General features: G+C 46.6%; 1 protein-coding gene across 1 annotated transcript; it reads left to right on the forward strand.

The window, feature by feature from the left end:
* The first annotated feature begins 21807 nt into the window (after positions 1-21807).
* On the forward strand, positions 21808-41054 carry LOC144141910 (uncharacterized). Its single transcript, XM_077673377.1, has 5 exons — positions 21808-21973; positions 26665-26805; positions 27734-28196; positions 35558-35723; positions 40651-41054. The coding sequence occupies exons 2-5, from the start codon at positions 26755-26757 to the stop codon at positions 40943-40945; spliced, it is 975 nt and encodes a 324-aa protein (XP_077529503.1). The 5' UTR covers positions 21808-21973; positions 26665-26754; the 3' UTR covers positions 40946-41054.
* The last annotated feature ends 31035 nt before the right edge of the window (positions 41055-72089 follow it).

The raw sequence follows: 72089 nt of genomic DNA on the forward strand, positions 1-72089 counted from the left end.
AAATACCGAGACCCCGCACTTCAGTTCGGCAGTTATGCCTGCTGGAACAACTTAGTAAGAGAACACATATATGCTTATTGAACCGTTTTTTTCTTCAATCCGGAAAGTCTAATACTACCGCGTTCGATATATATTTATATCTAAAGTTATACGCCTCGAGCGCGGCCTGTAGGGGCGCCACTGAAATCCCCCTAGCGGCCCGTTTCGAAAGCAGGCGCGGGAGTCGGCGTATCGGCGTCCCGCTCCCCAGTGCCGCCGCTGCTTTTGCGGCCCGTACACGACTGAGATTTACCGTTTGCGGGAGTTTGTAATCCATGTTTATGTGGAGCAGTCACTCTGTTCGCAAATGAGGTGTGTTTTCGAGAGTGTAAATGTTTCTGACGCGATCTTAGTGTGGTACTTTCGGTCTGTATAAGCGCCAGGTGTGTTTCACAGGCCAGCGTCGCGGAACCGGCGTGTGATGGCCGACTGTAGTTACACTGACCTGAATTTACTAGCAGTGTCTCTGTAACCACCGGTTCCTCAGATGTTCATGCTACGGCTATATACTACGATTTAAATTGGTCTTGTGCGCTTACATAATCAGCGGGGCACTCATACCTGACAGCACGCCAGTTACGTTTGCCAATTTATCACCTTAAGCACCTCAGATATTGATCACCACCATTTACAAGCCAGTCTGTGCTAATTTCTGGAATATTCAACAAAAGTACGATGGACAATGCATAATTATACTCGGGCATCAGCACACGACAAAGTCTTCTTGTCGTGAGGTGAGCGCCCGCAATCATACATCTGCTCCTCTGCGAGCAGCGCGTAGATGGGCTTAGAATATAATCCGCGTCCGCGACTAATGCTTCTTCGAAAAATCATCATATGGCACAGGTAGCCAGCAGAATAAAGCAGAAACTGAAATCAGAGGGTCTTATCACATACCACTCTCTTCCTACGACACCTTTCATCGCTTGTTGAACAGCCTACCCCGTATACTTCGAAAAATGCGGCCGCCGTATGATCAGCTGTTCGTTGAAGTAGAAAAACAAAAGGAAAGTAAACGCGAGATTTGTGTGTGTGTGTGATTACTAAAACGTTCATTGCTTGATTCCGCTCCGCATTTGTACACAGCGTCCCCCTCCTCCCCCTCCGCCCCCCCCCCCCTCACCAACGATGTCTCGCGAAATAGCAGTGCATTTCGCGTATAGTTGGTCTAGTGAACCCTACCTGGCTTAAGTTTCGACAAACGTCTTTAGCATGTCAGAAGCTGCACTGTTTTTTTTATTTCCGTTAGAGAATTATGCGTCTTAATTCCGCACGTGCACAGCATTTATTTTTCCGTGGTTTCATTAACTTGCCTTGGTGTGTGGGCACATACTTAACGACGCACAGCTAGGCTTGGAATATACATAACATTTTCGCATTGTTTATATGCTTATAAAAGGCATAAGTTATTGTCCGGAATTGGGTAATCACATCCCCGAAACATATGTTTCTACGACGTATATATTCGAAACGAAGCCGCATTCGTTGTCGACGCTGCAAAGCCAACCTTTCATTGTGCCAGTATCAGGTCTAAACGAGGTGACAGTAGAATTCATTTGTGCCTGATGCTTTGGAGGTGACAGGGGTGATATGTTGCTACCGTCGGCGACGCCCGGAAGAGCGCCGACGAAGCGCGCAGCACCGCGTCCATCGCGTCTCCGGGTAGCTCTTGCAGGCGATCGCGTACTCTACGAAGACACAGCTGCTTTTTAAGTGACCTATACGTACTCTTTGCCTATAGACGTCACCATAAGTTTTTTTCAGGGCGCGGAAAGGGGAAAAGAAGCGAAACAGAACCTAAACACTGTACGCGGCCCTATCATCCACGCAGCGCAAATCCCGTCATCGCCGCGGAGAAGCGGCGGCAGGCGGCGCAGCGATCGCGAAGCTCGAGGCGTATATTAGTGATGTGCCGGCTTGTTCTTGCTGAATCATATTATACTGGTGGCTTTCCGGACTGATACATTTTCGTTCAAACCCCTCGCCTACTGTGTGTATCGGCCTTTCTGCTGCCGCGAAGAGTCTGTCTTCTCTGCAGATCAGGCCATATTTCACGACCTGAAAAAATCTCATTTTCTGCATCAGCACCTTGTTTTCTTGGCGAGATATTGGCATAATTTGTGGGGTAGTCTTAACCTATCTCTGATAGTGACAGGTTTTGCTAACGCTATGCTCACCCGTAAAAAAGACCCGAAAAGTCCTCACCAGAATAGAAGAGAAAGTGAAAAAAGCAAGCTACGGTTTTGAATATTGAGTTGGAAAGTGTGCACGTGCAGGCCAATTATGCAAAAAATGGAAAGGCAGTACCTTCGTCTTCCGACGTATTGGCGAAAAATTGCCCAGAAAGGCGAGATAATAAGAACGTACCGACGTCCTTCCTAGGCATCAATATGGTGTTTTTAATGCCCCGTGTGCCTATGACCGTAAAATATTTGAAAGGAGGCTGGAACACAGTAATTAGAGGGGTTTTGAGACGAAACCAGAATGACTTACCTTAAGTTTAGGCGATTAGTACAACACATCACGCCGGGTAATTTCCAGCACCCTGCCCTGCTTATTATTGTTTTTATTGTTTTACTGCTTTTATTGTTTTTAGATCTGCTAACCTGTGAGATGCTCATTCGAGACAACTTCATAAAAGAAGGCCCCACATCAGGTTGCCAGGCCGTCTTCAACAAGACCTGCAAGGCAACACACATTTTCAAACCTTACAGTGAAGATTGCAAGAAAAACCCTCCTACCACAACTACTTCAAGCAATTCGGCCACCTTTATAAATTTGCTTCAATAAATGTTTCTTATAAACCTTGATAACATTTTGTTCAAAATAAAGTTTTCATGCATTCCTTTGAGAAATCTTGGGTGACAGAACATTCCGAAAGTGTTAGCACCGTGATGATCTTATATATTTTACCCATATTTTTATTACATACTGGAGGCGTTTCTAGGTGTTAGAAAGGTAACCATTATTACAGCAATGAAGGCAAGTAGTACAATACCAAATCCGAAAATGTAGTAACAAAAAATAACGAAATCACCACTGACAATGTCTGCTTTCTGTCAAACTTGGAGGGACCAGAAACCAATGACAACAATGGTGGAATAGAGGCGCAATTTATAATAAACCTTCTGGAGGTTGTTAAAATTCCAAAAGGGGTTAGTTCGTTCGCCTAAGCTTATGAAAAATTTTCCGCCTTACTTTCGCACTTTACGTTACTTAGAAATATTTTTTTCCTGATTAGTTACTGTACCCACACCCGTGAACGTAAGGAGGAGGTCGATAAACTTTATTGGGAGCATCGTAATGTGCTCTGGGGCCCTCAGTCCAGGACACCATTGGAGACCCCTGCCGCTACGGCCCTTTCCACCAGTCTAAGCTGGGAATCGAGAGCGGAGCTGGACAGCTCCTTCTCCCACTGCTCACGGGAAGGGTGAACGTAAGCGGTTGAGCTATAGCGTAGGTGTTCAGCGTTTTCAAATTCCACGCCCATCATCTTCAGGTGTGAAAGTACCCTCTCCACAGCGTAATATCCTTAACACTTCCGGCGGCAAGCACCCGTTTATTTAGTTTGAGGGAAATTATTTTGTTTGTCTCTGAAGCAGGTTTGAGCCATCAATTAACTTGGAGAAAAAGGCATGCTGCAATTTCTCCAATGCGCTTTCGTAGGCGCTGCAGATCGCTATAAATTGTCTTTAAGTGGAACTTGTATACTTTTGCTCCACATTGTGCGTTTGATTGCTTGAGCTAGTTTTTAATCCATCCGTTAGCTTGCATTTAGTCGTGACTTTATTTTTTATAGGTAACATACAAAGGAGCTCAAATTTAGCAGAACAGTTCAGAAACATCCCGTAGAGGGAGTATCGTTGTAGGGTTGTCTTCTTTTTGGATATTCTAGAATGGCCAATCGTTTCTGTATAAAAAGAATCAGAAGCCTATCCATCGTCTAACGACGAAGATGTCTGAAACGCGAAGCTTTCCTTTTCTATTAAAGGTTGTCTCTCTCTCTCTCTTGGTGGCGAAAATCAAATGGCAAAGTGCCAAAGCCAAAGCCGCGGCAATAAAAGTGAAGGCGCTTACGATCAAAGGACAAACCGCTTTCGAGTCAAAACCAAGGTGCAAGTGGTCAAGGTGCCAGATCCGTGCAAGTTAAACTCCAAACTCACACGACATCAAGCGAATCCCTCGCGAGGAAGCTGAGCGCCCCTCAAACATCGTTGTCGTTAGGCCATCGTCGTTTACAACCTATTCTAAACTTCAAATCAGCTTAATTCCAAAGCCAGCGCCCGCTGAGCGAACGAAAAAAATCCGAGTCACCAGACTGCAATGGTGGCACAGTCAACTAAACATCGGCTTCATAACGATAGAGACCCAAGGTACACTCCTACCTCAGGAAGCGTTTTGTTCTTCATTCGTATTCACCATCGTAATTATCATCATGTGTCTTACAATTGAAAAAAATTCCGCCATCTCCACGAACTCTATGATGATGAGAAGGGCGAAGCAAAAATGCTTGTCGGTAAAACCGTGAAATATTCGCCCGCACATCATATAAAGACTCGACACGTTAAGCTTTCCACCGCTCCGTTGACAAGCCAGTCGACGACGTCGATGTTTGTGATGGGTACGTAGGGGTGTTTTGGACGATGAGAATCTCCATGGGTAAGTTGGCGAATTCGGTGTGTGACATTTCAGCCACCTTGACCGTCGCCTTCTGTAGAGCGTCTTGTGTCGTGTACCCCCAGTACGTGTCTTGAGCTCGCAGGCGACGAACGACCTCTTCTTCTTCCTCTTCTCCTTGTTGGGTAGCAACGAACGCGTTGAACGCTTTGTCCTCTTCGGCCAATCTTTGGTTGGCCAATCCCTAGAAGGATTCTTCCACAATCATCATTATATGCCGTGCCGTATACAGCAGCAACAAGGGACGGGACAGGGCCCGAGCAAGAGGAGCTTCACCCCTAAAAGGTGGCTTTTAAATGCAAAGCATTTCACTAACTCTAGATGTCACCCGCGTTGGCGTCCGTAGCCCGCACCGCACCCCTCCCTACTATATAAAAAAAAATACTATCCGGCGCGAGGTTTCGATCACTCGACCCTGCGGGAGGAACGCAAGGTACATGGTACGCTACCGACTGCGCCACAAAGCCGACAGAGAATGCGACGCTACGGACGCGCCTTATATCGTTGACTCATTCAAATTACTGCTGACGAGCGCTTTCTTGTCAGCAGTTGCCACAAGTGCAACAACATTAACGTAACGCAAACTACTTAACGTCGTGCCCCCCCGGAAATGCTCTGCATTTGATCGTGCCGTTCGCGAGGGGGATGTTTCTGTGTGTTTGGAGAGGCGCGAACGAGTTGGAAGCATTTCTGCATCTAGGCGGCCGCGTGGCGCCATCTGAATGCTTCTCCGCGAGACTCGCAGAAGCGGCCTCAGGGCGGGAGATTGAAATTTTCTTCCGGGCGCTTCAGTAACGACGCCGCCATCAGCGAGATCAAGATACCTTCGCTTTGAAATTCTTTTAAATCATAACGATGTCTTTTTTTATTAGTATTTCTTCATTTTGAAATATTTCACTATGAAATCATTGCTTTAAATTCACACTGTACCAGTTTTTTACCAAATCAGGAAATCTCTCCAAAATTGCACACGAAATATCTCACTTCACAACGCACGGTTACGCCTTGGTACGAGGTGTGTAGCTTTGTGGCGCTAGTAGAAATTCAAAAGACCTACCGCACCTAAACACTTCAGTAAGATCAAACAACACGGTTTTCTGCAGATCGTACCAACATGCAGGCTCTGTACGCGCTCTAAAACAGGAAATCCACCATTCCCATCGTCGCCGGATATGCGCATGCGCCCACATTTTGACGAAAATGAAAACATAATCCCTGTTCTCTGCAGTAGGACATCTCCTGAAACAGTGCAGCTTTGGTTACCTTGTGTCGGCTCGACCTAAACGGGCGCTAGCGTGAAAATGGCGCGCTGTCGCCATGTAAATTCTACGATTTGCGCGAATGAATCGACGTTTAAACATCAGTGGCGGGAGCCTCCCTCTCCTCTTTCTCTTTAAGCGTGAGAGAACGGAACGTGCCCCCTGCGACAAAACTGCGTGGCACTCTATCGGTGGGTCTAGGAACCACGTTTGGGATTCACCTGTTGGGTTTTGGATCGTGACCATACTCTTGCGTGACGCACGCACAACCTTCAGCAGACGGGCGCTAAGGCTCCACCTTCAACAGCGCCGCTTTTAAAATGAGGCAAGGGAGAAACACCACGTTTGCCTAATGAGGCAGTTTCCACGCGTCTTTTGGCTGTAACGAAAAGAGACATAATTATTCGCTGTGGTATTTTTGGTGGCATTCTCATTTCAAATAAGTGGTTCACATCGCAACAGAAATGAAAATGAAACCAGGTCTTTGAATGAAGAGATAGAATGACGAAAAGGCCCACAATGCAGTTTCAGACAAAAGTGCCCCGTACCTTACCTACGCCAACGCATCCACTAATAACTGACCTCAAGTTAGTGCCGGATAACACGTTATTTATCCGAAAAACAAAAAATAGCAGTGGCTTAGCTCGGTGATGCTAGGATTACATGGCGTGGGCTAAGGTTCAGCAATCCAATCTAATCCTATACAGTCCACTAAAGTCCAGTCGAGTCCATTCACTGCTGCTTACGCATGCGCAGCACGGCTCTCCAGAAGCCACGCGAAACGGCTATCAAGCGGCTCCTGCGCAGCGTCAGACTTGGCTACTGCGAAGCGGAGGCGCACAGCTGGGCACGCGCCGGCTGCAGTGCGTCTGCCGCGGCTATGACGTCATTCCTCTGGAATGCACAGACCGGCGAGTGTGCCGACCTAATTTTCTACACACCCGTACTTCAAATGGATTGTTTTTCTAATAAAATCCAATAAGATCCAATTTATTCCACTTCAACCCAATCCAAACTGATCCAATGCTCCTCGCACTCGCGCAGCACGGCCCTTCAATCCTCCACGCGAAACTGCTCAACCTCGGGCAGTGTAGCTTACGCTACAAAAGTCCTTTGAAAAAAGTGTAGTTGTCCACGTGCAGGCTGATTGTGATACGGCATTCATAGCAGCGAGAGCGCGCGATGCCGATATCGTTCTTGGCGAGCTCCTTTCATTCTAGTCAAGTCGAAAGAGAAATGTACATTGCTTTCGTTCCATGGTCTTAAGGCCCGAATTATGTCAACCCAACTATTTTCTGTTATACCATGCATGTGTCTGTTTTATCGCTCGATCACTGTTCCACCGCTCGAGCCGTCGGTCAGCCTTGAATCACAATAGCCGAGCGAGCGGTCCTGTGGTGCCTTTTGCCACACAATTCATGGTCATCTATGAGGCGCTACGTCTAACCTTTCACCGAACTAGTGTGACCGATAAATACTGCAGACAATGCTCGGTCAAATCGAGGCAGAGATTTTGAGCCGCCTTGTTACGTATAATTGTGTATACGCTACTGAGCAATGCCAGCGAATCCCAGAAGACTTATGGCTAGGCAAAAGCAACACGTTCCTTCCGCCGAAACTGGGCCTTCAAAAACTTTTCTCTACTCACAATGAGCAGCGCAGGCGAGCTGAAGCATGCAAAGCACTCACGGATCGTCTTTGCGCCAATAGAAAATAAAGCACCCCCTGCTGCTTCAGTCTTCTAACCGGATGACAGCCCAGTCATCATTCTAGCTCCATCTGCTGGCAGTGACGCCACTATTCCCCGCTTTCGTTCTCGAAGTTTTGGCATAGAGAAATAAAAAATTAGAAGAGTGGACACACGGGCTTATCGCGGCCGAGTGGCCTGACTCCCTCACCATCCGGCAGTCGGCGCAAGTGGTAAAAAGCTATATATTAAAAATTAAGGTAACACACAATATTATACTTTTAAAATTTTTTTACACATTAGACAACACATTTTTATTTGTGCAATAAGTTTAATGGCTGCGAATATAAATTTTTGTCGCTTTATTGCGCCAAGCCTGACCAAGCCGCAAGAGCAAGCCGCCATTTGGCTCTTTCGGCAGCGTTTGAACGTGCGTTTCTGCAGCCTCCTGCTAACCTCGGTTGTTGAGAAAGAAACACCTAGCGCTTTCTTTGCGACATCGGTTTTGCATCCTGAACGAAAGGTGAGACTTTCTTTTTTAAAGTGCTGGTTTGGCGTATCATATTTACGTTTCCTTGTACTGCAAACGCTGCGAGCACTGCGTAACCTCAGGGAATCAGGCATAGCTATAGTACTGCGTCTTTAGGATAAGCGCTTTGGAAACGCCCCTGAAAGAAGTAAGACACCATTTTTTAGCCGGACGTAATGGTATTTTAGGCTCGCTGTGCCGTTTTATCTAGCGCTGAGGGATGCCAGCGGTACGCGCCCGTCGTCGCACGTAGCTTTTACGTGCCGCAAACGACGGCGGTGAGTTGCGGAAGTGGCCGGCCGGCCGACGGCCCGTAGGCGAAGCAGGCGTTGTGCGCTGTCGCTGCACTGAATTTCGTGAGCCGCAGGCTGCGTTGTATTATACTAGCTAGCCATTGCTAGCTTGGCCAACTGTTACTGCTATTATGTATTATGGCCGTGATGCACTGAAAAGCCGTCCGGGCTAACGTTTACGGCGACGTAGCCGTATCTGCATTAATTTGGCTTATCTGGGCATAACCAGCAGCTGTACACTCATCGTAAGTCTTACACATGGGTGCATACCAAGCTACCCGCGTACAAAGCGAACCCGCTCGCCGACGCCGATAACGCGCGCTCGTCGCTTTGCTTTGGCGCGTCAGGTACGGTGAAAAATTGGGCCCATCTCCCCACGAGGGGGGACTCGAGTAAATGCGTCGCGTAGGGGGTGGGTGTATTGCGTTAACGTTAGTGTTTGGGGGGTGGTGGTGGGGTGGTAGTGAATGTGTTAACTATTATTGCTTATTACTATTAATCATTATTATTTCTTTCATATATTAATTATTACTTTCGTGATTTTGCGACTCGAGTCCCTCCTCGTGGAGAGATGGGCCCAATTGTTCTTTTTTTGTGTGACGCAAGAAGTGAAGGCAAGGAGTAGGTTGTTGTAAGTCGTTACTTATTTATTTGTTGCTGTTGTCGTTGTATTGGACGCTGAGAACGACGGCTTTGTGGTCGCTAAAGTGTACTGTTAAGTGTACTGTGAAGCTGCGTGAAGCAGCTTCTTGACGTAGTTTGAATGAGTCAAGGATATAAGGCGCGTTCGTAGCCTTTGATTCTGTGTCGGTTTTGTGGCGCAGTGGGAAGAGCACCATGTACAGGGCCGTCCACGCTAGGTGCGAACACGGCGCAGCGCCAGCCCACAATCCGCGGCCGCGCATCGAAGCTAAGGGGCGCAGGCGCACAGGGGCTTGGAGGCGGGGCTTCGTGTCGTCTGCTAGCGTGAGAGAGCACCGTGCCTGCTTTGCTGTGAAGCACGCCTAACTGTAGGCATGCTTTTAGCGTCTAAGCGCGCAGCGACAGCGTTGCGGGAAAGCGCACTTTCCTTACTGCGGAAAGTTGTGTAGTTTCTGCGTATGAGAACTCAAGCTTCCGCTTTTCAGTTCCGCGGTGCCGGTTAAAGCAAGTATTGTTCAAAAATTTCAGGACTGGCTTGGGTTGGTTCAATGAGAGACGCTGTACAGAACGGAATCGTATAATTTCGGCCACTAGGATTTACTTAATGCTCACTGGCATTACGCCGAACATAATTGTCTGTGCATTTCGCCTCCGTGGAATTTTCGTCCCAGCGGCTGGGTTGCGATCTGCCGAATTTCTTCCCGATGTGTACTGGCGTTTTTCACACATATGAATACCGCGCATCGTCGAGATGGTTCAAGCAGTCGCCCAGCCAGGAAGTCACGCCTCCAGCACAATCGCCTACTCTACGGTCAAGTGCTGGACTGGTCCCACTCTAGTGTGCTAAATTGTAATGCATACGTCATTGGTTGCGCTCCCTACATGGTTGTTATTAAGAGACAGCGGCCCTTTCTTTGTTTCCACCTGTATGCATCCTCCTTTCTGGTAAGACCCGTACCTCTTCGCAATGGGCCTAGGTGAGCAATGAAGCTGTGGTCACCAGTTCCATGTTACACAATTGTGGAACAGCTTCTCCGTTCTTTAGGTCCACAACTTCTGCATTCTTCTCTTTACGACCCCCCACACACATGGCCTAGCCAAACGCCACGAACAGAAAAATCACGAATATGTTCAATACATTTTCAATATGCTTAACAATGCATGCAATACTCTACATTAAACAAACATTTGCATTGTGGACTCGGCATATTCTGATATTTTTCACATTTACGATATTTCTTGTCGATTTCTATGAGCTTGTTGATAATATTCGAAGTCGCATCGAGCTATCCAGGAGCGCCTTGGAGCAAGACCGAGCATGTGAATACTCCGATCAAAAAAACAAACAATCGGGAAGCTAGCACTCAAGGGCAAGACTTCAATTTTTGAAGCTGTTGTAGGTGAGCTTTGCTGGACGCAGCTAAGCTTAATTATCATTGTTTATTTTCATAGTTGCGGTGCTAGTAATCGTCGTCATATGCATCAAACCGGTCGTCGTCTTTCTCGAAGCGAGTGGTGGATTGAAAGTCGTCCTCTGCATTGTAGTCTTCAACCAGCTCTTCGTCATCGACTCGAGACGCGGTTGCAGGATCTGCAAGTCCTCTCGGGAAGTATTGGCACACTCGTAGCCATGTCTCCCTTTATCCACAATGGCTTCCAGAGAATGTGTCGGTCGCGGTGACCTCTACCAAGCAGGGTGTCCTTTTTTTTAATTTTACCATTGGACGTTAGCATTAACGCTGAAGTTCTCTTACATGCGCGGTAGGGATTGACGACAGCGCTGGTGGTTATTTTTTTTTTGCTATAGCCACTCCGCGAGCCGGTGACACGGCGTTTTCTGCAAGGTATGCGTTCACGAGTGCTCGGCATGTTCTCGCTTCTCGAGGTTTTTGCCAGTTTTTTATTCGCGCTAAATCCACTGCGCGTGCCGGGGATGCTCGGAGGTCGCCGCAAGCACGTGCCCAGGAGCCTTCAATATTTTCTCTTTTTTTGCTATTGCTACAACGGCGGTCTTACGGCCAGTAAGATGTGCGTTGTTAAAAAAGCCGGCCGGACGGCATATTCGGGCAGAAGGCCATCTGCTTTAGAGAGCACACGCAGAAAATACAGCTTTGCTCCCTTACCCTCTTTAATTCGAGGGTGCGGTTAAATCCTGAAAAACCCGCCAGGACTTGACCTGGCCCGCCGCGGTGGCTCAGTGGTTGGGGTGGTTGGCTATACTAAGCCGGGAGACCCATGTCCGATCCCAGTATTAGGCGCCGGTTTCGAAAGAGGCGCAATGCAAGAACGCACGCTAAAGTTCCTTGGGTGGTTATTCGGAGCACTTCTCTGCAGCGTTTTCGTAGCAAGAGTCGTTTTGTGGCGCTAACCCCTATAACCCGAGCCAAAGCAGTTCTGATATGCCTTCAACCTTCAACAATACTTGCATTTAACCGGCACCGCGGAACTGAAAAGCGGAAGCTGTGAGTTCTCGTACGCAGAAATTACACAACGCGCCGCAGTAAGGAAAGTGCGCTATACCGCAACGCAGTCGCGGCAAGTTCAGACGCTACAAGCATGCCTACAGTTAGGCGTGCTTCACAGCAAAGCGGGCACCGCGCTCTCCCGCGCTAGCAGACGACACGAAGCCCCGCCTCCAAGCCCCATTGCGCCTGCGCCGCTTAGCTTCGATGCGCGGCCGCGGATTTTGCGCTGGCGCTCCTCGGAGCGAGGCCATGCTGCGCCGTGTTCGCACCTAGCGTGGACGGCCCTGTACCTCGCGTTCCGCCCACAGGGTCGTGGGATCGAAACCAGGCGCCGATAACTATTATTTTTTTATAGTGTAAGGGGAGGGGTGCGGACGGACAACAACGCTGAACCTGTTGTTGAGAGCGAGGAGGGTACGGGGAAGAGACGCGCACCTGCGCCTCGCTGCGACGCGCATGCGCAGTGAGCGTGTGGACGCCGCCGCCGACGGTCGAGGGACATCGTGCGACTAAGAAACGCTCCGTGTTTAAAACGCGTCTTCCGTCGGCAGATAACAGCTTTGCTCGAGGCGGTTTGAGTGCGCAGTGCATTGAAACCTTCAAATTTGGTCTTCGTTCTACATCGTATACCAATTCCGCATTCGCAGGCATTGCATAGAACTGTTCCACACTTGCCGTCTTTTCAAGCGTTTGCTCTCTTTTCTGTAGTCATATTTTGGCTAGTTTCATTAAACACGTATTGCGCAGATTGCACCTATTTAGTCGGAGCTGTGTGTGTTCTTGTCATATTTTTCAGGGCATGGACTTTGGCGGTCAGTAGTACTCAGTACGACGCTCACTGCTGCATGCCATGGTGCCCACACAGCGCCCAAATTTACTTTCGCCAGGTACCCGTTCTCGGGATGCGTTTCTTTCGCGAGCCCGTGGGGCAAAAGTTTGTTTAAGCTTTGTATTACGTTCAGCTCGCTCTCGCTCTTCGTCCTGATTTTACAAAAAAAGACAAAGGGATTGCGGCTTTGTGAGCAGCGTTATAATTTTTGTTAACCCAAACAATAGCTGAATTGCATTAAGAATGTGCCTAACCAGTGTTGCGAAATTACAAAGACCCATATTTTTAGTGTTGCTAATAGCTTGTCCGCATGATTGCTGAATAGAATAAGAGAACTTGTGTTTTAAATAGGTGGCATGCACTGGAGGCAATACTTGAGTACTAATTGCAGTGAAATTTACAGACTATTCGCAGGTCATCTGTCATTGCAAGCAGTTTGTGTACTATATCACCTATCACCTGTGCAGGTATACAGGTACCCTCAAGACGGAGCCAACCAGCCAGCTGCATTCGTCATACCAAACATGGTGTAAGCACTTCATGGATCCTGCCCTCACAGGACTAACAAACGTGGCCGTGCCAACTGTTCTCCCAGAGTTATTCAGTTGTATTGATGACTGCCTGCAATGCTTGTTGCTGCCTGATTGATGCTTCTGATGGATACCGCAACTGTATTCTATCTATTGAACCTTGCGATTAGCACCTAAAATCTTACGCAAGTCTCGGCATTCAATAAGGCGTGACCACTGAAAAGACTATCGTTGACTCAAAGAACAAACTGTTTTTTATCACTGACATGCCTAATTTCATTAAAACCACTAACAACAGCGTATACAGTCTCCAAACTGAACTCGCAAATTATTGTTGCTGCTAGTTGTAATATTGTTAAAACAGTACATCCACAAAAACCCTTTTACATTATGAAGACTGCCAGGGTGAGAGGTCGTGCTAAATGTCGTTTGTCACCGTACGTGCTCCGTGTTGTCGGACTGGCCTAGATGAAGAGAACCATGTTGGGACCTACGTTGTGAAATGCTTATGGGACTCTGTAATGTGCCACCATTGTCTCATACACGAGAAGCATATACTGCTTCCCTGTTTTGTATATTAGACTGTTCGTATTGACAGCGGAAGGCATGAATTTGTGTGCCTTAATCGAGCCTGGAACCTGTCGGTTGACTACATGCACGTACCTAAAATATCCCCGCCACGCCCTTTGCCTTTACTGGGAAGGCGACGCTTTTGGAAGGTAACCCGGCTTCTTGGGAAAATGCATCCTTGCAAGGAACCAATAGGAAGTTGATTTTTTCCCTCTTAACCTTTTGGGTGTGCATCTCCACACAAATGTTATTTCTGTTCAATTACTGCTACTGATTTGAAGTTGCCCCGAGGCAATAGACCTCATTAGAGTTCATCAGATAAGCGAGGCCATCAAAGCCTAAGTTTTTCCCTTCTTTCACATCCTAACTGGAGAAATTGCCAGACTAAAAATATTATCTGCGGAGATAGTGGTTGCAAACAGTTGCAAGTATCACAGTGCCTAGATTATGTTATGGTTGATATTTTTGTATGACTGCAACAGCGCACAGAGTCTGAGGGTATCGTAGATACAAGTAAACCTGCGGATGGCTGAGTCTTCTGGGTTTTCTGCACTTTGAATCACCGTGGAGAAAAAATCCTTTGTGTGGTTGTGATAAGTTTACTTGTGCATTTTTTTTTCATTCCTGGAAACGTATTTTCCTCTCACTACTGTGTATTGTCTCTGTTGTGTATTATTCACTGTTTATTATTATATGTGTGTTGCAAAGAATGATGACAATTTGAACTACGTGTTCCGTTTAGTGCAATGCAATAAATATTTCTTCATTTATGATGTGTCTCTTTTATGTGGCTTGGCAACATGTGAACACACGACAAAATTCTTAACCAAGTGTGAATGGTACTGTAAATTGCAATTTCACATTTTCAGAAAAAGGTTTTTTTTTTGTAAAAGCATGCGGGCACTAAGCCTGAGAATGATATATTCAAATAAACACTAATTATTGCATGAAAGCGTCCGAATACCATACGGATGCCCGTCGCTGTGAGCAGCGCTTTCCAGTCCTTGAAACTACCCGCCAAAATCGGTGTCGGCGAAACCGAAACCGAAAGTGAACGTACGAAAGAACGAAAGTGTGGTTAGTATTTTGGCTACCCGGCCGCTCGGGGCGCTACACTACAGTACAGTCATTCGGCCGCAGGGCTCTAGAGTGCCCACTCTTACCAGTATTTCTTATTCTATGGTTTTGGCGCCTCCTTCGGCTGTTACACGGAAGCGATGGAGTTGCGCTATCGTGTTCCGTTCGCCTGTCATCGGTAAAAGGAAGACCGCCTCCGATACAGCTACTACCTAGCTCATGACCAATTTGGGCTACAAGAAGCGTCTTGGATTAGAAACAGAAGGAGGCACGGCTCGGTCCAAGCGCAGCCAGCGCGTGCTCGATCCGCGAGCGTGACGCTGGAAGAGTGGGTTGGTTTTGCATCATGCCAGCCGGACGTCTGGCTCTGTCGTTCCTTTTGTGACAGCCACCCCATCGAAAAGCCTCAACATATCTTTATCTTCTTCTGTATTTCGTTGAAAAGTTTCGTTTTATTTACGTGCATATACCTATTTTTACCTCTGGTGTTGCCACAAGGAGCTGTCAGCTAAAACATAAAGCGAAAAACGCTGTAAATAGCGCCTTTGTGTAGTTAGTTCCAATGTTTAATGAAAGCCTGCCTTAGGCGAGAGTACACATGCGTGCATAGGGCTGTCTGCTGTATAAGTGTCGTCTGCTACGCCGTTTCCTTGAGAGTGGTACACCCCCTGCCACTGCATCTGAGTAACTGTGCCCCACGCTTCTTAGCTACCTTTGTTGGTAGCGAAACGGCCTTTCAAGATAAGAAAAGCAGGGGGTGTGTTTTCCTGAGAAGAACAGCGGAGCAGACGACGTTCCCACAACAGATAGTTCTACCTTCGCCGTTTTTGCCGGTAAACACCGCGATAAGGCGCCGACATGCCGATCGGTCGTCGTTCCCGCTTATTATTAATAATTTGGGAGGCTCTACATACGTCCTAAATTGCTCCGTTCTGCACTGTTCCCTTCAGTTATGCATCAACCATGTCGCAAGCAGAGCTCATTATATGGCTGCACCGGACATTTCAGTGGTCCCCAGGTGTTTTCCAATAACATCAATTTTTGGAACAAGTTTAACTCTTTTATTGTTAAGTGTCCATTTACCTCTCCTGCATTGACTAATCTCGCAATGGCTCGCGGCCAGCATTATCTTTGGCGCAGAAACATATGTGCTCAAGACAAATACACCCGTTATGCCAGGCGGTGAACACAACCAACGTTTAATCTGGTACTACTGAATATAATTCAAAAATTTTTATCACAGGTGACTGCGTAAGCTGTTAAGAGAATACATTCATGGATAGATATTGACTCACACACACATCTCATTACAACAAAATTGCTGGTACTACCATACGCTATCAGAATGAAATATTTTGAAACTTTCTGAAGAAAGAGAAAAAAATCTCATATTACCCGAGGCTTACGCTGTCCGGTTGCGAACAAAAATGACGAATAGAATAAATTCTGTAAACGAGGCTCTACGCTCGCAGAAACAGAAACACAACATGTGTAGTCAATTGACACATCCAAAACAAACCCGCAAGAAGTAAAAGGGGCCAAGCGTGGGAGCAAACGGCAAAGTTTAAAGGAAGAATGCCCAGTACGTATAGAAAGGTGGAGTCTCAGCTAAGCTGACGTGGGCGCAGTCGTGCTTGGCTGCGTTGCAAGGCCATGTCACACGTTAGGGTTCATGGTGGTACGGCGTATTCGGATCTCCCACTTTCGTATGGGAGGAAGCTTTCTTGGACGAACGGCTGCTGCCCTCCGAGTACCGCTGAGACACCAATCTTGCAGTGTTTCATTCCTTTCATTTTGTCAATCGTAATAAAAAACTCCCCACTGTAGTAGTCAGCATTCACCTGTAATCTACGTACGCTTGGTGCGTAACTTGCGACAGAAGACTTATGACTGGCAGCATACTTTGACGCTGAGCAGAGCTAGTGGCCCTTCCCATCACCCCTACCCACAGCTGTAAAAACGGTGGAAGTTAGGGCATAGCATTCTAGTACCGCACCCTCCCATGCAATGTACCGGTGCAACTGGGAACTTTAGAGACTCGTGAAGCATTTCTTGAACCATTTTGCCTGCTTTCCTAGCGAGCAGCTTCCTGGAAACCTTTTAGACGACGTATTATTATCCGTTCTTCGCTATCACGCTTGTCATTCATGTTGTCTTCAAGGCAATTTTCACGTCTCACTTTGCTTGTCGACAGAACTTCGCCTGGTAAGTTTTCCTTGCCTTCAAAGTGGTCCTGAAAGTCGTTTTAAGCACACTAAATGAACAAGCGTACTTGCTAGGTTGGGTGTTCATCATCCTCCGCGCCAAGTATAACATTTTTACGCGCAGCAGAAAGCTCACACTTTCGTTGCTGAGTTGGTTGCCGTGTTCCCACCCTTTCCTGCATGTTTTTGAGATCCGCCACCTTCCCGCATGCACTTCAATTCTCCGATGTGCGTCAGGAACAATAATCGGGGTTTCGCTCTCTAAAGGTGCGAAGACCGTAGGCCGCAACAGTGCAGTCTTCGATTGAGAACCCCGCCTGTCCCCTAACCAGCTTGATTTCACTTTTGAATAAAGTGTTGTTCCCCTCTCCTCCTCCTGCTCCCCTCCTTCTTCTGCACCCTCTACTCCTCCAAGCGTGTCTGTTTCGGCCTTACTTTGAAACATATTTACGGCTGAACCTACTGTTGCTTTTCGAATAGGTCACTGAACGTGCTGCTATTGTAAATATCATGCGGTTATACATTTTAGCGGCAGTCTTTATGTAACGAAACAAATGTGCGGCTACAACGCAGTCGTACCGCACTGAGCTGCTGCTGTGAGGTCCCGAGTGCCGACTCTACTAGATTACAAGTGGTTGTATTTACTCTTTACAGCGGTGGACGTTTCGTTGCCCGTAAACCAGGTGGTTGCCAACTCCAGTACACTGCCGATAAAAGGAAATGAAAATGAAGGCGTGAAACGCGCCATTGTCGTCCACTCTCCTGTTGTTACAGTGCAATGCTATGGTGACCTGAGCGAAATAAAGAAGTGAAAGCTCTCCGTGGTATCGTATTTGCAATGGAAGCCGAACTGCATTCCTCACTGCTAGTGGCGGAAGAAGCTCACAGAATGCCGACACAAACGCTCACTGAAGCACCAACCGGTTCTCTGCTCTGTGTAGACTGCCAGGAATCTGTGAGAGAATTGGCGAAAATAACAGCGCATTCAAACTGTAGCAAGGATGCGTGCACTCGCAAGTGATGTTCGACAGATCTGCGGCAGAATTACCATTCGTTGGGCCTCTGGCCAGAACGGGATACCGGGTAACCAGGATACACCGCAAGGCAGCACGGGAGATGCTTCCAGCCCACATAATTGCCAAAAGTCTCCGTATTACCTGACGAACGTCTTCTCCGCTCTCGAGGTGTCGACGCTTCCGTCTTTCGATATGGAAGGGGAAAGGGATGAATCTGAGGAAGTCTGCTAGGAAGGTATTGGCAAACCACATGCTTTGCCACGCCGAGCGCTTTGACTTCGAATATATATAGGATGACCCTATCCCGTCATCCGTTTATAATAGGTGAACAAGGGCCACACTCTCAGAGATAGAAAGAGAGAAGGAGAGAGAGAGAGGGAGAAATATACTTTTATTGAGCGATAATAGGTAAAGGAGCGGGGTGACTGCCGACGCAAGCCTGGCGGCAATACTACCAGCTCTGCCGCGGTGTGAGGGGAACTCCCGCGTCAGATATGTCGACGTTTCGCATGAACACTGCGTTAACACCGCAGATTATGACCCGCTTTAAACTACCCGTGGCGATGGGATCTGCAAACTATCTGAATCACCTGACAGCCAACGATTTGCCGGTTTTAAAGGGACACCGAAGTGATTCGTAAACATTGCGGGATTACTTGGCCATGCGGGATTACTTGGCCATTGCGGGATTACTTGGTCCATTGGCCATGTTAAGGCCACTCTGAGCGCGTTTACGCGAATTTATTTAGTAGAAAAAGCAATTCGAAAATGCTCTCCTCCTCTCTGCACCCTCACCCATTTTTTGTGGTGTTTTCGTGTGACGTCACGAGGACACGAGCTGGCAATTGGCTGCGCTACTGCACGGTTCACCGACCTTCCGATCGAGTCCGTCGGCGCAGCGTTTAGACCGCCGGCCGCCGACGGGTCGTCGCAAATGGCTCGCTCAATTGAAACTAAGCCACCATACGTTTGTGAATGAAAGAATGTGCCTTTCTTTACTTTGTTAGTTTGTACACTGTATCTAGCTCCAAGTCGAGTCAAGGTTGCCTCACACAAGCGCTGCACAAGGGCACACGCGACACTTCGCTGACTTTACGCTGGTAGGAAAATTTAGGGCCACTTGAAGGCGGGAGAAGAGTCAACGAAATCAATATTAGTACTAAGAAAATAAAATCAACTGAAACGTTTACTGTACAGCGCAAAACAAGGGAGCAGGAAGCACTTTTTTTGCGCTGGATGAACAAGCACAGCAGTCAGCAGCCCGACCGCACATCTGCGAACGCTTTTGCGTCCAAGAAATGCAATTGCTAGATGTGAGATGTTGTGGAAGTTTGGGGGACGCTTACTGCACGGGCGCTATAACAAACGTAGTAACCTAAAGTACTTCAAATGATAGGGGTAAATAAAAGTGTAAACTGGATATACATTATGTACCTTATATATCCAGACCTCGGCAGAGTTGGCCTGTGGCCGGATCCGTACCAGGATGTCCTCAATAGAGTGTGTAAAATGTGTGTTCCGCCAGGTGTTAAAACATTTTTCTTTAAATTACACACTGGCACGCTCCCTGTTAAAACTTGGATGAAAGACTGGGGTCTTTTTATAGCTTGGTCGACAGACTGTCGGCTCGGTACTCGACGAGAGACAATTGATCACTGCTTTGTAGACTGCAGAGATGCTGTTATTTTCTGGGACATTTTACAGCGAACGCTCAAAAAAGACATGGATATTACGCCTTTCTCTATCGGATTTTTGCCAGTTGAGTATCCTGGTGAGCCGCCTTGTGATATGTTCGTGTTGATTGGTTTGTACAGTCTGTGGCGATGCCGCTTATGTGATAGGCATGCTGAGCCACCAACGTCCCCCGCTGGTATATAAAATGTATCACATTTTATAGCTTTGACCACGTTGCATTTGGGTAGCGTACGAAAGCTTCGCTGTATGCTGAAATTCTTTTGGGTGTATTGGAATCATTTCGACAACCAACTTATCAAATCCAGCGTTGGGCAATTTGTGGGGCATATGAAATTGTAAACGAGAAAAGGGGAGGCAAGAGCGGAAATACTACGAAAGAAGCGGCTGACCTTTCGATTATCGTGTCCTTTTGATCGTTTCCGCTGTAAACATATTTTATGACATACGAGAACTAGCGACGCGATTGATGACACCAGGGGCAAATACAACCACACGTAAAAAAATTTTTGCTCGGGGGAGGAGGGGGGCGGGGCAAGAGGCACAGTCGTCAAATGTTCCAAACGTTTTCCTCATGTCTTTTTTTTTGGGGGGGGGGGGGGGGGCACAAATTTGTCCACTTCGGGGGGGATTGGTAATTTCGGAGTTTATTAATATTTGTGCGTAGCCCGCGACAGAAAAAAGTATTACTGGGAGAACAACTTAGTGCTGAATAGGCTTAGTGTTTTATGCCAGTAAGCCTCTCAGCTAGTCCCGTCACTTTTTCAAGTTAGGCGGTGGGAAGGGGGGGAGGCATAGCTCCCTTCCCTCCCTCTCGAGAGCAATGGGACAAAGAACTCGCAAGCTCTTGCTCCAGCAGACAGGTGCAGCTCGTCGAAAAACTCCCACTCCCCTCGCGGGAACCGCTGTGTAGATGCGACGCATAGGCGGAGCGGCGAAGTGACCGCGTTTTATAGCGCGCATAACGTTGAGGGGACTGCGTAAGCCGGTCCCAGTCGATGACGACGTTGGCGTACTTGTAAAGCGGCGTGGACTCTAGGTGTTTGAGCCAAGCGTGGATGTTGCTTCGCCGGGGAACGGCACACCGGTTATATGCGCTGCGCACCTGAAGGAGAGGAAACCGCGGAAGAGAAAGTTCTGCACATGCGCCTACCTATCCCTCTATCACCCCCTTTCTCCTCTCTAATCTTTATATCCCCCTCCTCTCCCTCCCCACCGCACTGGGTTGTATGAAGGTGAGCCCCCAGTTGGGCTCAATAATATCCCCAGTGCACTTCCTTTTCCTTTTTCACCCGAACCACCTAAGAAGAAAAAGAAGAAGAAGCACATGCGCCGGCCCCAGCGCGTCTGCCGCGGCTATGACGCAACACAATCCAACACAATCCACTTTAATCCAATGCAAATTCAATCCAAGCCAATCCTATCCAAGCCAATCGAATCCAATCCAATGCCCCTCGCGAGAGAGTGTTCGCTATGGGAGAGGAGAATGGGGGAGGGGCGGACAACGCCGACGACGACGACGCCGGAGGGACAAGGCGAGTGAATCAGATGCTCTGCATCTAAAAGGCGAAGACAGTGGGTTGCTCCAGTGGCGCCCTGTACTGAGAGCTCTACCCACAAGACTTTTCCAAACCATAAAAGTTGCATCCCTCCTGCCTCTCCTCCTACCGGTATTTGCTACGTACCGGTGTCTCTGGCCCCATCTGCTCTTTGGGAGGCACCTCCTGAGCCATATAACCAGCTTCTTGATTTTAGCCACTCGTTCTTTAGCAGCACATTTCCGTCTATTTGTTTCGCGTAATACTTTCGCTCGTGTTTATTCATCGATAGGACTCCGACTACAAGGTTGTTGTTGCCGTTACTGTCTCCTGGGCCAGTTTTGCTAGCATGCACATTTCTGTCATGGCCAACGCAAAGTACAAACTTTTTTTTCACATCCACAACTTTCCACAAATTCACAACTTTCACTAGACTCTCATTGCCAAACGAACTAATATCGTAACCTGGTAATAATATACGCGCAGTGAAGTCCTAGGTTTACCTTAGTTCAATGCGGAAGCAAGCTCGCAGTAATCGGAGAAGCGCAGTACGGTATTATAGCCATTTAGATTTTCATCCCTTTCCGCGTCCGTTCACCAGGACGCGGATTTGTGCTCAGTTTCGGTTTCGAAATATCGAAGATGGAACGATGAATTCACCCAGAGAAAGAAAAGGAAGAGCAAGCACTGCACGCGCCTTTGGGATGAAACGCGTTCCGAATTTCCAAGCCTGACCACGCCGTTGGACGTCACAGTGTCTACCCCGCGTCGCCTAGCCTCTGGTTATTAATCACCTTAGCACGAACTTGTAAGCGCTGCTCGTTAATTACGAAGACCAGCGGTCATTAAAGACAGCATTGGCTCCTGAAAGTACCACTGGGCAAGTTGCAACTGGAGCTTTGAAGCTGTCTTTGGTGTACGAAGAGGTGAGTGACCAAACGCGTTCTAGACGCTGATTGCTATAGAAGACGCGACGACGCGTTTGGCGTCTTTGAGTCTCTTGCATTTCATTGTCCTTTATTGTTGGCGTACGCGGTCGCTTGTGTTGTCGTTTGTGGAAGGAAATGTCTTCCTTTATGAAACGAGAACGCTGCAGCGCACTTAGCGGCGTTTCGCAGGGTAATAACCATTCGGCTGTTCTGTACCACCCGACGCTATAGGTACTTGCGTAAAACCGACGGAGAGAAAATGGGGGCAGATGCTACTAGCGTTGGGGCAACTGTACCTGCCATGCCGGTTAGCCTGTTTTAGGGGGATCCTCGAAAATATTTAACGACACTTTTTTCTTCTGTTGTTACTCTCCGGAACTGGAAATAAAAGAAAAAGGAATAATTGTGTCGGGATAACGGCCTGGTTACTTCATACAAAGGGCCAATGTTCGAGTTCGGCGCTACGGTGGTTTTCGTTGTTCTGGGCGTTCTGATAATTATTTTCTTGACTTAGAATAGAATTTGAATTTAACAAAAGCCAAATAAATGGTTCTGTTGTGGCGACAACGGTACATTAGGTTAGTCTGGGTGAGGCAACGTTAGGCTGGGTAAGTTTCGTTAGGTGGGTCGCGTCCGTTTGCGCTGGGTTGGGATAAAGAAAGAAGGTCTCGCGGTTTTTATTAGCCAGTGCAAACATGATTGGGAGGGCGAAGTAGCTTAAAAAGGTGCGTCACAGAAGGTAACGAAACCGCGCGTTACTTTAATGGAGTTCTTCCGGCAATGCAGAATAGCTTTGTGGACATAGCGAATGTTTAAACGTCATTTGAAGACTTGCTTTGGAATCTCTAGTTGTGAGTTCGCTCTCAAAAAGATCTGATGATTACTATACTCGCTAATGCAAAATCTGTGCGCAAGCCGAAATGCAGTCTTCCCTGTCACGGCGAATCTCTGCTGCGGGTCGGAATTGATCACGTGATCAGCGAACGCACGGCGGTGCACGCTACTGTGCTTTTATCTCGCAGGGAGTCGCCACCGTCGGCTACGATGTTGTTGCACTTTGTGTTTCAACCTCCCGCCCGCGCTAATGTCACGTTGTTATAATGGCGTACCATAGACAAGTAGTAACGTCTCCCGAAAGAGTGAAATGGAGGCAGGCAGAGAGATGGCGCATTAGCGGCGCGCGTGCAACCCTCCTTCCCCCCTAAAAAAAAGGAAAAAAAAGGGCCCATCTCCCCGCGAGGGGACTCGAGTAAATTCGTCGCATAGCGGGTGGGTGTATTGCGTTAACGTTTAGTGTTTGGGGAGTTGGTGGTAGTGAATGCGTTGTATCAGCAGCTTCTTGACGTAGTTTGAATGAGTCAAGGATGTAAGGCGCGTTCGTAGCCTTTCATTCTGTGTCGGTTTTGTGGCGCAGTAGGAAGAGCACCATGTACCTCGCGTTCCGCCCACAGGTAGTGAATGCGTTGTATCAGCAGCTTCTTGACGTAGTTTGAATGAGTCAAGGATATAAGGCGCGTTCGTAGCCTTCCATTCTGTGTCGGCTTTGTGGCGCAGTGGGTAGAGCACCATGTACCTTGCGTTCCGCCCGCAGGGTCGTGGAATCGAAACCAGGCGCCGGTAAGTATTATTTTTTTATATAGTGTAGGGGGAGGGGTGCGGACCTGTTGTTGAGAGCGAGGAGGGTAGCGTGATGCGGAAGAGGAGGAGTGGGAGAGAGGGCGCGCCTGCGCGCTGAGCTGTTGCGGATGCACGGCGGACGCTACATGTGAGTTAAGAAATGCTCTGCATTTAAAACAAAACATGAAGAAGTGGCTCGCGGCATCCTGGACTGACAAGGACGCTCAGGTTTTCGTTTTCTTTTTTGTTCAATTAACGTTTTGCCTCCTCCTCGCGAGACGCTTCGACGAGTGTTTCGTGGAGGCTCAGCATACTTCCCTGCCTGGCACCCTTTCGCCATATTTTCTCTATTGTTTCCTTCCTGCTCGATTACGACGTTCTCTGCGTGGCCGTCGCCACCGCCAAATTCCAAGAGCCGCCGCCAACGTGCTTGCGCACTAAAATTGCGAAATGGCATTTGAAGCCCGTTGGCAACGGTGGTGGGAACTTGTGTTTTGAAACAGAAGAAACGCACCGACGGCGGTATATTGGAGTTTGACAGCCCTGTGAACGCTGACTAGATCAGAGCCCAACTACCCCAAACTTTTTTGCAGCTCTGCAACGGCGCCCTGCCCCTTGAAAGGTGAAAGCGGCTAGACGGGTTCGACGCTCAACATCATGATTTTCAGAAAAAATGGAGGGGGTGATTTAATGGTCGTCAAATACGCTTGTTGTAGAAACAATTAGTGCAGTTTCTCTTGTGTGTGTCTGTGACGACGAGGTTACGTTTTATGGTACTGACACATAGCGTCGCTTAATATGGCAAGCGAAAGAAAATCGCAGCGAAGACCCAAACAAGGTGTCGATTCCCTCTTCGTTGAACGCCCCATTGAAGTCATGGATGGTTGGGACAATTTGTTAACGATTCCTCACTGCCATAATGTTGTAGCTTCCGGTGCGGAGACAACAAGCCGTTACAGCATTTGGTTTCGCACGTACGTATTTCTTTAGCTTGAGCGCACGTGGACCTGCGCCTCTGAAGGAGCGCCTGGCGTTGCCTAGGCGTACGCGTGCGCTTGCGCCGCGTGAGGAGTTCACGCATTTATCCTTCTCGTCTTTGGCACGGCGGATCTTGGGCGTGGTGGTTGCTACTGTTTAATTACAACTGAGGTGAACCTTTTTTTTAAAAGCTTGAATACAACAATCGGAAAATATTTTATATGAATGCATTACACTCAATGCAACATGTTCCCCCAATAAATGAATAAGAGTTCGCGCACCAGAAAAGTGTGTCGGCCGAAATTGTAGTGTCGCTTAAATTCGGAGCATACACGCGTTATAGTAGAAAATTGAGTTTTAAACGTGAATGTGTCGGTAGATAAATGCCGTGTTGCTGCGAATGTAGTCGCCCGGTTTTCAAGTAAATTCAGAACACTAATATGACCGCCTTAGGAAGCAAATGTAGTGAAATGTCGTTATTAGGCGCACATGGAGGATAAACAGAAGTATATTTCAAGCGGAACGAAGTTCACAGTATTTTTGGTAGACCGGTGCGGTAGCATAGCAAGTTCAGGTTTCAAGCACAAAAAAAAAAACCACAATGAAATCTCTAACAAGAATACGTTTCATGGTCTGGTTTAGTTTCCAAATATCGAAGATAGAACGATGAAGGTATCCTGATTGAAGGTTTAAGGAGCCCGTGCTGTATGTTGCTCAAGGGTGAGGTGCGTTTGTACCTTCCAATCCGGGACACGTCGTTGGTCGCCCTGTACAAAGCATACCTTGTGTTACCGATCTCGATAAAGGAGGTTAACATAAACTTCAGTGTTTACACCAAGTAAAACGAACGTCAAAAGACCCTCCAGGTTAGCACTGGCTTCCGGAGATACCGTACGGCAAGTAGGACAGGGAGATTTAGTTTGCTTTATTCGCACCAAACGGTGAAAGCCCAAACGCGTCCGAGTCGCCGACTTCTTTGAAGACGCTGTCAGCGCATTTTCTTCTGTTTTCTTATTGTCTTGTTTTGCTGAACAGCTTTCCCACTTTTTTGTCCTGTGATTCGTGGTCGCGTGTGGTGCACTTTACATTCGGCGAAATTAGGCGTTCTTGACCGATAGTGGCAGAGCAGTTTGGAGCGTCTCTCGTTGTACAAAACCATCGGTTGTTATGGACCGCCAGATGCTGATGGATCTTTGCATGCAACCGATATAGGAGTGCTGGTGTCAAAAACTGCTATCGTTGCACCACTCTAAACAGTACTGCGTGTCTCCTCAGTTTTGGGAGGAGGAGGGAAAATATTTCAATGTGAGAGATTTCAAAGTGGAAGGAGGAGTTGAGAGGAGGCATAAAAAACAGCATGGGGATTCTGAAAAACAAAAAATATTCGGTGTTCCGAGCTTAATTCTTTTCTGGTAGGAGGTACACAAAGAGAGTTGTATTTCGCAGTTTGAAATAATGGTCGCTAACGCCATTGGGCTCACTAACCCGAAAATAGTCTTTTCCAGAAATCAGTCAAAGCCACGGGTGGCTAATTTGGTATTTATTCGGTGAGAATATTCTTTTATGCACTCCCTGTTCACGCGTGACAAACTTAAGCTTTCCAGTTCAACGCATATCAACACCAAAGAGTGAAACAAAAAAAACGTTTTTCTAGAAATGTTGGCTCATTGAAGCGCGTAGCGTTATATAGAAAGCTTTATTTCGGTTTCTCGTGGTCTTACAAATCATTGTTGTACGACAAACGAAAAATCTTACGAGCTCTACCGCAATTCTTGCCATTGAACTGACCAAAAGGGGTGCATTTTGTATCATTGAACCGATTAAAAGGTGTACATAATGGGTATTTTCGAGGGTAGCGCTGGATGTGACACATTTTGTATCTTGCCTTTAGATTTACTGGGACAACTTGGAGCCTGTCTTTCAAATAGACCGTGATATTCACACTTTCAGAACCACTTGACAGTATCAAAACTGGCTCAATAGTGAAAACATTAGCGTGTTGAAGGAGTTTGCGCATTTACATTTCTGTTACATTTATTGCCAAATTTGCAAATGCAAAACAAAGGCATATTTGCCGTTCTATACCTTTGCAGTGAATATACCGGAAAGGAGCGGTAAACAACCTGTGTCGGGTTCAACCTTTGTGCTAGTACTAACTACCTCCTGCCTACAACTTGTCTCTAATGGACACCGAACAAACACCGTCGAGCTCCACCGCGGGAACGCCGCCCAAGGTAAGTCCAGTACATTTCACTGCCACGGATGTTAATAGAGTCTCGAGGGCACTATGGAGACTTTTACGCCACTCACGACCTTGCATCGCGGAAGTTCGATCCAGGCTAACCGATTAGACGTTCAGGTTTAGCGTTGGGTTATTTGGCAGCTGTAAAAGTGACGTTTTATGTTTTTTTTTCTGTACTAATATTCTGGGTGTAGGTTTGTAACAATGTTGTTATGGCAGCCCTTCTATGTAGAAGGCGGGATCTTTGTGATTTTTGTCTGCTTGCGAACGCAGCAATATTCCACCGGCCGTAGAGGACGTGGAGAGATATGTACCAACCTTATTCCTTTTCCAGACATGCAAGCACATCGGTGTCGTCCGAGTACTTCGCGTGAGTTTCGAAAGTCAGTATAAGCGCCAATTATCAGCGACAAGATAGCACTCAGTTATCGATCGCCGTAAGTTTTCAGGGTCATCTGTGCAACTCATGATGCTAGCTCGGTGACTACTAGTGGTGTTTGGTTTTAAAAGAAAGGGCTAATAAAATAATGCTTGTGATGTTGGCAACAGCACTTAGTAAGGTCTATATCATGTTTTCACGGTTTAGCTAGGAATTCCTTCTACGTACGAAATGGCCATTCTTAGCGCTTCGTCATCGTCATCACCGCAATGACTCACTATGCTAAGAAAGCGGGGGCCGGAAGGAGGGGGGTTTGTGCTGTCAACTGCTGTCAAATTGATTTTCCCAGCGATGGAGCCTATTGTTATACAACCTGTCAGGGTGGTCAATTTACAAAGAAAAATAATAAAGTTTGTTGAAGGTTTTTTTGCCAATTCTTATTAAATTTTTTTGTAAATGACGCAACATTTTGTTATTTTGTTGTAGTATAGTTTTCAGTGATTCGCGGAAAATAAGTTTGGTGTTGCCATTTTGATTATAGGACGTGCCTGGAGCTTCCCAGGACCCTGGCCCCCAGGCTCCAAAGAAACACCGCTGCAGCAAGTGCAAGCAAACCTTCGACACCTTGCTCGAACTGGGGGAGCACGTCTTGGTTGAGATCAATGGCGGGGTCACATCGCCGCCGTTCCCATACCCTTACAAGTACGACCTGAAGCACCCAGTGTGGGCTTCTTCCAGTCGTGGACCAAACACTGGACCCGTGACCCTTCAGATCCCTGATAAAACGCCGGCGCAAGGTGTACGACCAGTCAATCCAGCACTGCCTCCGAACCAGGACCATGATGGCGAAGGTCTCGCGTTACGTCTTGAAGAAACGACTCCTCCAGAGCCGATGCAGCAGGAGACAACAGAAGACCACGAGCGTGAAAGTGCGGAACCAAGTCCCGGGCATCCAGAGACTTCACCAGAGCAGTCGAATCAGGAGCTGGAAGAACAACAGGAAGGTAAGGGTGTCGCACCAGGTGAAGGCCTGTATGGTTACCGGTATGGTATATGGTATATGGTATATGGCTGTATGGTATATGGTTACCGGTGGGTGGGTGGAACTCATTCGCTACTCAACTAAATTAAGCGGAAAGCGTGGTTTCCCGCCATCGTTGTGAGTCAACGTCACGGCTTGCTGCTGTCAGCAAAGACCATGTCCAAAACATGTCCTTTTCCTGGGCGACATGGGAGTATAAAATTGTTTAAGACGTTGTGAGACCATCACGTTTTGACCAGAACTAGTGTCCAGCATAAAGATTGTATTAGATGAAAGGCTTTTTTACAAAGTAGACAAGCCGGCCTCAAAAAATTGGGGTTGACGGCTCGCGATCTGCGAAGCAGCTTAGACGCAATAAATATTGCGTTAGGCCTTCTGATATAATGAACGTAGCGCTGTTTAAAATATAAAACACTCTCAACACTGCACTACACATTATTAATCTAAACGCACCGGAAAATTACGGTCACCAAGCTTGGAGGTCCGCGATCCTTACCCATACTCAAAACGCATGAGAAACCTTCGTGGGATTGGTACATTAAGGTTACGGACGTAATTTAAAAAGATTTATTCTTTGCGATTATATCAGTTAAGCATGAATGATTCATTACTAAATTCTGAACGAAATTGTGCCCGAATATACGGGAGAAGGCCGAAAAAACTCAATCTGTCGTTTTCTGCTTACGCACCAAAGAAAACAAAACGCCATGCTTATTTGCACTGTTTACATGCTGAAACACCATTAAAACATTTTTACAAATCCCAGAGTGAGCCAGCAATATTTAGTTTTCGCACAGGTTCCATTGCCTTAATTAAAAAGCATTCAATTGATAAGAATCCGCCCACAGACTGTACAGTGTGTTATCGAAGGGGATGCATTAAAACAGGGGGGGGGGGTGCAGAGGAGTAGTAGGGGTGAGCGATTGGAATTACACCTACAAATTCAATATTTTACTGCGCCCGAAAAAATAAATAATACACTTCAACACCTGTGTGTGGTTCAGATATAACATTTAGACAGATATCTCTAGAAACGTTCAGAAAATGCCGAAACAAAATTACGAAATTGTTGCGTTCGCTGCCGCAGCGTCCAATAAAAACTAGAATATGTGTCTGCAATACAGGATAAAAGAGTACGGTATTACGTTAAAAATTTCGAAGGCGCCTTTAGCTCTTCGCGGCCGCCACAAATTCCAAATAATGATCCCTTTAAATTCCGTACATGTTTAGTATACGAAAGTCATATGGTGCCATATTTCCCGCTTTCAAAAAAACACCAAAACCGTAACCAACGTTTTTTTCTTTGAAATCATTTCATTCATTGTTTTTAGAAGGATTATCTGTATTAACTAGACTTGAGTGCGTAACACACGCTTGAATTCGGTAATCCCAATTTTCTGTTTCTGTATGAAACTTTACCTAGATGTACGAAAATTTGACGGAGTTCTTAACTCTCCTCATTCTCCCCTTTTATGGAAGATAACTTGTTTTGGTGTAGGTGGGTTAAATGCCTTGAAATGTCAGCTGTTACGCAACCGTGTTTCTGTACATGGCGTAATGGGTTTTTTTGAGCGTAGTGGGCCTTTGGGTATTCCACTGTGTTGGTTGGTTGGTTAACGTCGGGGTCGCGGAAATGGAGTCGAATGATTCGGTTTCATGGTGACTTGCTACGAGGCTACATCGACCAGAGTTGATTATGGCAGCAACTCATTTGTGCAGAAAAAAAGGTGTTACCCAGGCCGAGGAATTCAGAATTTTGCCGGTCTTCACGCGAACCGTGTTGATAATGGGGAGGTGGTGTGCTATCACTGTAACGAGTTTAGTAGTATAGATGGTGAGGAAAGACTGACACAGGATGGCAGATGTATAGTGCCGTTTTCTACGAGAAGCACAGACTGCACTAATCATGTCTTCTTGAATTTCTCTCTCTTTCTAGTGGCGTACGTTTACAGAAACCGCGTCGCCTGCTTTAGTTTCGAAGAAGTAGCATAGGAGCTAATATTTTGTTGTATGAATAAGGTTTTCCGAAATTGGAATAACTTGATAGAGCCATTCTGTTTTATAGCCAAATGGCACTGACAGGACAAATCGTAGTCTGTCAACTTGGCGCCGTGGCGACAGCTCTGACATATTCTTAATATAGCCGTCTGGAACTCTTCGCCGGAGAGTGCGCTTTACTAAAATTTACATTTCGCTTACGCGTGCCAACCACCAATGCGGAAATAATATACTTTCATCTAGGCACATTATGCAGCGGAGATTTGGAATAGCTCATATATATACATTTTAGAGATAAATATTTGTGTGGGCTGATTGTGGGCTGCGTTTAAAAAAAGTGTCTAAGCTAACCAAAATATTCTGTACCTTTTGTTTCCTTTATTACGTATATTATTTTAAATATATATGGATATAAGAAGTAACTCGGTAGTCCGTTCATTGTGATCTGTGGATGTGTTTTACATCTATTACGTATATTATTTTAAATATATGTGAATATAAGAAGTAACTCGGTAGCCGGTTCATTGTGGTATGTGGATGTGTTTTAAAATGGATACGAAAATATATATTTTTCCTCGTCGCCTTCCTAATAGGTGCCCTATTTATTTATAAATTCGCAAGCTGCGGGCAATTAAGATACTCAAAGAGCATTTGTTGCGTCATCATAACTACTGATACAAGAAGCGGAAGTATGTATAAGCATACATTACGCGTTTGGCTTAACTTTGTAAGCTGGAAATAGCAAAAAGGAGAAGAGTAGCAAAGTGGTTCACGTTTGCCCGAAAATGAAACCGCCACGGCACAATATTGGCTATTTCTTCCCAGGCTGAAGTAATTGAATCCTCCGTAGAGACTGCGACGGCAAAATTTGGTGAAAGACCAAACCTGCAGCAATAATGGAGAGTTGTGGAATAAACTCTCCATGTAAAACAATCTTGTTGTACCCCTAGTACCAATTCAGGCCACTGTCTGATGAAAAATAGGGGTAAAATACGAAACATAAAGGAAGGTCGAACCGCCGGATTTCCAGAGGGCCAGAAATTAAAGCAAGTAGCAAGTAAGAAAGACACGTAGCATGATTCCACCGAACGCAGTCCCGTCTGAGCATCATAAATGTTTTTATTGAAAACTTCTTTCGAAATATACAATTTGTTTTTCTATTCCGAGTGAGTGATTTCCATAATCAAGTAACTCCGCGGCCCAAATTTATCCCTATACCATCGAACACCCCATTTTATAGGCCACCGCCTTTGTAAAGGCTGCAAGGACAGCAACTGAAACCGTTACAACGGCACCTATATATTTATCCTTGCGTCTTCTATAACTTTAGACTTGCAGTTTATTGTCAAATCGCAAAACTTCTCATTCGTCAGTTAGCGATGCTGATTTAGGTAACTCCGTCCCACTACTTCCTAGCGGTACCGTCGCTCTCATTGCTTGTCGATCTGAATGTCAGCCTCTTACTTTTTCAAGGTGTCAATTTTTAGACTGAACGATCACTTCTTGTGTTCTGAGAAATATATTTGTAGCATTCGTTGTCATATTTCACAAACTTCAGTGATTGCTGTGTTCACAATCGACCAGTGTATTCACGGTGGCGCCAGTGTTCACACTTGGTTTGAAATCCGCCACCAGAGTTCATTAGCATTCTGAAATGATGCGCATATTGATTAGGTGGGCCAAGCTTCTTTGCACGTGATCTGATACAAGCTGGTTAAACTATTACGTTGTTGAAATGCATGAGTGTTTTGGAAGAGCCGCATTTCTGGCGTAGATATTTCTGAATTTGCCGAAAACAAATGCTTCGGTAAAGATGAAAAGCTTTAGACGACGTAATGGAAGCAATGAAAAGTAAAAAGCCAATAGATCCTATGCGAAATTGCTTGGTGATCTAGCAACACTGATGTAAACGAGACCGTCGGCCATATTGGTACGGGCGCCGATCGGGAAGTACCGTATTGTTTACTGTGGAAGAGTAGGTGACGGTAACGCGGTATGGCTCAAACTGGACGGTGTTTTTCGGCTCTCGACCGCGGATTGTGGACGAAGGACTTGCCTGCGCTGGCGAGTGTGTCTGAAGACTTATACCACTCGGGGTGCCGCGTAAAGACCCATCCGAGCGGCAGCGAAGCAGGGCATGCCGCCCAGCCACCGAGGCGCATTGCTCGCCTTCATCGGTGCGGACAAACACGTGCGACTCGCAGTAAGTAAATCCTCCTTTGTTTTTACTTGACGCGAGTTAACCGGTATGAGCATTTGTAGAGCACTTTGTTCATTGTTGTTTACCACGCAAATGCGTAGCGGCGACCCTGTTGCAGTAACCCTGAAAGAGACAATCGCCAGACCGTACCGCTAGTGGGTGGATTAGGTATTTTCAAATGCTGTACATGGAATTTACGGGATGATTTTTGGCGAAGATGTTTACGGAAAGGTTGCGGCCGTTTTCCGTGACGGTCGTCCGCCCGCGCGTTTGCCGCAAAGCAATCGTGCTTTGCGGCGAAGTCAACTACAATAGCGCACATACGCCTTGAGTTTTCTTTTTTTGTGTGTTCATTATTTATTGCGCATGCTCTGCGCAAAAATCAGTTTGTGTGTCTTTCTTCTCCTTCTTTGGCGATGGGGTGGTTGTGTTTATTTCTAAAGCGCATGTTTTTGGTGTGCACGAATAGATAATACAGTAAAACCTCGTTAGCTCGAACTAACTGAACTAGAATATTTTTTTTAATTCGATGGGTCATCGGTATAGCCCGAATGTTTACCTGTTTATCTCGAAAGGTTCTGGAAGTGAGTTCCAGATAATCATATTATTGCTTGCTTAAGTTATGACGAACACGATTATGCGGGTACTGGTATACATCATTACCCACGCTGAGGTTTTTAAATGTTAACCTTCCTTCTCTTGAAAAATGCATTCACAAAGCATGCAGAGATACTTGCACGCTCGAACTTGACAAACAATTTTGACATCATTGCTGTTTGAGGTGTAGATTATTGCCCTTGCAACAGTGTTAAGCAAGACACAAAATCTGGTCATTTTGAGCCTGTTCCTTGCGGCCACTGCTTTCTGCTCTGTCCCTTTACCATACACTGTAGCGGACTATTCCTGTTCTTCCCTGAGTGTTATTTACTGATACTCTCTCTGTTCTTTCAGGTTGGGCCTTATCCATGTGCTCAGCAGCTGCTTTCGCTCCCAGAAGAAAAGTGGCCGGCCCTATGTTGTGTGCCTCACCTTTGAGACGGACAGTGGGGCGATTGGGAAGGCATCGTGCGAGTGCCCGGCGTGTTGCAGGGGAGCATGGAGTGACATCCTGGCTGCTGTGCACCTATTCGCCCTCTTGCAAGCCGAAGGTTTTAAGAGGCGCCACCGGATCTTGCGTGCACTGAGCTGCCACAACAGTGGGGACGTCCGAGACAGCAGGGCATCAAGCCAGCGAGTGTCCAAAACATTGACTGGAGAAGCCCGCGATAAAATGGCCCCTCCCTTCCCTTGCCAATGCGTCTGTTCGATGCACGTCGAGTACAGGAGCAATGCGAGCAGCAACAAAGTGCCGTGCAGGCGCTTGGGAGAAAACTTGGTAGCCTTGGGAATGAGTTTTTTGCCCCAGTTGTGCTGGCCTCACCCCCCCCCCCCCCCCCCCCCAGTTACAAACAAGGACTGGCATGGCACCTGAAGGGTCACCGATGAGCTACCAGCAAGCATTCATGTCACATTTCGCCGTGGTCGTCTCGCAAGCACACAGAGGCTGGGCAACGTCGTGTTTACTAGTCCGCGACATGCAGGGGTGCGCGAATGCTTCTTTTTGTTCCATGTATATCCACAGTTATATCCACAAAAACGCAAAAGCACTCAAGCTGATGCGGGGCGGCCTGATGCAACTGTTGCCGTTTTCTTTTTTCTTTTTGAATAAAACTTGAAAATTGTCTCAGCTACCTACATCAATGGCCACTATCATTACGTCGGAGGCATGCAAGCAGCATGTGACAAACTAGAGGAGTGAGTGTATGTTAGTCGCAAAATATTCGACAGTAAATACATCGTTGCTGGAATGACAATGGGCACCAAGTTTACTTGACATAACAACAAACCTTTCAGCCCGGCGAATCGGGAACCAAGTGCAGAAGCTCGAATTTTCCACCGTTAGATCACAAAAAACAGTGTTCGCCACTTCTGCAACGACACGCGGCTAAATGCAACGTAAAGAAACGTTGGTTTCTTTACACACTCCCATAATGTGCGCGCCCGCCACAGAGAAAATTTTCAACCGCGCCGTGACGGCGTAGTGCGGCAAGAAAAGTTTGTTTACAACCCTAGGTAAGATAAAAGCTCGTGTAGGGGCTAAGCGGTACCATTTAACAATGAAATGAAGCGGGCGCAGAGCCACAGGGACGAGTAAAGAAACAGCCTAATTTTGGCAACGTGTGGTACTTTTTCCCGGTCGAGCGCCGCTGTCAGTCGAGTGAATAGGCGGCGCACGCTCAGGCTTCATTTAGAATACAAAGGCTGGACAACAGAACTCCAACACAGCTGTATTTTTCATACGGACAGCGACTACGGAACCCCGCGCTTAGCGAACCAACGACAAATATTCGCTCCAAGCGCACTGCGCCCAGCGTGTCTGCTCGCGCCGGCACAGTTCGCGTCACAAAGTTCGTTCAAAAGCGTGGAACTTCACGTACCTTTTCTCCATTTGAACCGGTATTTCCGCATTGCGTGCTCTGCGGCACGAAGCAATGCTCCGGCATTGTAGTCCATCACCAAGAGCGGTCAATGCCCGCCTTTTAAGTTTTGCTAATTGGTTTCGGTTTCAAACGACCGTACCAAAATGGCAGACCTAGTTACCGGAGTCGACGTGAGATGGCGGGGCGCATTTTGCATAGGGTCTATTGCATCAACCGTTGCTGGTCCGTCGGCTATTCGTTTTGCGTGCGCCCTCTGCGTCATTACTAGTCGGGTCTAATGTGAAGCTGTTAAATTCCAGTGCAGCCTAAAGTAATATAAGCAATAGATGACGTAGGTAAGTTCTGTGTCGTGTCATACAAATCAACTGAAGGGGGACAAAGATTGCGCACTGGGCAATTCGCGCTCACGCGTATACGTTTTCCATTGACGTCCACGGGGATATAAATAAGAGTCGATCTCTTTTTATCGCGACAGCGGTAATTTTAGAAACACCGTTACATGCTTACTTCTTTGGTGATGTTGTAAATGGTAATACCTGCTACGCAAGTACGCCGGCGTGGTAAGAGTTACAAACCATGGCGGAAAGAAAACGTCCTGCATGGCCTGATTTTTTAAATCTCTGACAATTTCTTGCGATTTTGCAGACACCGACGACGCCTTGGATGCCCAGCCTGTGGTCTTTCCTTGCCCTACTTGCGGCCAGTGCTTCGGGGCACAGAAATACCTCAACCAGCACAATCGGAGAATGCACGCAGAGCGGCCACAAGGGAAGCACCGCTGCTCCCACTGCTCCTACTCCAGCGATTCCAAGTGGGTAAAAGTACACCCTCACCGCAATTATATGTTTTTCCGAAATTATTAAGAGTAGTCGTTACCACTTACAGAGGAGTCTCGCGTAAGCGCACTTTCAACAATATAGCACTTCTCAGCTCTAGTAAGACCACGAGGCTTCTGAAAGCATGCTATCATGAGCATGTACATTTAACTTCGTTACCGATCCGTAGCAGCCTGAGCAGGCATAATGCTAGCTCGAACACTAGGCGATGTGTTTGAAAGAGAAAGGTTTGGGTCTGTGACGTTTCCAACGGTCAGCACAGGTGCCCATGGGGCACGCGACTATACACATTTTTTCGCATCACATGAGTAAACTAAGCACAGCGCATGTGCCGAAGATCAAAAACCCAATGCGGATAAATAAAAAGCCCTGCTGGCAAGCGAGGCCCGCATAGACGATATCGGTGTGGTTCCCTAGGTATCAAAAGGCAGCAGCGGCCCTTGAAGCCCTGGTATAGGGCACTATTCCTGCTGAACGCGTTCGGTGCTGTAGCATAAGTCAAACAACATTGGGAAAGTGTCGGCGAAACCTGCAAACCAGGGCTTTATTAAATGTTTTTTTCCAGGGACGAAATAATTAGGGAGGAACACTGTGAATTGAGTATGGGTTGATAGGTACCGACGGTACATCTAAAGCTGATTCCTCGGCTATATAATTGACACTATGAGCCACGCACTGCGCGGTCACACTAAAAACAATGCAAAGCATCTGCGTTTTGGAAAGGTTAACGTAGTTTGGCATAGATGATAGAGGAGTTGTCACATCGCTTTGATTAGCATAAGCGGGTGGAGTAACTCTCTTTATATCCTGAGGGACTTTTGGGAAGGGTTCGCACTGCTTTTACTTTCTTTGTACAAAGCTTGAGTAGCCTGAGTATTCTATCCTGAGTATCCTATCATTTTGCACTATTTTGGTTGTGGGTGGCGGATGTCAAATGCTGCAGATGCTGCAGATCAGATTATTGAGTCGCTCTGCCAGAGTGCGTACGTATTAACAACTGGTTTTGTAGCAGCCTCGCATGCGTCATATTTCGTTGCTAAATGCTTTTTTCGTAAATGCTTCATGGTATTTTCTTTCAATTTACTCTATTCTTCACGTTTTTAGAACAAATGGAATCTTCCGAATCTAAAAAAATATAGCTTGCGACAAATTGACAATTACCATACTTCACCCGACCATTAAGTTTGAAGGTCCCATGTGCGCGGAATGTTTTAGATGCTTTAAGGCCAGAATACATCAAGCGAATATGCGACGAAAAGACGAATAACAACACACGGTGGCGCGCGCCCGATGCTCGGCGACGGAAAAACGTCGTCCCCCACCGATTTAGCAGGGCCAGAAAAGTTCGTCGGCGTAGGAGGAGCGGCGAGCGGTACACCGGAGGAACCAATCAGGTCTTCCAATATCCCCTCCGTGGCATATGGCGCGTACAGGTCGCTGCAGACGGCCGCTTTTGAAGAATTCGATAGAAATACGCTTGACCGGCGCGTACTCGAGCTAGAAAAACGGATGGTACATTTTAGATGAGATAAGGGAAAATGGTGTTGCAAGAATTGAAGTCCTCGCTTTTCTAATAGCTCAAGCCGCAAGTGCACTACGCTCCCGTCCCACCTAACGTGGCTTGTGTAGCGTAGATATGCAGGTACGAAAGCTTTTATTAGGACAAATAAACAAATTCCGCCTACATAACTTGTATTAACAGCAACATGGGACCCGTCTGCAAGGTCAGCGTGTAAGGCAGAGGCGATGGTAACGCGAGGCCTCTGACATACAGCAAAATACTAGAAACAGGCATTCATATCTATTGAGAACCGGGCTTGACTAGCTCTATTTTGCACCATAGCGCCATTAGTCTAGGTAGAGTGGAGGTAGAACGGCCGTTCCTTGTTCTGGGAGTCGATAGTTCCAACCTTCCAGCAGCGTTCGTTTTTTTTTAAACTGCGTTTAATGATTTTGCGACCTAAAACGCATATTTAAACAGAAGAAATGCCCCCGAATCACGCGGAATCGTCAATCTACGTAAAACCGAAACGGGAAGCTCCTTCACTGGGTCTGTTTACTGAACGCCGCCGTTGATTCCGGGCATGGAGGTTCGGTTAGCCACACTGAGGGCAACACAGCGGCGGTTTTGCGGTGGGCGCCGTGTCTCCGCTTCATGTAGTTCAGCCAGACGAACATACGGCGTCTTGCCGCGCCGGAATTTGCGCCACGGAAACTCCGTCGTGAAAGTTCGTTCCTCGTATTCTGGCCTTTATACGCTAGTAGCTTTTCAGGAAATGGAATTTTCAACTTCCTTGGGAACGTCCGAATGATCACTTTTCCAAAGCAGTCATATAAAATGCTTAGATTATAAATTTTTATGTAGAAAGTAAGTCAGTCGCAAAGACCAAACTGTGCTGGGGAAATCGCTAGCCTTCATGGTAATGTTTACCGGTTCACGCTGCTACACCGAAGAGATTTATTAAAACTCGCCCATCTTGGTCTAAAGAGCCAGTATATATTCGGAGCTTGGTATAGATGGTTTGTTAGGGTTACTAAATTTTAAGAATTTCTTGGACTTGACACATGCATTCGTGGGTTCAATACGTTAAGCAGTGAGCATTGCCTTTGGCAGTGCAGAAACAAGGCCTTAGTTACCGGGAGAAGATAAGCTATCAGAAGACCCTCTTATATTTGAGCCTTGCTGCGGTATCATGTGAACTCCACTGTGGTATCTCTACTGAGTTTTACTGCACCACAAGTAGACGAACGTAAACCGGGGCGACGACCCGTCTTATAACGATTTTTTGTCACACTTCTTTTTCTGTAGCTAACCGTGGCGAAAAGCTGTTCCTTTGACCCTATTCTCCGTTTTTGCATCAACACACGCAGAAGAAAAGTATAATTGGCATGAACACTGAAGATGTTCATGGTAAAAATATCCGCTTGGGCTTTACGGCCACAACTACTGGTCTAGTTTTTCGTAATTGGTGCAGAAGGTCTAAATAGATTTTTGTATTTATTTATTTTTATTTACGTATTCTTCTATATCGCACGCTAAGATCATTCGTACACTTCTTAGGCTGTTTTAGGAGGGCGTGGGTACATAAGTCTTGTATGGTGTAACGTTATTTCCACCGCTATTAACTTTCTACACTCTTAATTTATGTTCGTTAACCGTGTGTATAAGAAACTCATTTCCTTCACAATGGCATGCACAGAAAACATGTTCCATTAAAAAGCCCTGAGCTTTAATGCCTATAAACAAAGACTTTGTTAATAGGAGGCTCCACTACAAATAGTACTGCATGACAGGATCCCCCTGGAAACTGAATGTTTTCCACGGTGATTACAGGGTACATTTTTAATCAATGCTAGTGCGTGTTCACTTGGTGGTACATATAGACTATGCAATCGCTACGTTTTTCGCCTGCCGGGCTGTGATTATCAAACCGCTTTGTTTACTCTCAAGGTTAGGCGTTAGGTGTTTCAACGCTAAATGCTACATTTTTTTCAATTTACCACCTTTTCGAACGAATAAACGTCAAATGAACTAACATGAAACCTTTTTCTAGGAACCATTTGCCGTTACGGTAACCAGTTGTGAAAATGCAACAAGTATGGGTCGTATATATGACATAATACAAAGAAAAAAATTGATCCCCTTATTTCGTCGTTTAAAGCGTTAGGAGGCATCTCTTTGTTTAGCATAGATGTGCGCGGAAAACACAAAAGAAAGTGTTTCCTTAATCTCTAAACTGCTGAAGTTTCCTTATGACTTCTAAGAAGCAATGACTGAATGTCAAGGAGAAGGAAAAATCAAAATTTTCTAATGTCCCATCACACGAAGCCAGATTACAGCCCCACCTTGACCGATAATTTAGGGGTATAGCTGTGAAGATAATTCCGCCATTTGTTTGCGTTTCCTTGCATTCAATAATAAAATATATTGTGTATTTATATGTTCATCATTGGTTTATTGCAGGTTTTTTGAATCGGTAAAATCATCGCGTGGCTGGTAGTTGAAAGAAATTTGGTTGGGTTGACAACCAGAGCTGTAATACATTTTGCTGACATTGTCTAGCTGTTTGGTTTGGCTTTTTCATTTTATTCACTCTTCGGTGTTCTTGCTGAGTAAATTTTCTTTTTATATTTTGTTAATATTCGGCTTCAGTAGTATACAAAAAGGTGGGACATTTGCACATGTTTCCATTGAACCGTCAGACCACAATGAGAGCAGGAATTCTTCAGCCTGGAATGCGTAAGTATATGGCTGGAGGTGTACACTGCATATAAACTAATGTACCCAGTTTGTGTACCCAGTTTGGTTGGGTACACAAACTGGGTGGCAATATACTGGGTGATAAAGCACGCTTGAAATAGTTCTGTGCACTACCGTTAACACTCGGTGACCATGGCAGTAGGTTTGCGGCTCGTGGTACATATTTTCTTTCTACGTATTATTAAATTATTATAAAATAAATTATTGTAACCATCTAAACTTTATGCTGGGGTGTTGTGTTCTTCCAACTTCAAATAAAATGCACAAACCAACATCCTGTAATGCAAGTGTCCAAACTCTAATTGAACACAATCTTAAATACGTTTCTTGGTACATGGCTTGACATTACGTTTGAAAAAGCGCTACTTAAACACGAAGAAGAAAAGAGACACTGGACGAACCACTTCGTGCTGTGTCTCTTCATTCGTCTTCGTGTTTAAGTAGCGCTTTTTGAATCGTGAACGTATACCAACAAGCTCAACTGGCAGTTCGTCTAAATGACTTCAGATGCTCACAGTGAGGCTGAAAGTTCCTTTTGTACTCTAAAATCTTCCTTGCAATCAACATCAGTAAGGCAATTGATCTTTCCGGTCTCCGATTCGTTTTCTCAATGCAGTGATGTTTTTCATCTCTCTCTGCAGATCGCAGATCATCGCCCACGAACGCAGGCACACGGGCGAGAAACCGTTCGTGTGCCGAGTGTGCGAGAAGGCGTTTCGCGTTAAGGGCGCGCTCGCCGACCACATGAACGTTCACTCAGGGGAGAAGCGCTACGAGTGTCAAGATTGCGGACGCCGGTTCGGCCTTTCCCGCAACCTGTCCAAGCATCGGAGGATCCACCTGAAGGAAGGGAAGCCCTACGCGTGCGCTGTGTGCGGGGAGAGCTTCAACGAAAAGCGTGGCCTCAATACGCACATGAAAGGGCACCAGGAGTAACATCTTTGCCGATGGCCGATATGCCTGCTGACTGAGCAACGAAACAGGGCTGAGCCGGAGAAGCAATGAGGAACACAAATAATTATGGGGTATAATCCACCGGAAAACATTACAGACTAAGATTGATTAAATATCGGGATTTCAACTGAGTATGAACAAGTGGAACGAATAAAGCGTTTCTCAAATAAATGTACTTGTGAACATGTTCAATCCCACCAAAGGCCTTTTTAACATTTGTTAAAATATACCAACACGCTTCCCTCTAGCTTTGTGGTTCAGTACGCTCCCCTAATAAGTAGGTATTATCACTATAAAGATCAGGGGACTTTACTTAGACGTTGACTGACAAATTATATATCTGTGCAAGGGTAGCTGAGAGATTCGTTCAAAGAAAAAGATGAGGCCATAACCATTTCAACAGGTACACGTGCGCGGCCTCGTTGGTATTTAGATATATTGGGTTTTCCTACAAGTTGTGCGATATCCCCTCGTTGTTGCCGGTTCTGAACAAAAACGTCACGGTACCAGAAGTACCATTCATGGTATAACTAAAGGATTCAATGAAAGATATTTGGGAAGAACGGTGATGTTTTTCCAAGTTTTTTAGTGGGTCACTGTGACTTTAAACGCGGCCGAGTTTCAGTGCATGGAAATATGTTTCACCGCGCGCAACATGGATTGCCAGATCAGGGCGGCTGTCCGCAAGATCAAAAACACTATTGCTGAGCAATAAGAAGTACTGATGGTTAGTCACTGCTGAAAGAATAGATAGTTCTGGTCCATCGGGCACTCTATGCAGCCACCGCCGTTGGCGGCATAGACAAACATAACCGCTTCTGATGACCGCTCTTGGGAGCTGTATTAGAAAGTGGAAGAACCCTATAGAGTGCCGTAGAAGCATACATAAAAGACACATTGTAAAAGTTTTTCCAGTCTAGTGTGTAATTCTACATTCCTGTATACTTGAGCCTTTCGGCCAAAGGGGTGAATCTTAGAACGCACATTAGGAAAAAGTAAGGGTGCCCCATTATTAGGGGCGTAAGTGCTGTTGCTGTATTCGTTGACCGGCAAAAAGGAGTGCGCTGCTGCTAAGAATAACAAATAAAATACTCGTGTGCTCCAATGGTCTTGAGCACGGGGCCGGACAGCTGCACGCGCGTGCTCCAGCAACTAAGGTATATGTGCACGTTGCTCCCGTAAAATAAGAGAGTTTGCCGTTGTAGTTCCTTTATAAGTAACGCATTCACTCTCGTAGTAGTGGGGGAAGATTGGGAGCCTCAAAGGATCACTGTGTCCGTTTCACTAAATTCATAAAACTTGAATCGAAATACAAAAGTTGTAGACTACTGCAGAACGTGATCGGGTGTCATTGGAACAAGTGCACACGCACATGAAGAACCGTCACTCTAGGGAAGATGTGACGTGTGCGATACAGCTTGCACACGCAGTTAGTGCAATGACACAAAGACGAAACCGAGCATTGAATTGCCAATGTGATGTAGCAGTAAACGTTTGTTTAAATATCGCCTGGCTTTCGGCTTCAAAGCACGTAGGTGCACGTAGGATCCCTAACGAATTTTTTTACTAATTCACTGGTACCAGGGGTTCATGTCACTTATTAAACTATGTGCCTTTATTCCTGTATTGCACTTCTATTTTTTTCCGTATCTCGGCTGGAGCTGCTGCATTGTATGGTTGAAATACGAACGCTGACGTTGTAGAACCCTCGTGGTACTTATCTCTCCTTCTCTTGTTTCTCTTTTTTCAACAGGCGGTTTGGGACAGCAAGTGATTGTTAAAAAAAGCAAGGCTAGACTGGTAGCGTTTTGGCATGAACAAGCATGCTTGCAGCTTTCAATATGGCAAACAGACGAATGACCTTCACCGTGAAAAATGTTTTACTTCGTTAAAATCACCAGTAGTTGCGTTCCCCACAGAATGGCAAAACTAATATATTGATTAGTATTCCTGCTTAACTAATTGCCTCTCTCCGCAGCCGAACATAACACATCAAAGCGAATATGCAGAGAGATAGATGCTAGAAAATCTAATGTGTCCATTGGCGAAAACACCAAAGGGTATTAGGAGCAAGAGAAAATTATAAGGCACGTGCCACACCGGGCACAGCGTTATAAAAGCTATGATACAACGGGGAAGGCGTCCAGGTACCGTTTTGCGCCACCTTCGTCTTGCCTGTGGTAACGTGGTGGAGAGCGGCCAGCAGCCAGGGCCAGGGGTACAGGGATCGGTTCAATTTAGGGATTCCTGTACCCCCACAACCTTAATCCACCCTTAGTGCTATACATCTCCGATCGGGGTTAAACTTCGCTGGCAGAATGGAATGAAATATTTTTCACAATTACTCGAGATCAGTAGACGGTGTAAAATTTTGTTTTGGGTTAGAACATATTCTCAAGACATCAATGTTTTGTCGTTGAAGTGTAATCAAGAGGCCGGGTAACAGAGACAGGTGTCGAGAGTGCCTTCTAGAGCAAGGAAAACTAATACAAAACGAGCTCATTCCAATTTTGTTTTGGTTCGAGCCTGGCCTTGGAGGGAGGGTTTGTGACAGCGTAACTAGTTGAAACAGCGCAGTTGCGCCACAGGACAGATCAGTGTAAATTGCAGAGAGCGCTGCAGAAAGCTTTACGCCCGCCGAAGTTTATTAGGCTTCGAGTATTGCACGTGTATGAATTGCTCTTCGCGCTCCTAACTCTTTAGAAAGTTTCCTTACGCTGAACATACGCTCATGAGCACCGTGGTGGCCATTGAACATACGTAATAAAACGTTTGTAGATAATTAGCTCAGTTAACAAATTTCGTACATTTCACGGGCACTCTTCACACTACAAAACTGGGTGTACAGAATCCGCGAAGAAAAAGGGAAAACAATCACTGCGTTTGAATGTAAGCATCGAATTTATTTAAAATTTCTACTTGATAGGCGCAGAGAGTGCCCTGTTTTGTTAAGTGCCGTGAGTACGTTCGCTGAAAAAACGTTTTTATTTGCTACTACGCGAGGAAACGTGGGCTTGCAAGTATGATATCAAGTTCATTGTGCGAAATTCTAGTTTTTGTTAGCACGTCCAGCACTTAAGCGCCTGAGTAAGCCTTTATTCTGTAATAAGGTGTTTTGTGTCCGTAACACACAGCCCGGCGTCAGCCCTTGCTCTTCGTGTTATATCTTGGATAGTCTAAGTCAAAGTTTACAGGGGTTGTAGGTTGTGCAAGTGTCCTGGAAATAACAAGAAACCATTTCCAGTGTTTTTATCGCGATTGAGTAAACAATTAAGCAGCTATTTTACACTATAAGGTAGATTACCACTGCAGCTGCAGTCCTTCACACATGATTATGTAAGAGTGGGCTTGCTTATTGGTGACAAAGCGTCAGTTATCCATCTTGCTGGGAAACCTGGGGTCAGTTGCACAAAATTGTGGCGCACTGACTGTGAAAAAAAAGGCCGACGGTCATAACATCGGTGTTTTCTTTTTTAAGGGCTCCAAAGCAATACTTCCGTCAATGTATAAAAAAGTAAATGATATCAAATATTTAGGTTCGCTGCAGAAGGTTAGGGTTATATAATTGTATAGCGGTTCCGTACTGCTCCAGGGTGCCTGACGACCCTTGCAGACGGCAGTGGGTTTACCAAAAATGTCCTGATTACAACCTAAAGTACTTGCGAGAAAATTAAAGCAGCAGGAATTGTTACGCTAATATAAAAAACTAGTCACTGAACCAGGAATCAAAACACGTCTAGAACATCTTTGTTGATAAGGAGTTGTTTAAAAAGAGTCCATTTATTTTTCTGGGTAAAACATTCAATTTTAACACCCTTTTGTTTGCACCTGTTAACCAGAACAAGTAGTGTGCATGCTAGCCTAGCTAAACAGTCAAATACGACCAGTCAAAGATGGTTTTTTGCTTTTTTTGGGATGCGGCGCGCTGGGTAAGGGACTGAGGGATTTCGCTCCTGAGCTCAAGGACGGTGGTTCGCCCCGGCAGCGGTGGCCGCTTTTCTGATGAAGGCAAAAAGCAAAAAGGCTGGTGTTTCGACATTACAGCACCGGTTAATAATTACCAGGTAGTCAACATTTAACAAAACCATTCACTACGACCCGCCTAAGAGCCCGGTGTAGAATAGGCGCGTTAAACACCACGATCAATCAACCGACCATGGTTTTTCTAGGAAAGGAGGAACAGGAGGATAAGGATCTTTATTGTTTTCAAAATTTCGGTGGGCACTTCAGGAAGTGAAGTCCTCAGTTCAGGACCCCATAAGCCTTGCCAGCAGTTACAGCTCGCTCCACCAGCCGAAGCTGGTCGCACAGGCATTAGCTGGACAGGGCGCGCATCCAGAGACCACGAGAGTTAACCAGTATGGTTTGGGGAGAGGATGAGAGGGGCATGCACCAACCATGTGGAAAAGAGTGCAGTCTGCTCCACCAAAGAAGCAGCTAGGCCGCGTAATTTGTTCGGGGTAATGGCAGACTCTTTTTGGGTGGGCTAATGTGTTTGTTTTCCATGGAACGGTAGTGGTGTGCCGGCCGCTCGATAGATAGGTGTCGAGGGGTTGAAGGGGAGGGTGCGTCTGGCTGACGTAGGTGTTCGGTAATTTACGTGCATGTCAGGAGGGGAGAAAATCTCTCCGAGGCGGCGTTTTCTCCCCTCCTCGTGCGGCGTGTCATTTTCACCCTCGAGGTCTTGCGCCATCTCGTTCCCTTTCACTCCCAGATGGGCTGGAGTCCATATGATCTGGATCTGTCGCCGCGGAAGGTGGCGGAGTAGCATTGCGCGGGCCGCCGCGGGAACCGTTCCGGCCTCCATAAAACTGCCGGCAGTCCGGTTGGTTGACCGTCACTACTGTAGTAGCCTGGGTAGAGGAGATGGCAAGTGCAATTGCCGCCTCTTCAGCTTCAGCTGGTGAGAGTGCTTTGACAGAGGCAGTGATAGCCCACCTCCCTTGAACGGGGCTTAATGCCAAGGCGAAAGCTGGATAGGACGGACACGCTGTCGCGTCTATGAAGACCGTGTTAGCATCTTGACTGTACTGTCGTGAGATTGCCTCCGCGCGAGCCTTACGCTGTCCACTGTGGTGTTCAGGGGGCATGTTACGCGGCAAGAGTAGTACTTTAATGAGTTCTTCAGTAGGTCGGGGAGGGGCTCTAGAAGTCGGCCGTTAAAGCCTGGTGTATTTATTTCCAGTCCTGAGAGGACGTGGAGGCTCGCCTTGGTGCGAGAAAGCCGCCGGTATTGTCGTAAGAGATGTCCTTCAAATACTTCAGACGACGTATTGTGGAAACTGAGTTGAAGGGGCACCAAGGTGGATCTGTTTGTGGGAAGAACATTGCACGGAATATTGTATTCACGCTTTCTCCTTTGTGCTTGTTGAGGAGAGCATACGGGATTGCGTACGTGATACTGGAAAGAATGAAGGCGTGCACGAGACGTAGCACTGCATTCTCCCCGAAACCGCGCCTCTTCGTGATGACTCGGCGAATGACGCAAATGCCTCAGCGGTTCTGGGGAAAACATTAATGTAGAACGCCGCTATTTCACACCTGCTTGATAGTTTAGGTTGTATATGATGAACCATGGTCAGTTTGGGTGATGCACAATGCCTGTGTAGCACACGTGCTGTTCATCTGCCTAGAGCTTCGGGAGGTGGCGGACTGGAGCGTCTCGGTAAATCTTGGTGTAGGTAGGGTGCATGTATTGGGGAGTGGGTGCCATTCTGCTGCAACGTCGGCTGCTGTCGTCGGTTTGGTAGGGAGTCGGCACATATCGATGGGCAGTTTATGCCTGGTGGCGTGAGGGCTAAGCATTGCGCTTGGAGGTTCGTTGTACTTTCGTGAGTTACGAAATAATAAATGTAGTTCTACCTGAACAAGATTTCCATTAGATGCACAGTGTGGTAGCCCAAGAGCTCCTTTGTACACCTTGCGGATGACAGCAACAAGACTGCTGTGTTAGCTTGCCTTGAGGGCAAAAAAGGGTGTCATATGTTAGCCTGTTCAAAAGCGTGGCTTGCACAACTTTGCAGTTTTCGTGTTTACTCGTATTGAGATCGCGTTTGTGGATCGGGATTCCGTGGATCAGCATCTGGAGTTAGATAATCCTCGCTTGAAGTTTTGATAGAAGGGCAGCCCCCCACCGTATAGGCTAGTCAGCAGACTGGGTGTATATACTGACGTCATATAGGTGGTATTCGTTGAAACGTTTAGCCGTCAATTTCTTCGCTGGGCAACACTGGAAACGGCCACAGGCATTGTCGATGCGTCACGGACATGGCGCGGCCTAATTGGGCCACTGCGCCCGCACACCGAAGAAAAAAAAACGCCGGACTGCGCCGTCTTCTTTGTGTCAACCCGATTCTCAACGGTGGTGTCTACAGAGATGGTAATCGCACTCACATTGGACTCGAGGCAATACTTTGCGTTCGTCGAGGTAGGTTTGTTAACGTGCAACCCATTCATGGGCTTAGCAGGGACAAGTACCGGCATACCGCGGAGCTCGACGTAACGAGTAACGGCGCACTGACACGATTCCCTGCATGCGCGCCTCGCCAGTGAATACTAGGAATAGGTCTTTCGCAGGCGGCGACAATTACACGGCGCTGGGCATCGCCGAAGTGTAACAGGAACACCGAAAGCTTTTTTGCATGGTGCAGGATCGGGACACTGTCGGATTAGTGGAAATGCTCCGGGTACGGCCGAGTGGATACTACACAGATGAGCCAGGGAAGCTCGAAATGATGTGTCAAATCTCGCCGCTCTTGAGGTTCCATTAAACAAGACGCTGTGTTGCTACAGCGTAATAATCTGCATGACCCTTGGAAATAAATCGTAACATTCTCTGCAGACCAGAGCAGCGTTCGCTATTATTTCGGGTCAGTTTTTCATGCCTTTTCCTAAAGAATTGACAAAACGGCAGTACGAATTACGTTAAATGCTCAGCATGTTATTTCCGGTAGCACAAACCGATAGTGAGGTTGAAGGAAAAGACGACTATTTTTTGCGGGCCTTTGTCTTCTAGCTCTTTTCAAGGACAGTGTTTCTATGCTGTGGTACCTTCAAGTGGTTTTTAACTAAATAGGCGAAAATAATTGTGATTTCGAACTTGAATTTGTGGAATATGAAAGGTAGCGCCATGGATTGTCTAAACCTAACGCCTCCGTACGGCCCGAACAACTCCGTCGGTTTCAACGCACGATTCTTAAACCGCATAAGGGAATTGGAGAAGTTATACATTATTGTTATTTTAGCTGGAGACAAGTTTTCGATGCCTCTTTTTGTCTCAGATGCAGTTAAAAGTACGTTGACGCACGTCTCACTCGTATGCCGGCCAGCAATCATTTGTAAGGGCCACGTCGAGATAGTAGATAAGTAAATTCTGATTTAGAAAGTTCTTGGCCGCTATCAGCAAAAACCGTTTCGGTTACGACGTTTAAAATGGGGACCTCTCAATTGGGATAAAGGGGATAAAGCAATCGTGCTCTAAAAAACCGGCTGTGTGCCACGTTAACTTAAAAAAACGCCTTCCTAACTGCTTTGTCCGCTGCGAGTCTCGTCACAGGACGATAGCGTTCTCCCGCCACTGCCCCATAACACGTTTTCCTTTCTCCATCTCACCACACAGCTATCATCCCGCCTCCACTCTCGCTTATTTCTGAGATAATGGCGGTGCTCTGAAATCAACTTCGCCGCACTCGCACTGCTCGCGTAGCATTTAGCAGAAGACCGCATTCAGGAGCGCTTTTCGTAGACAAACAAAACGAACCTTTATATGCCTAGGTGAAAGGGGAACTGTGTACGCAGAAAACTCTTACGGCACAACCTGGTACCCTTGGATGGAAAAACCAGGTTTAAGAGTAATTACGGTAAACAAAGAGGGTGTGGCTGTGTTTACCTTTCGCTTGGTCGAGCAACCCTGTAGCGTGCGGCATTATAAAACAGAGATGGAGCGAAAAGGCAGAGACGGTGGGTGGTCCGGGGGGGGTGGGGGGGCGTGGAGGAGAAAGGGATGACAGCAGCTCCGGCAAACACCGGCAGCATGTCGTTAGTTTTAAACTCCTAGGCCTTGCCCAAGGACTAAGAATATATACAGTAGCCAGAGTTGCCAATTCCGGCAAGCGCAGGCGAGCGAAAAGGTAGTGTCGATACTGATAACCAACGTGGACTAGCAAGCTTCCTTGCTGCGACGACAGCGGAGCGATTTACAGACGGGACATACATCGACCCAACTACCGATGTTTAAACGACACAGAAAACACTCGGAATTTCTCCAAGTCGACAGCCCCTCCAATCACCTGCCTGCCCACTGTTGTGATTGCAAGTGTGGAACTAGCGTATAAGACATTGCGGTAATGAAAAACAAGAAAACCCACTAGGGCGAAAGATGGCCGAAGCCTTTACAATCGACCATGCATAGGGGTGTCATCCATCAGCGTTTCGCCCGTGGAGCTATAAGATGGTGAAAAACATGTCCTGTGCAGCACAATATGATAATCCTTTTTCTTCCGCAACTCTGAGATTAATTATATATCTGTGTTCTCATTTTGTAAATCAGCACTTGTTAGTCAGTGACCTGCACTCTTTTTTCTTGTCCTCCGTTATGTGTCAAAGTTCCAGCTGCTATCCCCCAGGAGATGTACCAACTAGCTCAGATTACTGCCATCTTAGAGAGATTGACGAAATGATACAGGTTCAGTTCTTTCCAGAGTTCTGCAGCGACGGATGCTGCTAGCTGAACCTAGACCTAGCACTTGCGACCTTATCCGGATATCTCAGGTAGCGAAGTTTGCCATCCTGTCTCGTTCGTACTCTGTGGCCCCGCAACATAAGGACTTCCGATGATCAGCCAGCTTCCACACAGCTATGCCGTGAGTAGATGCGGAAAAGACAATACCAGGAACAGGCAACCCATAATTAAAAAAGCTTTTATAAGCAACCAGGAGTATCACAGGGTAAAAACATGCCCAACGTACGTTAAAGATTCGCTATTACCCTATGTACAAGTAGCACTGGTGTAGTTTTTACTCGATAAACGAAAAAAAAAACAATTTAACGTATAATGTAGTTTAGAAGGACTTGTTTTTGAGCGAGTTCATTCATCTTGTTGAATAAACGCTGCTTTGCGCGAAAAATACAACACACACAGGAAGTACGGGACGAGCGCACACTCTCAACTAAACTTTATTGGACGGATCACAAAATATAAGTACACTATCATCTGGTCACTCATGTGCATTCCTACAATAATTGCAATCTTTACAGAGAGCTCTATCACAACGCTACAGTCACGTGTCAAGATATACAATCTCTGGTTTATGAAGAAACACTGATGTGTCACTCACGCATCCTTCTCCCTTCTTTCTTATGTGGCAGGCATATAAAATTCTGATGGTAGATATCCGATCATCACTTATGAAATCCTGTCCTCATTCTATGCATAAAAGTTTCGCTGCACAGCTATCTCGCCTGAAGGGCGCGGGTTTCGCGGACCTGATTATGAACGCATTAGCGGAGAGCTTACTGAAGAAGGTGAAGGACAGTGAAAGAGCGAATATGACAGTGGAGCAGTAGAGAGCCATAAAGCATCACGTCGTGAAGTATGTCCACAGAACCCCCCATAACGTTAAAAAGGGCGCCAAGTACGGGATTATAATGGTATTTTCGGCCCCTGTGAAACTTAGAGGCATGTCCTCACACATTGTAAAAGGAAACAAGAAGCATGAAGAGTGCGGCAATAAGCACCCCAACCCCTATGTGGACTGCAAAGTGGGTGTGGTATAACAGTACAGGGGTTCCGCCATGCAGCATTTTAGGACCGTTTTTAGTTAATCTGTACGTCAATGACATTATGAAAATCAGCACTGATGCAAACTATGTAATATTAGCAGATGACACCAAAATGTTCCTCACTGCTAATACCACTGAAGAATTAACACGTGAAGCAAATACTACCTTGGAAAAACTGCATGAACGGAGTAAGGCTAGCTCCCTAGCTATCAATGCATTAAAAATTAAATCAGTTGTTTTCAGAACTAGAAACACATTATTGCGAGGCCCTGTAAATTTATTCCTTGGTGGCTCTAAATAACCTGTGTTCCGAATGTCCAAACCCTGAGTGTTACGTTTAAACATGAGCATCTATTTTGCGACCCCCATACTGATCAAGTAAAAACTAATCTTTCGAGGTCATGTGGGGTTATAGGCAAGGTCCGGTGCTCTGTTCCACAAAATGTAAAATTGCTTATTTGCAGCCTGTTGTCTTACAGTCAACCAACCTATGCTCTATTGGTTTGGGGGACGACTGCACAAAGTCATTTAAACAAACTCCGAACATTGCAAAACAAGGTATTACGAAATGTAACAAACCACTCTCGTGATTAGCCATCTAAAGACCTATACCGCGATCTAAATATGATTGCAATAAAACGCCTATATTCATACATACTTGTAAGACACTACATAAAATAAATGAAGACTGATAGTAGGTTCTTGGAGGATACTGCTATATGAAGAAAATACACAATAACTCGAACGCTCCGGCGTATCCCACATTGGCTTATCCCATCTTCAGGACAAACTACGGAAAGCAACGAGTGCAATATCAGCTACCTTACAACTTAAACCAACTATACCTATGTAAAATACAGCCAGAAAAGCTAACGCTTAAATCACGGAAGCAATGCAATGTTTGATTTGGCGCTCTTCTGCTAAATGTGCATATGTGTAACTGTACTTTCATTGATGCTTGTTTTTATGTTGTACCATGGCGCAACTTGTTAAATTTTCTAGGATGTAAATAAGGTGCATATTTGTTTTGTATGAACTGGGCATTGTATACTGCAATATTTAAAAATTGTTCTGTTCATTTTTTCCCCTCATTCTTTCCTCTGTTTTTTTTTTCGTTTTTTGCACTTCGTTGATCGACGGAGGTTCGCCTTGTTTCTATTCATTTCTTTCTCATTTTTTCAAACATATGACATTTGCGTTGTAATTAGAGAACGGCAGTGCTGCACTGCCGTCGACGTGTGTGCACGGGGTAGGGTCCTTGTCAAGCCAGTGACAGTGCTGGCTTTTTGACCACGCTCCTTGCAACGTGAAAAGTAAATACATAAGTAAATACATTTGAATTTGAAATTTGAATTTGAAATACCATTCAAGAGTGTAAAAGTCTACGTAGGGCAGACCGGACGCTGTATCAATGATCGTATGCGTGAGCATAAACTCTGTAAAAAAACAAAAGTAATGCTCCCTTGCCCGCTCACTGTTGGGCTTGCACGAGTGGCGAGTGTGAACCGCTTTTAAAAGAAGTTAAGGTTCTGCGCAGCAACAGCGACACGAAGGCACGAAATATTTAGAGGCCTACCACATAAGAAAGAAGCGAGAAGGATGCGTGAGTGACACATCGGTGGTTCTTCATTAACCAGAGACTGTATACCGTGACACGTGTCTGTAGCGTTGTGGTAGAGCTGCCTGTACAGATTGAAATCATTGTAGGAATGCGCATGAGGTACCACATAACAGTGTACTTATATTTGTGTGATCCGCCCAATAAAGTTTAGTTGAGAGTTTGCGCTCGTCCCGTCCTTCCTGTATGTGTTGTCTTTTTCGCGCAAAGCCGTTTTTATTCACTGACGTGTAATGGTTCTTCAAAAGACATGTTGCCGGTTAGGCACTCACATCCTCCCTCAAAGAGGTGTTGTGTGTCTTTCATGGTGCATATATTCAACGTGTGTGTGTAGTCAATGCTCATGGCGGTAGTTGTTTAGAATGGTATTACATAAATATTAATTTAAGAGCGGAGATGTTTACCTTCAGCTCTATCCATTCGGATTAATATTCGAAAACTACGCTCAGTGACTTGGAGGGGTCTAAAAATGCTATGCCAGTACGTGAAAGAGAAAGTGGCGACGAGGCAAAGAGCCCAGAAGCAGGTGTTGGCAGGGTGCGCCTCAAGAAAAAGAAACTTCCCGTAGTCGGAATCAAACCTGGGTTACTTCTTTTATGAAACCGGCGTCTATCCTATTCCGCTATCCTCGCATTCGGGGCACGAAACATCCTTCAGAGTTCTTAACCAGAGCATTGCCTTTGGAATTTGGCTTAGTTGCAATGCACGTTGGCTTCGGGCTTTGGCATTTTGGATCGTAGACTTCAGGAAGGTGGATTGAAACTTTATTTTAACTAAGTTTGCATTAAGCGAACTTCGCTTTTTAACCATAAGTTTATTAAGAAAGGGCCAGACCTAAAGAAAGCCCAACACAAGCTAGTGAATACTGCAAGGTCAGCTGTTGCCTCAGAATTTGGAACTGAAAGCGCAAATTATACACGGACAAAGCAAGGGGACAACAGGACGAGTGCTAACTACCAACAAAATCTATTTGGAAGAAAGCACAATATATACATGCCACGCTTTCCACTTGAATACCACCACACCTGCACAGAGACACTGATAATCGCCTGAGATAACAGAGTTCTTTTTGAGAAAGGGATACAGATGGTGTGTTCACGCATTGAGACTGCAACCTATCTATTTTTTCAGCTCCTATAATTTCTCTTGTTAATCTATCTTTATTCTTGCCGATTATGATGCATTTGTCGAAGAGCGGTTCGAAGTGCGGTTTGTATGCGGTTATACCTTAGCTCCCCAGTATTTCCCACAACTTGAAGAAAATTGCCGGACGTGCCAATATAAGAATGTTTTTTTTCTGCCCCAGACCAACTGGGGACGTTGTGAACAAGGTGGAGCCCCTGTGGTCAACGCTCTAGCCGTTGCGGTATAAAACATAAATGTAAGCGCAGAACATGCACAGAAAACGCGATATATGAATTTCCGCTTTCTTGCGGCAAACGTAACATTGGGCAGCCTGGTCGCTGTGTTAATTACAAGCTTCGCGAACACTCTGGCAATGTCAAAAACGGGAGAGGCGGATGGTTAGAGCAGCACTGTTCCACGTGTCACCACAAACCGCACTGCGAACCGCTCTTCGACGGATTCATCATAATCGGCAAGAATAAAGATAGATTAACAAGAGAAATTATAAAAGCTGAAAAAATAGATAGGTTGCAGTCTCAATGCGTGAGCACATCATCTGTATCCCTTTCTCAAAAAGAACTCTGTTATCTCAGGTGATTATAAGTGTCTCTGCGCATTTGTGGTGGTATGCAAGTGGAAAGCATGGCATGTGTATATTGTGGTTTTTTCCAAATATATTTTGTTGGCAGTTAGCCCTCGTGCTGTTGTCCCCTTTCTTTTTCCGTGTCTAATTTGCGCTTTCAGTTCGAAATATTCATCACCAACAGGCCCAAACCATGACCATTTTGTTTCCTCAGTCTTGGAATCTTATTGGCGAAGGCGGAAATTTTTAAACTTTAGTGTTCTCACTGACGCCGTCTATAACGCCAAAACGCCCGGAACAAAAACCCAACTTTCACTGATGATGATGGTGAAAGGTCGTGTTTGAAGGGAGGAAAAAAAAGCGATTCAGATGCCAGAATCAAAAAGTGGGTCCATCCCGTTAGTGAGGCGTCGTCTTTTATATTGCTCAACTTCGACATAAACAAAACTGAGTCCAAACTGAGACGACAACCAAAGAATACATCATGAGACAGCTCCGCGTTCAACCATCGTCGTTGGTAGATGGAGGGGCGGTTGACGTTTGGGTATTGTTTGAGCTCTTGTCCGGCCGGTTGAGTTCACGCACAAACAAAAAAACGAAGAGGTGGATAAACAGATTGACAAGCACATATTTTCGGGTTTCGGTTGCCTTAAAGAGGAACAATGTCTTTAAAAAGTCACAAGATAAATATTCCACTACATAGGCTCATTCAAAATATAGGTCAATTTGTCCTCTAACAAACAAACATTCCCAGAACCACGACTGGGAATGCATGACGTTCAGCTACTTAGTCGCCGTATAGTCACGTGGTAAAAACGTTGCGCCGGGGTTTACGTTACCGGCGAAACTGTTGTGGCCTGTAACAAGGAGCAGGCGGTAGTATTTTCTATTTATTCGGGATTCATTCCGACGCTCCTTTATGTGTGTTTAGCCCAGCCTATGTTGAACCTTCTTCCGCGGATACACACTCGATACGATGGTAGGGCAGAGGCTGGGATACGCTACAAAACTAACAGCCGATTTGAAAAATGGAGAAGCATAAATTAAAATTTTAAAAATAGCGGTCTGGATGCGTACTACTTCATGGGCCATGCGCCTTTCGAGAGTGGAATGGCTCGGGTATAGGATTGGTAGAGCGCTTTCGTTTTTAGGTTGTGTAGTCACGTATCTGATTGTTTAGACTCAAGTTTTATGTCCGGTGAGTATTGTTGACGCCTAGGCTTTAGTGTGTCAGCATTGCTATATAGTGTGAAAATTTCTTGCTTTAGATGCGAGTTGTTTGTCGTGTTTGTTGTACAGGAATAATGGCAGAAATGCTGTTATCGCTACCCTGGGAATCAGCGGAAGTAACTGTGGGGAGGGCAGGCGACTTTTGTTTCATAAAAAATTAAGCCATCTTGGACTTTGTGAACAACGACTAGGAACGTTGTGCACCGTAGAAACAGTGTGCGAAATAAAACACGTTTGTCGGCTATTTGTGGTTCACTTTACATTCTGGCCGAGGCGGTAGATGATCCTCTGGAAGGCCTCGATCTTTTTTTCTAGTGGACAAGCGTAGCGCTGTCCGTTTTTCTAACGCGTCGTAAGCACCTGACTCTGGCTAGCACGCCATCCCACTCTGGTCCACCGCAGTGGACAGCGGCAGGTCGTATTAAGCCGTGAAATGTATATGTTGTAGTTTACCCCCACCGAAGCGGTATTTCACCCGTCCGAACGTGATTTATGCCTGCCCATGCACGCCGTCCGGAAAATGCCCGCATAAGGAAGCAACCGCTGATGGCTGCGTGCTTAGACTATAAAGACGCCAGACCAAACGTCATTCCAGCAGCCTTTCAGGGTGTACGGGTACAAAGCTGGCCAAAACGTCACTCTAGTGGCCCTTGGACAAGTAAACGCAAAACCAGCAATAGCTTAGGCGCGTTTTGCAATGTTACGGTTCGGCTATATTGATTTTATATACTATCGATATTGGCTAACCTCGCATTCCAGGTTGCCGCAAAAGTTCGGCAGCTGCTCGTCAAAATTGAACTTAAGTTGCAACGGTGGTAGTGGCGCATTCTGTGGCGGTACTTTTCCTTTGTTTTTTCGCCTTTTCGCTATTCTGTGCAAGCTATGTTCCTTCAATTCCCAAAGTTCCTAATCCGGCCGGAAGACACACGTCCGCCGCATAGCGAGTTAGAAATACAAATGCTGATGACGGCGCCAGTGCCATTGCCACAGGGCCACGTATGAGCGTGCACTTATCAGTTGCAATGCAGTTATCAGTAGTCCCACTAATCAGTTGCATATATGAGCGCCGTTATTAGCGGATTACGCACTTTTTGAAATGAGCGACGGCTATGGCGAGGAGGAGCGGGCAATCGGCTATAACTGAAGCATTTTCAGCAGAATGAAAACTCGGGGGGTTACATTTGTAAAGCGCGCATAGAAGAATGATAAGGGATACCTGCCACATATACTGAGAAGGTGCGAGGATTGTTGTTGGTCTGTGTTCTAAGGACACTTTGGTTGAGTGATCTTCAGCACGGTTTCATGAAGCCAGTCAGCATGGTACGATGGTAGTGAGCTGTAATTGCCATATCAATGCATAACCTATTATACAAATTGCTGCGCCCCTGGTCAGTGTGCCATAACGGTGGGCATAGAAAGGAGAACCGCTCCCAACCCGTATGAACGCAAGATACATAAGAGGGTGTGCGGTTGGAACGACTCCTACAAGAACACCATAAGTGACACCAATAAAAGTTCTCTCTCTCTTTTGAACCCGTGTACAATGAAATAAACATCCAACGTGTATCCTATGCAGCAAGGCCCAGCCTTGATTTTTAAAAAGCAAAACATGGTCTTCGGAAAGCATGGACCTAGGTCGCGTCATAACAACCATGTTTACGCCTATATCCACCAAGTAAGTTTATCACTTGCGAAGAAGAAAAATAAAAAGCACAAATCCTCTTCGTGGCTCCATGCTCTTACACACAAGGAAACATTCCCGTGCACAGAAGTACCTCTGTTGCGAGACCTATTTGGTTAGAACTGTTTTAAAAGCAACCAAATATCCAAGCTCTTCCACAACGTATCGATCTCCCAAAGTGAATTGAACACACCTCATTTCTAGAAACATCATTTGGGCATGCCCACAAAATACGTTCCCACTAATCACCTCTGAGGAGAAAGGGTAGGCCGCGCTCTGCCGCTCCGATCTGGAGCTTCCGGCCAGGTTAATTGATAGGGCTGTGGAAGTCACCAGTGAGTGGACGATGCCACCGGCTACAAGCGCCACCTGAATGGCATGGACCCAATAAAGATTTCTCCCTCTCTCTATTTCTCTCTCTCTACTAGAAATATTGGCGGTAACAATGGCCAGCGAGGCTTTTGGCGGTCTTCCACAGGAGTAGCTGGAAGATCAGAGTGAACTGCATGTGAAATATCTTAAACATTCTCCACAAAAACTGTTTAAATGATTCTATGAGAATTGCCACCTTCAACGTCAGAGAAATGCAGTGGTTGTGCCTAATTTGCGTTAGGCGAAGGAAGGAGGAGACGATAAGTAACTAGATAGATCTTTCAGCTAAGACGCCGGAGTACCTGTAGATCAGCTTCCGCAGATCGCGCAAGCTGATCTACAGCTACTAAGGGGCCTTAGGTGAAAGAACTATATAGAGGTACTAGGTGTGACGCGTGCACAAGCTTCTAGTGCTCTGTAACTAAGACTCCTTCCTAGTTTCTTTTCTTAATCCCCTCCTCAACCTGAGTAAGGTTTGTGAACTGAATGTACTGAACAGAAAACCTAAACGAGATCGAATGTCTGTAAGTTAGAAAAGAAAGGTGTGTAACGTGGGCACTGCGGACTTCGACCGAAACAACATCGTAAACATGTCACATGAGGTTAACCTGATTTGACACGTCCATGGAATATAAATAGCTGCGGGCTAAGGCATTTTATATGCATGAGAGCATACCCACTAAGAACATGTGGGTGGTTGAGTTTCCAGGTGCTCACAGAAATTAATCGCCATGCAACGAATTACATGCAGTCGCGACGTCAGCATACGCGCCGAAAGCTGTCTTACCCCCTAAAGCATAATTGCCAGATTCCGGTAACAGCTGCCGTTGGACGCTTAAGACAATTTCACCAATTCCTACGCAGATTCGGCGGCAAAATCACCCGCAGAGGTTTGATTGCAAAACTGTAAGGCGAAACATAACACAGAGAACCAAGCATTGGTGTGCAACATGTGAGCATGCGGATTGACATCTGGGGGAGGAGACAACATGCGGAATGCAAGCGCAGCTTGGTTTCACGTTTTACCTAACACTGCCATTTAATTTCCACCGTGCATATCCGTTTCTTGTTTACTGACGTACAATGCTTTGGTGATGGTTTTGCGAACAGTCAACGCTAATGTAATGCACTGTTAACCGGCACATTGTACATTGTGTTTATGCAAATGGAGCAGCTATGGTGATGCCGCGGTTTGTGCAGATATTGTTTCACAACGTATAGCGGGCTACTTAAAGAAATATCTCAGAACGACGGTAACTGTTGTACGGGTAAATACAAATGATGCATATTTGTAAACAAAGCAAACAAAGGTACAACCTCAACGCTTATGACGACGTGGTTAGTCTGTGTCAGGGTTTTAAGAATAATAATTACAAGAGAGAAAATCCGTGAACGAGACTCTTTCTAGATTATACCCCAAAGCAAAATAAATACATTGATTTTGATTGATTGTGGGGGTTTAACGCGCCGACGCAACGCAGGCGATGAGGCGCGCCGTAGTGGAGGGCTCCGGATTAATTTTGTCCACCTGGGGATCTTTAACGTGCGCCGAAATCTCGTACACACGGGCGTTTTTGCTTTTCGCCTCCATCAGAAAAAATAAATACACACACAACGGATAGAGAAAGTATTGAACTACAGGGAAACATAGAGAGCTAGACAACAGTACAGAAACTATCAAGAATGCGGTATAGAAAACCGAAACTCGTTCAAACAAGAAAAAAATTACACCATCTCCACGAAGGGAAATATGTGGTGCTGCAAAGCAGAATTGTTGGCGTCCATTCAGCTCATCGAACGGTGCAGCGCGTCTCAACCGAAGCAGCAACTGAGGAAGCGGTACGCGGACCGGGTTTATTATATACAGCAGATGGAGTGCAGAGGAGGAGATGAGAGAGCAGACGCGCATGCGCGATTATCGCGCAGCTGACGTGTTGCCGTTATGTTGAGTAATCTGGTGTTTTGTAGCGCCAGAGGGAATTCTACGTCCGGATCCACACCGGTGGCAAAGGCACGCAAGTACTGTTTTGTTACGGTGAGTAGGCGGTTGTGCTCGAGGCGCCGAAACTCGTCCATCATGCTTTTGCCGATGTTGTCGTCTCTGCGGTAGAATCGGTAGTCTCCGCCAGCGTTGGTGAGGTAAAGGTTGTTGACGTTGGTGCAACGGCTGAGAGCAACGTACATGCCCTCGCCTTCGCTGCTTTGTCTTCTTCTCCTTCTTCTTCAGCGGTCCCCTACGGGAAGATGACGCCGGTGGTTGAACGCGTACCTATCTCGTGATGGATTCTTTGGTTGGCCGATCCCTAGGGGCATCCTGCTAAAACGATCATCAGAAGCGCTGCGGAAGGGGCGAGAGCAACGTACACGCCCTCCTCTTCGCAGCTTTGTCTTATCCTTCTTCGTCTTCAGCGGTTTACTTACGGGAAGATGACGACGGTAGTTGAACGCACAGCTATCTCGTGATGGAGCATTTCGTTGGCCAGTCCCTAGGGGCATCCTGCCACAATCATCATCAGAGGCGCTGCGGACGGGGCACGGACGCGTATTTCCAAACGCTTCGCTGCACAGAGCACCCAGGTGACATGTCTGTTCTCGTGATGGAAAACGGTAATTCAACGTGTCATTGGCTGCGCCCAAGCTTAAAGCGACCTAAAACATACCAAATCACCATTATTAACAAAAACAAAAGCGTAGATTTGAGATTTAAAAAAATTATATTTAGGAAAATATACGCAATTAAAAAAAAAATAACCCACGAGATAGACCTGCTGGGGCTCGAACCCAAGCCGTCAGCGCCAGCACTCAGTGCTCTACGTCAAGGCTACAGAGCCTTTTTTTTATTGCCTGCTTTGGCACATACACAACACAGACATTCATTCACAAACAGCCGTCAACCTGACTGGTTGACGTCATGTGTTTAAAAGTCCCTTAGGTGTACCAACGATTCCATGTCTGCAAGACATTCGGGCGGATTCGACACATATTTTTGATTTTCCACGTATTCACTCATTGCCTCTCTAAAATACTGTCTCGCGCTTCGCGCATCGATGTCAGAGAACGGTGGGTTTGTTTTAGCAGGAGCCTAAAAGAATAGCGCGCGCAGTGACATCACACGTGTCACGTGCGTGCTCTGTGCAGCGAAGCGTTTGGAAACACGTGGCACGGACGTGGGACATTCTCCCGAGCAAGAGACGCTAACATCATCCTCTAAAGTTTTGAGTTCGTAGTTTCCATTGACGTTCACCTTTGCGTGCCTCCGTTGTATCAGTAGCTTCTTGACGTAGTTTGATTGAGTCAAGGGCATAAGGCGCGTTCGTACACAGTGGGAAGAGCGCCGCGTACCTCCCGTGTCGGCCGGAGACTCGTGGGATTGAAACCGGGCGCCGCTATTTCTTTTTAAGTGCGAATGCACTTCCTAAGTGAGCCTGAATCGTCCGCCGCCGTCGTCCGCATAGCAACATCTGCGGGTGCGCGCGCTCCTCGTCTTCCCTAGCAACGGGGGGAGATGGGCGCGCGCTACTCTCCTCCTCCTCTCTCCGCTCAGTGACTGCGGGTGTTGGGCGCCTCCTCTCCACTTCGGGCGGGAGAGCTCTCGCTCGCGTAGCGGGCGCTCCGCATTCCGACGCGTGAGGGCGCTCGTGTAGCGGCCGCGTGGCGCGGGAGGGTATTAGTCGAGCGCGCGCCGTCGTCGAGAGCGGTCGCTGGTCCTGCATCTCGATAAAGATGATGGCAGACCGGCAACGGTACCAGCAATCACGAGTGAAATATCTTTCTTTGTAGTTGTGTGCGTGTGTGTAATCTCTCGACTACTCATTAAGATCAGGATATCCACCGTAATCGCGCAATCAACAATCGTGCATTCGCACTTACACACTCTCCCCCTCGGGGAAGTGCGAGAGAATTTTTTTATTGTGTAGAGGGAGAGGTGCGGACAATGGACGGATGCCGGATATAGCACTGAGAAAGAGATGCTTTGCATCTAAAAGTCACAATCCAGGGAAGAAGAGAGAGGACGAAGTTTGTGGTTGTTTGCAGCAGAGGTCAAGGTGTCATGTCGTAGCCGTAGTGGAAGAGCGCGCACAGAGCTGATTGCACCTTCGTGGCGACGTAGCTATCTTGGGGCATCGCTGTCTTCTACCGACTTCCGGCAGAGCAACTCTTTTGCGGAGAAAATTTTATGCAGGATGCGCCTGCCGATGACATCTTGGGGCACAGCACGGGTCCGGTGGCCTGACCACCATGCATCCTGGTCACGCTCACCCATCCGACTCTCTCGGTTGTTGTTCCTGGTGACTTGGCACATACCGACGTTGGGGATTGGCCAGGAATCGGGCGTCAGAAGGGCTATTGCGCCCGCTTAAAACAGCGGAAAATTATAAGCCTAGCGATTTATACGCAGAAAGCGAAAATACAATTGATGGAAAGTTGTGACTACAGTTTGGGATAGAACAACTCAGCTTTTTGGACCGGAAAAAAGTACATGCAAGTATCAAAGCTAACAGGGAAGGCGCCTGGTCTCGGAAACGTATGCATTTATGCCTGCAGGTGTTCTTCTTCTCGGGCTCCCTTCTGCCCCCTGTCACTCTCGGTGGGGCTTCTAGATTGGCAGGCAGCTGTCGCAGCTCGTGCTACTCTCTCGAGCGTTTGGCGCTGTAGCTCGGGTGATTGAACCGTGAGCTTGGTGCATCCCGTACGTATTGTTTATTTCATTGTTTTTTGCAACTCTATCTTTTTTGACGTTCCTTCTAGTGGTGATTCCTTCACATCACTTATCCCCTCAATGAAGCATTTTCCTCCGAAAAATATTTCTACACTGCCCAGCGGTCCACCACACCGAACACACTGCTTGAAACGAAGTCACAAAATGTATAATCAACATAATTGCACATAAAAGACACCTTACCTTAAAACACAATTTCTAAGAAAACTCTCATACTACATATTAAATTGATAGCATCTATATTTACACAGGCCATTCAGATAAAATCCCGGACCACAAATCAATCAAAAATGCAACAAGGCCGATATTTGGTCCCTTTTAGGCAGTGGCTGCGGTACCAGTCTATGCTTCCTGCGGACAGGGTCTAGCAGAATAGTTAGTAGGCTTTCACTTTACCTTACACGCTTCACGTGGACATGCAAACTCTCTGGCAGAATGTGGGCATCGCCCATGCTGAGAAATATTTCTTTTAGTGGTTTTTGCGTTTTGAAAGCTACCGGTAATTTATATTTAGCTATCGTTGCTGTCCTACAGCCCTTCTTAGATTTCGAGTGTCGGCTGTGTCTGACCTGAGTAGCGCCTTCTTAGACCACAACGAGGGTGCTTTACTCTGGACCCAACCTGCCCTCTTTGGACTTATGTGTTGGTGTTGTTCGACATCTTTGTCTGTAGTCGGTGTCTTTTAATACAGAGCGGAGCTCATAAAATAAGTTGTCATACAGGTCAGATTTACAGTCATCGTTTTTCTTCGACTCAGCACAACCGCTAGCAGACACATGCGATGCTGCCACACGCGTTTTAAGTGAAGTTTCTTGACTGTGCTGTTTCTTGACCATCGTTATGAGCCTCTTCAAAAGGAGCCAGTGGTTGGTCTGCAAAGAAATTTGACGGTAATAATTCGACGGTAATAACGATTCGACCTGGAGTTTTTATATTGCCCTCTGATTAAGGTTCTTCTCTTTGAGTCACCTGAAGCTCCGTGAGCCGTACACGCAATTGCAACGATTCGTGTTTAAATTCAAGACGCACTCGCACGTGCTGGTCACGCTCCTTGCGTTTTACGGAAATGGCACAGCGCGTGTTGCAAGGCATGGCCTCCTCAGCTGCGCCGTACGTGCTTCCACTCGCCTACCTGGCACCTCGACGCTGGGAGGAGTTGGAGATCGACCAGCGCCGCGCCATCCGCCACTGCCTTGGCTTCTCCTACACGTCCCCGGTGGTGGGCACTTACACGGAGGCGTGCACCTGGCCCATCGAGATGAGGGCCTTGCAGACGGGGCTGCGGCACATCCAGCACCTGATGACGGAACGCGACGGGGCTGCGGTCCTGCAGATGTTCCGAATCCGGCTCAAATCGCACATGGAAGCGCTGCTCACAATCTTCGAGGAAAGGATCGAGATGCCGAACCTACTAGGATGGAGCCGCCACCACCACACGCCGGGGAGGCCGTGCAGGTCACCACAACCCTCCGCGGGGTCCGCAACGAGCGGACCACACCACCCCAGGTCATCCGCCACGACGGGGCCACCCTGCTGCAGGACGAGCTGAGCAGCTACCTTCATCTCTTGACGGATGGCTCCGTCAAGCACAGCACGTGCGAGGGGGCGGCTGCGTGCGTTGTGCCTGAGCAGGCAGCCAGCCGGAGCAGCCGCCTGCCAGTCCCCACGTCTTCAACACGGGCGTAGCTCGCAGCGCTGCACCTGGCCGCCGACGTCCTCCTCGAGAGGGGGCCACAGAACCAACCCGGGGTGGTCATCCTCGGTGCACCTGGCCGCCGACGTCCTCCTCGAGAGGGGGCCACAGAACCAACCCGGGGTGGTCATCCTCACTGACTTCCGCACTGCCTTGCTGCAGCTGCACATGGACGACCAGCCCACCAACAGCAGCGGCTACCCGGAGCGCTCCCTTGCCGCCAAGCTGTCAGTAGTGCCTCGTGAGGCTGCGATCTGCGGCTCCACTGGCTGCCGGGCCACAGTGGCATCCGGGGCAATGAGACGCCGACGCCCGAGCCAGGGCGGCCCACCAGGAGGGCAGCCAAGCTTCCCAAGAGGTCAGCGCCTTCGACGAGGCACCGCCCTGGCCCACACGGTGCAGGCGATGCACCCCAACCCTCGCCTTGTTAGTGGCCTTGCGCCACAGCCACTTCCCGCACGCATCAGGAGGCATGCCCGCAACCTACTTCTCCGCATGCGGCTCGACTGCTGCAATTGGGCGGAGCGCCTGCACCGACACGGGCGCAAGGACTCTCCCACATGGGTGGCCTGTCCGGAACCAGAGACGCTGCAGCACCTATTCTGCTTCTGCCCCAGCCACGCGGGCCCGAGAGCAGAGCTTCACCGAGCGCTCCAGCGTCGAGACCTTCCCAGCGCCGGCATAGAGGACCTTCTGTTCCCGAAAAAGCCTGCGGCAACCCACCGGGAAGTCTTCACCCATAGGGACGACCGGCGTGAGTGCAGTGCCGGAACTGATGTTCCCGGTCTGACAGGTAAATAGGACTGGCTATTTCCAGGACTGACTTAGGACTCCTTGTACCTTTTTCTCTCTCTCCCTCTCTGTCTCTCTCCACTTTATACTGTCACTCCCCCTCTACTTCCCTTCCCCTGCATTGGGTTGTATGCAGGTAAGCTCCCTGCCGAGCACAAAATATCCCCAGTTCCATTCCTTTCCTTTTCCTCTCCCGCCAACCACAGACAACAATAACAGCAAATATCGTTTTTTTAAACTCAGCTAGATCTTTGGTCGCCTCTAGCTCCACAGATCTTTACTAGCGCAGAGCGCTTGCTCTTCGAGCACCCACTCTCTAAGCTCGTCGCCGCTTAAGGCTAAGCGCTTCCACAATCCGGAAAGTGCGGTCACCGCCATGGGAGATTTTAAAGGGTATCCACAACCAACTAGTTTTATTCTGTGACGGACGGCACTTATTGTCCGGTTGTAAACAATAACAATTACAAAACATAAAATGTATGAACGAGACTACTTTTATATTACAGCCAAAACCCAAATAAATACAAACGCAATGTATAGAGAAAAAAATGAATAGGGAACCATAGAGAGCTAAATAACACTAGAGAAACTTGAGACAATGCGATATAGAAAAGCGAAACTACTTCTAACAAATAACGAAAAGTCAAGGTTTCGGAAAGAAAGGAGAGGACACAGTATGTGGTTCTTACCGGTACAAATGGGATCAACGATGAAATGTCCAGGTGTCGCGTTGTACCCGCAGTGGTACAACGCGACCTTCCGTTACACATTCGTGGCAAACTGCGCTCTCTTGGCTCGTGAATTGAAGTGACGTCGCATTGGCGATTGTTGTGAGTGCCGTTTACAACTTTGCTTTCCAACTACCTTCACAGCGTATGGTGGAGCCAATTTTTGTTCCTCGACGAAAACTTTACTTACTCGAAATACCTTACCTACTCAAAAAAAGAAATGAGAATTTCTACAACCGATACCTATTTACGCCACGGAAAGTGGTGGAAAGAGAAATGAAATGTGGTTATGCAGGTTGTCGCCAGGATCATTATCGATTCACAACATTGACTGCCTTTGTATTAGAAAACGTATTGGTAAAATGGCCCCGAAATACATACACAAATGTCATAGCTTTACCTCTGTTTAAGATGGGAGAAACAGTACAGCATTGGGTGAGCGCTTTATGTTTCAGAAGCGTGTTATAACCAGTTTCATCTTGAAATACAAAAACATTGCCTCCAATGTACGCTTTGAAGGTGGTTGGAAAACAAAGCTGCAAAAGACACCCACAGCAATTTCCCATTGAATTACACAGCAATTGAATTGCATATCTGGCTTCACAAAGAGTGATACCAGAGATTCTGCATGCCGCTACCTACAATGCGCAGGGGCGGGCTGCCAAACGCAGAAGCGTCGGCCACGGCCGGACTAGAGTCGCGGACGCTGCCGCTGTAGCCCGGACGTGCGTCGGCAGGAAGAAAACAGCGAGGAGCGTCATTCGAAGGGTGAGACAGCGGAACCTAGCGATTTTGATGTGCTAGCTCGGGCCTACGTCACCATGCGACACAAGTGCGGGCACCAAGACAATTCGGCATGTGAGTTAAGTGATTCCCATTTATAACGATTTGAAACTACTTAGTTTAGTAAGTTTGAGAATAACGAGAAAGATGAGGGAACTCTTATAATCGCTATTTATCAGTCCCAGTGGCCCCTTCCCGCCATGGTGGCTCAGTGGCTAAGGCGTTGCGCTGCTGATGTCGCGGGTTCGATTCCCGGCCGCGGGGGCCGCTTTTCTGATGGAGGCGAAAAGCAAAAACGCCCGTGTGTACGAGATTTCGACGCATGTTAAAGATCCCCAGGTGTCAAAAATAATCCGGAGCCCTCCACTACAGTGCGTCTCATCGTCTGCGTTGCGTCGGCGCTATGCCGGGATTCATGTCTATTTCGGCCTAACAGGTCGTGTCAGTCTTGCTTGAGACCAACATGCATTATGAATATCGAGGTTACATGGGGTTCTTTAGGAACACATACAAGTTTTTCTGTTTTCGATACATAAACACTTTGGTATTGCATGACTTTGGTCACGGCTGCTTCTTGATTTCAAATGCCAGCTTGTATCTATTCTCGTGAGTGGGCACACAGTTAAAGATGCAAACCCTCCCCCTTCCTCTCCCCTATCATGGTGGCCGATTTTAATAGAAAAATTGCAGATTATTAGCCCTGGCAATACCTACTTCCGCCGGAGGGGCCGACTTGCTTTCCAACTGCAGCTTTGCCTTGCACAGCACAGACTGCCCTGCCTTAAGATCTATGAAGTCATTCAACTCTGTATCATGTATCAGGATCTGCAAAAGAATATCGTGTCAGCAAAATATGAATTCATGCCGGACAGGCACAAACTGTTTCAATTATACTTAGAGATACCTCCACCCATTTTCCTAGTGGTGTTCGATCCAAAGCTAATTTTATGGACACCTGTCATAACACCACTCGTCATACAGAAGTCTTTCACTAAGTCAAAAAACACTTTCTTTTTTACAGTAGTGATAAAATAGGCGACTCAGATACAGTCATGCGTAATCTGACACCCTAATGTTATGTGTCCCCGAGCTCACAAGCATGACTGTTGTATAAGGTAATTTGTAGCAGCAACCGTTACTACAGTCTTGTTAGCTAACGTAAACCTCGTTCATGGCACCAGAATACTTATGATTGCATCGCAACAAAAAAAAACAGTAGAAATTGAAACGCTATTCTTGCTAACTTACCAATGCTGCAGGCCACACACACTTGCATTAGTTATGGGGATGTGATTATAGAAGTATCCCTCACGCAAGTACAGTTTTTGTAGCTGCAGGCTCCGCGTTAAAACCGAGGGTCAGATGATTCGAGTAATTTTGGTGTATGATCTTACTTTTGACTGACAAAATTATTACCAAAAAAAGAGAGTGCGCATTGCTCTTCTAAAAATGATTTCCTTTTTTATGTCCAGCAGACTTGTGTCATTGTAAGGCAAAGTCAGTTCTCTTCCATAAGGACATAAATTTTTGTTCAGAATTACGCGGCCTTAGCTGGCGACTGACAGGCCCCGATTGTATACCGACCCCTTATTCTCATCCGAAAGGGAGTAAAAACATTTCGAGTTCAAACCACGTCGCCTGCCGTAGATCACACTATATGCATTTAATTGTTCGATAGTCTCATAGCATCTTTTACATGCCCCTGTGCCCCTCTGTCCAGAAGTGTGGAGAAACGCAGGCGGGTTACGTACGTTCCTTTTCTCGTCCTGCATGACGATTTTTTTCAAATATGAGCACCGCCTTCCCCGACCTTTCTACATTCCTTCTCGCTTTCGTCTGACTGCGGTGATTTTCGCCAGCACGAAGTAACCCTCAGGTTGCTTTAAAACGACGCCGCGCGCGACAAACGATTTTATCTCGAATGCCGTGTTACAAAGCGGCCTACAAAAGAATGCGAATGCATAACCACCAGACCCACGAACAAGTAAAATACAATGACAGTGTGCGCTTTTTTCTTTGCCTGTGCGTGTACGTGCTGTCTGCGGCATGGGAAATTCGCAGTTATGCCTATTCAAAATGTTTTACAAACACATCGAATGATGACAGACGAGTTACCAGCGAATTGTGCACAGCAGTCGCCGTATCCAAACGCTGTTAGCGGCCGTTCCTCGTGTGACAGGAGCACATGAAAATGTTTCCGCCAACTGGCATTACTCAGCGTTCTCAAGTGAGTAAGACAGTACGTCCCAAGGCGAGGCTTGAAGCTCCGGCCGCACCGAGTCACCGGCCACTCTGCGTTGATACCATCCCAAGTAGCACAGAACATTAGAATAACGTTATCTGGAAGTTGCGAAAGTTTAAATTACGTTAAATGTTACGTGACAGTGATTATGTATCGTTTAAAAAACATTCAATGTTTATGTTATGTTAGAAACGTTATTTTTACGTTGAAAAGAAACATGTATGTAAATGTTTTGTTCTCAACATTTATTTAGCGTTTAGAAAACAACTTAGAACCAATGTTAGAAATGCTAATGTTATTACAAAGCTTATGACTAAACAATAAAGTAATGTAAATATACAAACATTATAACAACGTTCAGGGCATGTTCAGGAAACAACTTATGACCGATGTTAGAAATGGAAACGTTACTACAATGCTTAGGACTCAACATCAAAGTAATGTAAAAATTCAAATATTATTATCACGTTCAAAGCATGTTCACGGCGGAACATTAATGGGATGTAAAAATGTAAACATCATTATAATGTTAAGAAGCAACGGCACAGCAGCGTTATAGATAACACCTTTATTGCAACATTATTGCAAAAATTGCAAAATTTTCACACAGGTTAAAGGAACCATGAAGAGAAAACAGAAGTTTGGTTCATTCAAAAGATTGTCTCGTTAGAATCATACTGACACCACTTTTAACGTAAACGTCGCTCAAATAAGCTACATAATTAGGAAAAACGGGAATGGTCATGCGACCCACCAGCTCATTTCCCGCAACAGAACCTGTGATGTCACATGGGCTAAGCTCTGCGATTGGCGGAGGCTGGCAGAAGCAGACGCAAATTAGGTAGAGCTTACAAACTAGACGAACGAGCGATTTGCGCTTAAATTTAGGGCGCATTCTTTACAAAGCAATAGGAATGATGGGACAAACAGTGGAAGTTACGAAAGCACATGTAAGCATAGAAGTACTGATGCGTTCTGCTGTTCGTACTGCGCACAGCATGCTTTGGTTTAGCTGCACAGCACTATGGGGCTTGGGGTTGTCTCAGACGACACTGGCCGATTGACGCAAGCAACGGTGTCTTACGTGACCCCATTTGTCGAGCGAGCACTGTTTCAGGGAACGAATATTTTCTCCCAGAACAAAAACAAGCCAGGTTTAAATGCCGGCAAAAACAAACCAAACGCTTGCCACGGTATGGTGGCGCCATCTAGGTTACGGAACGTAAAAAAACGTGGGAACAAACCAACACCGCTACAGGGTGGAGACAACCTTTGAACGGTCCCGTGCCGCCGCAATTGGGCCAACGGGCTCAACGCGTTATTCTTTTCGTTTCCCACGAGACCTAGCAACGCGAAACAGACAATATGATTCAAACTTCTTCAGTAAACCGCGTTGCGGCGATAATTTTAGCGCGGTTTTGACACAATGACTTGCTTCGGCGGCGAGCGAGCAACCGAACATGGCGGCGCCAGCGTTACGTGTCTCTACCCTGTACGGCGGATGCGTGAATGAAGGTACTCTAGGCTTCAGAGCGGTCGGTTCCCGTGATGTCACTTGGGACCAGGAAAACGCACGATTGAGCGGGAAAATCAAAATTTTAACCTAAATTGTTTAATTTCTCAGTGAATAAATCACCGTTTGTATCCGGACAAGCGCTGGGGGCACTATAAAACACGAAATCTTTCGAATAAAACCAACTTGCATTTTCTCTTCATGGCTCCTTTAAAGAAGGTTGGCACGAGGCATGATGTCCCGGTTGTTTTTTCTGCTCCCAAAAAACTAAAAATGCTGTGCAAGATGACTAACAAAACCAGAGATGCTAAACAAACAGGATGTGGCATTAAGCACACGAGTAAGTTTGTCGCATGCTGCTCAGGGGTTGTCTATAGGATACCTTTGTCATGCAAGAAGGCATACATTGGCCAAACTGGACGCTGCGTTAACGAACGACTCAGAGAACACAACAGTATGTGCAAGCAAGTCTCAGCCCCAGGCCACTTGGCTGCCCACTGCGCCAGACATGGGTGCTCTGCGAAATTCGAAAGCACCACGATCCTCTTTGAATCTTCAGAAACGATCACCCGCGAGATATGGGAAGCTTACGCCATCCGAAAAGAAAAAGACTGTATCAGTTCGCCATCGATTGCACTGTCGACAACTGAGATGGCACTACTTGACAGTTCGTAGGCAAGCGCATGCGCATGACAAATATTGTATTCATTTTCAGCGAGATTGATTAACTCCACCTTTCACGTCATCTGAATTTTTCCTTTATAACTTGTGTTTGTTGTGATTAATAAATCAGTTGGTAGTGTGCGCTCCAGTTGTGTCTAATTCGTTGTCCTTGTCCCGCCTAGCGCCAGCAATGTTCCGATTATTGCAATGTTCAAGGCATAACGTTGAAGTAACTTTAGAAATTTAACGGTATTAAAATGCTCGAGGTAATACTGTCAGGTAACATAATAAATTTGAACATAAGCATAACATTTAAGTTACAACGGTAGAGTAATGTTATGCTTGAAGCATTAAAGAAATGCTCAAACGAATTGCAAAATACGACAACTGGTTTTTACCAAAGTCCTCATGGGGTACAGAGTCAAAACACGTCCTCTCCCCGAAATTTCTCGTGAGGGAGGAGGGGCGGATGGGAGGGGGGCGGAGGGGGTCATTTAGGACGGGTATTTCGTGGAAACGTGAATCGCACGCGCCAGATAACGCTTCCAGGCTCCAGCGCGTACCGGTCGGTTCTTCTGGCTCCCCCTTCCCCATAATAAAAGGATGACGATATTTCGGATTATTTTCTTAGTTCACATATATAGAACTTTGCACCTCGGGCCGTCGGCGTGTCGCCACCGATTCTGCAATCTCTGGCGTGTCTTCCGCGGCCAACATCCAGCTCGTTTGAGCAGCTCTGGCAGCTTGGGCCAACAATTCCTAATAGCATATTACCAGTCTTAAGCTGACAGATCGCTGGAAGCCAGATGCTCGTTCAGCCAATCACGTACATATTTGTTTACACCATGGATCAGCACAGCCAAGAGGCCACCTTTTTATCACCTTTCCGCGATGGACGCGTGCCTCCCTCAGTTTTTCGTTTTAATTTTTTCCGCAGTCTTCACGCAACCTCCATTACCTCCCATCACAGCTCCTAGAGCGCGTTGCGCCATGGAAACTAGGTTCGATAAAGTAACACAATTCTTGGTCGATGACTGGAGGACAGATGTCTCTTTGGGCCCCTGACATTAGAAAGGTCAGAGCTCAAGTCAATGTGCAGGGAGAGGCAGCTGTTTGAAATTGTTCCGAATGCGTAAATGTGCCGCGCGTCTTGTGTCCGAACCCTTTCCGCTTGTTCAAATCGCGAGCTCTGGCGTAACCAATGTTATGACCTGAAATAGGCTCCCTGCTTGTTGCATTGTTAAATTGGTTGAAAGAGTATACCCAACCAACTAGCTATCTCAAATTAGGCTTGAAATAAAGAAAAAAGGCGCTCTAGGCGAATGAAACCGACTGTCTGTTCTTAGCAGACAACTTGACGAAGAGACAGAAAGGCAGTTTAGTAGGTAAGCTTTACGGGTGAGGGCGGGAAAGGAGGCTAACAAATACCTGCCCCCCCCCCCCCCCCCCCGCGGTTTAAACTCCTGGCTACGCCAACGCTTTTAAAACTCGCAGCCACATTATTTCAGGGCTTGACTGCATTTTGCCTCCGGGTATGTGCTGAGACAGCGGTTGTAAGTGTGTATGCGCGCGTGTTTATTTTGTGTTATGAGCCCAGCCGCCA

This window comes from Haemaphysalis longicornis, unplaced genomic scaffold (genome assembly GCF_048455015.1).
Source record: "Haemaphysalis longicornis isolate Haplotype H1 unplaced genomic scaffold, Haemaphysalis longicornis Haplotype H1 scaffold_6, whole genome shotgun sequence".
Classification (NCBI taxonomy): domain Eukaryota; kingdom Metazoa; phylum Arthropoda; class Arachnida; order Ixodida; family Ixodidae; genus Haemaphysalis; species Haemaphysalis longicornis.

Excerpts from the sequence above, each read along its gene's own strand:
- LOC144141910 (XM_077673377.1), top strand. The coding sequence starts at position 26,755 with ATGGACACCGAACAAACACCGTCGAGCTCCACCGCGGGAACGCCGCCC. Across the intron at positions 26,806-27,733 it reads CCGCGGGAACGCCGCCCAAG|GACGTGCCTGGAGCTTCCCA; the intron begins GTAAGTCCAGTA and ends TTTTGATTATAG. Across the intron at positions 28,197-35,557 it reads GCTGGAAGAACAACAGGAAG|ACACCGACGACGCCTTGGAT; the intron begins GTAAGGGTGTCG and ends GCGATTTTGCAG.